Raw genomic sequence first — 72,089 nt, forward strand, 5'->3', positions numbered from 1 at the left:
GAGCCCTCTTCCTGATGTGCATATGGTGGTCTTCTCCCTGTGTCCTCATATGGCAGAGAGGGAGGGAAAGAGAGAGGGAGAAAGAGAGCTTTCTGGTGTTTCTTCTTCTAAGGGCACTAACCCCATCATGAGGGCCCCCACCTACATGACATCATATAAACCTAATTACCTCCCATAGGCCCCATCTGCAAATACCATCACATGGCGGGGGGGGAGGGGATGGATAGAGCTTTCACATATGAATTTTGGAGGGGCACAATTATGACTATAGTGCCACCTGAATAAAAGATCTAAAGCCACATTCTCCACCCAGCTCTGATTAGTAAAATGTCCTCCTCAATGCCCTCCTTTTTGATTCTGCTGATCATCTCTAAATCTATTCCTAACTCTGACAGAGAATAAACCTGCCATTTATTGATCCCTCTCAAAAGCCAACCGAGCTGCTCAGGGATTTATAAAATCGTGGAAGGAGGTGGACATGATTCTATGGAACTGCTACATTCCTCTAGATCAAAGTTTCCCCAACGGGTGCCATGGATCACTAGTTTTTTTTTTTTATGATACATTAAGACATTTCCATGAAAAAACAAGATTCTGTGGTCAAAGAATTTAGGGACAGTTTGTTCCCTAACCTCCTCTGAAAGTCAGAGCACAAGTTGGTGTGAGAAGTCCTTCCCAAAAGAAACCTGATTAGGTTGTGTACCCTGAGATTTCCCATTCTTCCTTCATCACAAACCTTTTTTAGCTGAACAATTAACCTCATGGAGAACTGAAGCTCCTACGTTTGGGAGTAGTTGTTCTGGACCACAGTCCCTTGATGTACCATTTTATCTGAGTCCTTCTCACATCCCTCTCACATTTCAGTTTAAAACTCTCTTGATCGGGGAAGCAAGTTTGCTTTTAACAAAACCCTATCTTTCCAGTTGCCTCTAGTAGTAGCAAGCTCATTATCCTAGTATCTCAAAACACAATCCAGAAGCCATGACCCATTTCTTTGACATTTTCTACAAGTCTCACTCCACATATCCTCCTTTCTCCTCATGGATCATCCTTACATTCCCCTTCATGGGGGAAAAAAAATGTCAATATCTTGTGTTTGGGGGGCCTTCAGTCTTCTTTCCCAGTCATCAAACTCTTAATACTGAGACAAGTTTCAAGCTACATAAGGTTGGATCAATTTTACCCACACATCCTGGAAGAAGTGGGTAGTGATTGCTAGGTCTGATACATCTTGGCAGACACTCAGTCACTGCAAGAAGCCAGCTCCCTTCCAGATCAGGCATATCCGATCTGCTTGCAGACACCCCCATACAGCTCGGCAGACTTCCAGACCACCCCTGGTGTCTTTTTCTCCTGGATCCATAGTCATAAGACTCCTTGATCCTGCTCCTTTACTGCTCTCAAGGATGAGCTGCTGCAGCTCGTTCAAAAGGTACACGGTTACCTTCTGCAAGCAGAGCCCCAGACCTGCCAGCACCCTAGTTTCAAAGCCTGTCCCTTTCCTTTCTCTTCTGTACTGCTTTCTTCCTCTGGCCAGCCTCATGACAATAGTTTTAATTCCTCTCTTGAATCTTTTCTTTTCTTTGACCTTATTGGATTATGTCTCCCACCCAGACAGAGACTGTTTCATCCTCATGAATAAGAAGCAGCACAGAGAGAAATCCCCAAAGCCCTGTAACCTTCTCCCCAGCAGGGTTCCCAGTTTACATTTATAGAATCCATAACTGACAAGAGCCTCCAGGGAGAAAGACAAACCTAACTCATTCCTTGCAGGTCACCTGAGTTAGTGCCATCTACACCTCCTGGGCAGCAAAAGATAAATGACAATTTTTGTGGCACCTCCTGAAACTCCCACACTCTTAACTACAAAGCAAACTGATTGTTGATTCTCTCTGCCACTGGGATCCTAGCAGGGACTCACGGACACGTGATTTGGAGACAACCTCACCAGCCCCCACTCACTCCCTACCTACCAGCCCCCACTCATCTGATAATGCAGTATTTCCCAATTATTAAACCATTTGACACTTTGAACACTGTCATAACTTTTATGCATTTTGGGGATGCCAACAGCAGCTCATGCATTATAAAGTGTAGTTGTTTGTCTTCACTTGGAATTGCATGCTGAGGGGTTTTTTGTTTGTTTTTGTTGTTGTTTGATTCAGACAGTTTGAAGAACATGAGACTCCACAGTTGGTTCAAAGCTTCCTTCTTTCTGCCGTAGATACATGGGGAATAAGTTGAAATCATATAAATATCTACCATGCAATACAATTTGAATACTACCATAAACGTGTATTGAGATAATATGCTAAAAACTATGACATTAATGTAGTAGCAGGATACATTTTAAAGGTAGTTTATCACATAATGATTAAGACAATTCCGTAAATGTATTTAGTTTTTTATGTGAAAAAGTGACCATGGATACTCTTAACCCTAGAAAAAGTCAATTTTGTTATCAGCTTACTAGGTTGATGGAGCCAAAATTACGCACTAGTGATAGGGCACTTTCGTAAAGGAAATTAACATTTGCCTTGTCAATCATCCTGGGGAAGTAGTTAATCTGGGGTCAGAAAATAGAGTGGCTTTTGGAACAAAGGAGAGAGGGACTTCCTCCTCTCTGGGGCTGGAAGCAGTGGAGAGAGAAGTGGTCCAGGTGGTTGAGGTAAATGGTCCCCAGATATGTGGAGACAGCTAAGGATGAGGGGAACCACTGGGCATTCTGTTTTTTCAGGAACTCTCAACAGGTGGCAGCATCAGCACCAGAAGCCGAAGAAGTGGCTGGTTTCTGAAACAGACAACTGTTGTAAAACCACCTGTTTCAAGGGGCATATCTGATTTCTTGTTCCAGGGAAGCTGTACAACCAGCCAAGATGACACCGTGGATGTGAGGAAAGCACTGCCTTCTCACTGGGGCCGGGGAGGAGTCATCGAGGTCAGTCCAGTAGAATCAATGGAGACTAGCTGTGTGTCATAGAATCAACAACAGAAGAGGCTGCAAATTGCAACAAGAAAATTGGAATGGGGGGACCAAAAGGACATGCCCTTCTGGATAAGAATTGCAACATCACAGAAAAAACTCAAATGACTAGAAGGGGACATTTTGATGTGAAATCATCTCTAACAAGTAGGATGCTGGGTGCTCATTCTATAACAACATTGTAAAGAAAGCACAAGTTCAGGTTGCTATTATCAGCAAGTGAGGTCAATACCCAAGACGTTATACTTAAACATCCATAACCAGTCAACTGAATGAGCTGAACTTGGTATGATGTTAGCAGAAACTCACTGTGTTTTTCACAGCACTTTTCTTTGAACCTCTCTGTCTTGACTTATTCCTCCTTATCTATGATGAAATCTCAGAAAGATCTCATAGTTTCATACCTATGTTATTTAACAAGTAGCCTTTGCCCTGGTATCAAAAAAATAGAGTCCAGCAAAATATCAAAACTCCAAACTTCAGACAATTTAAAGCCTTTCTCTGTCCCCAGTTCAGGTCAAGCTTAGGCTGAGAAGCTTAGATGGGAAGGGGAGTTAGAGTCCCTTTTTCTCTACTTCCCCACCTTATATGAACTTCTCTTCCAATTCCCAGCTGCCATTTGAGACCCCTGTAGTTTGGAGAGGGTAGGAAGTTCTGATCTGACAAACACTGTTTGAGTTTCCTATTGGAACCTTAAAGATAGGATTCATGTCCAAAAGTGACTCTTCCTTTCTTACAGTATCTTTTTAGGGTCTTTATAAACTCCTTGGGTCTCTGCATCTTCTCAGTCACTGCTTCCTTGATGACTTTCCCTACAGCTCCCTGGTTTCCAGGGGCCCACCTCTCTTTTCTATTTACCTTTCCATCCCCTACCAGGTGGTCTTTTGGGGGAGAGTCCCTCTCATGACCCCCAAGTCACATGCCCTTCCTAGGGGTCCTTATTTGACTTTCCATAAAAACATATGCATTCTTGTGCCCAAAATTCTATAAGTCAGGGCCCTTCCCAGAGCAGCTCTACTTGCTCTCATTCCAGCTGGGGAAGCATCAGCCCAGTTCTGATTTTCAGACTTTTCAAATGTGAGTCAGATACCCTGCACTCCTCAACTCCAGGGAACACATGTCAAATTCTTGATATGTCTTCTTGAAGTTCTCCTTGCTTGCGTGGAGTTGTGAGGGAAACAGCCCCCTGCTCTATGGTGGAGAGGAGATGGGGGACTCACAGCTGCCTGACAGCTCTTTCTCTGAAAAGTCTTCACTTTTTAATCTCTCCAAAGTCTTCTATGCCATCCACCTCCCCTAATACTGAGGCTGGAAAGGGTGTTGGGCCAGTGCAAGCTGAAATGCGTTCACATCCTTGGAAACACATCTCTCTAGCACGTGGGATTACTAAGGACTATTGTGTTGCTCTTGACCTTTGAGTCCTTTGAGAAAATAGGAAGCACCTCATTTAATATCCTTTTATTAAAAGTAGTATTCCATCATTTATGTGTGCATGTGTGTCTGTATGGATATAAACCACATTAATAGCTTGCAGAAGTCAATTTGGGAAACCCGGGCTAAGAAATTTCTGATTAACTTCTACCAGATAGAATCAACCCAAGTTTCTTCTGAGAGCAACACTTACTCAGAGAGTCTTAGGCTGAATGATCCAAAACACCTACAACGTTTTGCTGAAATCAAACTTTAGGCTGCAAAGTTGCCACTGACTTTGGCATGCCTTCCCAGCACAGGGGATTGGATTTGAATCGTTCAGCTCTATTTGGAACCAACAAAGCACATTATGCAACAGTCGTTCTGGGCTTCTAAATGATGTCAGAGGATGGGGAACATGTAAAACACAAATGTCCCATTTAGAGAAATTACCTAGGACCTCAACCTCACCATTTTGAGGATAACCAGCTTACTCAAGAGCTCTATATTATGAGCTTCCACTCTTCTTTATAAAGCTTCCATTGGGATTGGAAAATATGCCTCCTCTGGGCAGATAGATTAAAAAGAGATAGGACCCTGGACAGGTGACCTCCACACTGTAGCCAAGCTTGGTCTAAATTTCAGCCCCAGCTGATCCCTTCAGCCAGGTGCCATGAGAAGTGTACAAATTCTACAATTGCAAATGGTGAACCTATTTTAAATAAGTTAACATTTTCACTATACATGCAATATTTAGTCATCATAAAAATTATTTTAAGTATCTATAATTAACTCATTTTTCCACATCTCAAAGGACTGTTTGCTGTTATATTTCCTGAGTATATTTTAAGGGGTTGTGATCATACTATTTATATGGCTCTGTAAAGTCCTTTTTTATTTTTTATTTTTTTTTTTTTTTATTTATTTTTTTTTTTTTTTGTGGTATGCGGGCCTCTCACTGTTGTGGCCTCTCCCGTTGCGGAGCACAGGCTCCGGACGCGCAGGCTCAGCAGCCATGGCTCACGGGCCCAGCCGCTCCGCGGCATATGGGATCCTCCCAGACCGGGGCACGAACCCGTATCCCCTGCATCGGCAGGCGGACTCTCAACCACTGCGCCACCAGGGAGGCCCTAAAGTCCTTTTTTAATATAACATTGTAATACACACTCTTTCCATATTCTACAAATTCTCTAGCAATGTCAGTTTAAATGGTTCCTCCATAGGTATCAATCAGAAAGACACCACTACATCTTAGGAAACTCAGAGAAAGGCCAAAGATAGCTGAAAATGAACAAAGAACTCAAGGGACTATCTTTCTAGAAAAGATAAAAAGAAAGAAACATATATATATATGGAAACTCTGAGACCAAGATTTTGGCAGGTACTTTCCCAGAGTCCAAGTGAAAGTCTTAAGGATTTGGGATGAGGCTCAAGAAATCTGGTACTCACTGTGGTCCATGGCTCTCCCCATCTGAGGAAAGTTAGATCAAAAAGTGCCTCACTGGGCCAACTCATGCCAGCTTCTCAAAGCCAAGGATAGCATGTTAGCCAAATATGTTGCTTTGAAGTCAACTGAAAGTCAAGCCTTAAAAATAGTCAGAGGCAAATGGAAAGTAACCTCTAAAAATTGTATAAAAATAAAAAAATTTTTAAATAAATAAAATAGAGGCATTTTGCAAACCGAATTAGTCCCTCTGAGATGTTATGGACACTAAGTAGCATCAGCCTGCATTTGGCAAACAGGAAGTGTGGGGAGGGGAGTGAAATAACCCATGGTGAGTTTCCAGTCACTGGAGGACCAGGCTTTGGTGGACCTCAAGAGAACAAGCAGACAGCCACACTACTTACTCCCCTGCTTGAGGAAGACTGGTGTTGAAGTTCAGGGTCAGCCTTTAGCATTTGTTACTTGCAGAAAGTTGTGTTTAGCATTCTCTGTCTTTTCATGTCCCCTTCCTGAAAGCCCCTCACCAGAGAACATTCTCATCCCCAGTGCTCTCTCTCTCTCCTCTCTTTATCAAAATAAGTTCTGTAAAGGACCAATTTTGGACAGTTCCCCTTTTAAGGAAAATTCAGAACACCACGAACTCTGGCCAGTCACATAAATCCTTTCAGACTCTGGCAGTGACAGTTATATTGGAAAGTTCCTTAGTTTTGTCCTTATGAGAAGGATGTTCTTGTTAGATTTCAGGTCACAAATCATACATTTCATTCAATAAGTGTTTATGGAATATCCTTTGTGAAACACAAAACAAATTTTATCATAACTGTACTAAATAATTCATGAGCATAAACTTCAATTGTATATATCTTCTGAATGGAAAAGGAAAGCAACGCCATTCAGAAAAACTTCTAATGCATCACTGTAACTGAATTGATTGTGGTCCTAATATGAAACAGAAGGTTTGCACAAAAGGAATGGAGTTTAAGAAGGGACTGTTTATAAAAGTGATGGGAGGGTTAAGAGAAACCCACAAGGGACAATGAAGAACCCTGAGGCCAGCAATAGTGGAAATCTTTTACCTCCCCTACACCAGAAGGGGCAAGGGAAGAGGCTGTTACCAAAATTGATGACAGCTATAGATCTAGCAGGACCTGGTTTTCCAATTGGAACTGTGACTTTCATTAGAAGAAAGCATCCATTGCCAAACTGTGAAGCAAAAGGGACACAGGGAGATGATAAATACTCAAGCTTTCTCCCCTGCCACCCTCTAATCTTATGCCAAAGACTCTCATGGAATGAATCCTACAGGAATCCAAAAATCTTTAGAGGTCAGTCTCTCAGGGCACAGAGGAGTGATGGAGAAGTGTAGGGAGTGGATCTGGGAGAGAAAATGAAGAACATTCAGCATAATCTACCTTCCTTTGTCCCTTTGCATTCACTCTTAGCTTTGGATGGAAAATTCATGTCCTTAACAGAACACACAAAATTCCATCAGCTATTCTATCATCATCTGATAATGCCAATCCTGTCATATTCCCACCTTAAACCTTAAATATTAACACCAAGAGGGCTCTTTATATAAGGTAGTGGGGGTGAGCGGGGGCAGGGAGAAGGCAAAGGAAAAATTAATTCACCTAAAATTTAGCTGCTATAGTTCACACTTCTGTAAGTAGACACAAGGCATGAATTGATGACCATAGCTTCCTTCTACCATGTTACAATTACTACCTACAGAACATCTCCTGCCTTTTCTTCACCAGGTGGTATGACCACACCCTCATTTCTTTAGGGTCTTAGACATTGATCATCTTTCTTTACTGAACTGGAACTATTTTCCATTGACTAGGACTCTTGGGCAAGGAAGTACTAAGAGGGACCCAGAGGATTCCCTTGGGTCCCAGATTGGTTTTCAATTTAGTCCTCCTGGGAGATAGGGTACAAAGGAAGAAAGCCTATTGCTTCAATTCTTTTATCATAAAATAAGTACTTTGAGGTATGCAGCCTTCAAAAATGACCCCTGTGATCTCTACCTTCTGGTATTCGCACCCTTGTGTAAACTCCTCCCCCGATTGTGCAGGTGTGGGTGAGACTTAGTGATGTGATTCTAGTGTATGGATTATGGCCAAAATAATGGTATATTATTCCCAAGGTAGGTTATTAAGGAGTTGACCTCCTTTTCTCTTTCTCTCTCTCTCCCTATCCCCCACTCCAGCCTTTCTCTTACTCTCCTGGTACACTTGCTCTGAGAAGAAGCATGCCAACATGTTGTCAGGAACCCTGTGGCTTCCAATCAACAGCCAAGGGCCCCAGTTCAATAGCTATTGCAAAACTGAATTCTGCTGACAACCACGTGAGTAAACTTGGAGGTGGATCCTTTCCCAGTTGAGCCTTCAGATGAGATGCAACCCTGATAGATAAGTTGATTGCAGCCTTGTGAGAGATCCTTAAGCATAAGGCTCAGTGAATAAATGCCTATTGTTTTAAGCCACTAAAGTTCAAGTAATTTATTATATGGCAATAGGTTAATAATATAATAAGTGATATAATGTGGGCTACTATAGTGAAAAGGCAACAAACAACATTCTCATTGGTAATCTGGATCCAGTCTTTACAGTGACCACCTCTGCCTGTTGGTTCAGCAGGATGAAGAGCCAAAAATGGCTGGAGGAATTCTCAAATTCAAATCGAACAGAACTGTGTCTGCATTTCCTGGTAGAAGCATTCCTCCCTTGGGAACAAGGACCTCCAAACACTTTCAGGGTAAGATGGTTGGGAAAGGAAGCAAAAACTCCTTCAGTATACCTTCACTTCCAATCCTTTATGGAGGGAAGCAAAACCATATCTGGGCCACTGATTTAAGGCATGCACTGTACCCTGTAAGTTCTGACCTCACAGAGTATTTTCTCCCAGCTGGCACTGTAAGTACTTCAAACAGGGCTTTCCATCAGTTTATCAAGCCAGCTTCTCCCCAGCAATGGGACTCAATGAGTGTAAGTCTAGCTATGTACTTCTTTCACCATAAAATAAGTTCCTATATCAGAGACATAAAGTATGGGATAACATGGCAATAGAATAAACACTTAGAAGTCCTTGACTGGTGGTGCTGGCAGAAGCATTGCAAGCAGGAGACTTCCCTGCCGGTCCAGTGGTTAAGCTCTGCGCTTCCACTGCAGGGGGCATGGGTTTGATCCCTGGTCGGGAAACTAAGATCCCACCTGCCGCAACGCGTGGCCACATACATACATACATACATACATAAAAAGCATTGCAAGCAGGGAAGTTTAGTTTATATTGAGAATACCTATATGTGTCTATCTATCTAACCATCCATCCATCTGTTTTGTGCTGGTCCTAGCCTATCGATGGTAATGCTATCTGCTAGAAATGCCTGGGGGCAGTCACCTGAGCCCTGATGAGCTTCCCAGGGACATCTTCTCTTTCCAAAACAGTGTTATGAGCGGACCGACCCTTGTGGTTCTTATTATGATTGCAAGACACCCTTCAGCAATAACTATTAGGAAACTCTGAAGAAAAAAGAGTTTATTACCTATAGATCCTGGAGCATACAAGGCACACCAGCAGGCAGACAGCTAGATCACAGGTAGAGAGAGAATGCAAGCTCAGGTCCTGGGGTTCTGCTTTTATTGGCATCAAGTGTGGGGATCTAAGGTCTCCTAAGCTCACTCTTTATTGGTAAATTTAAAGCATGGGAAGAAAAAGGAAGAAAAATGGGGGGACCCTAAATGGCCAGTTATCTAAATCAACCAGGATCTCTACACAAAGGAGCCTTATGGTGTGTGGGAGGGGGGTCGGGGGGCTGGGGGTTGGTAAGTACATGTCCTGCTCTGCCCTTTATCTAGTCCTGTGGCTGGCAAGTGTTTATTTGAGATAGTCTTCGCTGAAGTGGATGCATGGGCAATCAAAACTTGTCAGGCATGAATTACAAAAATAAAAGCCAACTGTCAGGGTTTACACTACACTATCTACATGCACACGCGCACACACACACACACACACACACACATTCCCCTGAAGAGGCGGGTACTTGTATCTCACTCTTAAGGGAAAATTTTCCAGACCACTAGATTCCTAGAAACTTTACCAATAGATCAGGCTCCTGAATTTTCAGTTTTTCTCTCATCCTCTAGCATGCGTCTCATAAAGTATATAAATTGTTAGTGCAATTAGCATCATGCCTTTCATGTAGTAGACTAGCATGATATTCTACAGGATATCAAGATAATCGAGTTCCCTCATGACAATATTGAAACAATGAGCAGGAGAGCTGACATAGTCCTGACATGACCCTGTGTTAAGAGAATGGACTCATGTCCTGCCCTCATGAAGGCAAATTACTTCTGATTACTTTTATCAACAGATATTGGGGAAAAAATAATAAAACATTTGCCTTATCAACAGCTGTCTACTAGGTGACAGGGACTTGATCTGTTCTACTTAACATCTCTCATCTTGAACTACCACTGCAATTGGCATCACTACCTGATTGTATTGTGATTATCCAGTCATTCTCAAGCTATTTGGATTTTGCACTGAACAAACAGGCAAATTAAACAGGGAATCACCACCCCTGACTCTTTCAGGTGTTTTATGGTGGTGTTTATGTCCACAGTTGCCGCCAGAGATACAGTGTTGCTTCTTCTTCTGGAAGAAATGTGGACAATTCCTTCCTATCAAATATCAAACTGTTCCTCACTTAATGGGTCAGTGAATCATAAAGATTCTGCCAGTTACTAAGTATGTCTACTCCCAATGGTATTTCTAATTCTCTGTGCTGAGTAACAAATGACCATAAATTTAGCTGCTTTAAAAAATACCTATTTATTATCTTGCAGTTCTGAAGATGAGAATTCTGGGTGGACTAGACTGGGTTCTCTGCTTGAGGTCTCACAAGTTCAGAATCAAGGTGTTGGCTGGACTGGACTCTTATCTGGAAGCTCAGGAGAAGAATCCGCTTCCAAACTCATTCAGATTGTTGGCAGAATTCTGTTCTTTGCAATTGGAGGGTCGAGGTCTTCATTTCCTTGCTGGCTGCCAGCTGGGGACTGCTCACAATTTCTAAAGACCCCCCGCATTCCCTGGCATGTGGCCCCCTTCATCTCTGCAACCAACAATGGCACCTCAAAACCTCTCTGTGCCTCGAATCTCTGACTTCCTCTTCTGCCACTTTTTCCTTTACTTTGCTGGAATAAAACTCTGCTTTCAAAGGGCTCACGTGATTAGATTAGGCCCGTTCAGATGATGTCCCTCTTGACATATAATGTAACATAATCACAGGAGTGACAGGTCATCATAGTCACAGGTTCCACACACACTCAAGGAATAGGATGTTACACAAGGGGTGAGAGTCATTGGGAGTCATTCACAGAAATCTACCTGCCACATCAATATACATTTGTAGTCTGGGAATATAACCACAGTATGAGTTCACAGGTCCTTAGTCCCTTGTGAGTTGGACTCATGCCAATACTTAATTCATCACCTGACTTCCATAAGCCTCCACTCTGAATGATGGGACCACATTATTTTATGTCATGTCTCTGAGGTATAGGCATCAGCTTAGAGCCAATACCTTGTCATTTCTGGGAGGTCCAGATACTTCCCATTCCCTAGTTCACTTTCACCCTAGGAAATGGTAACAGGTCCCTCTGAGGAACCTGGGGAAAGATTCATTAAGTAAGCTTCCCAAGAGTCTTTTTTCAAGGGGACCTGACCTCCCCATCAATGGATGAGCCGTAGATAGATGAGCTATCCTGGATCTGAGAACTGGAAATAAGATCGTGAATCCTCACTATGGCAACTTGAGGCAGATTGGTATGCACAAAACCTAGTTTTTCCACTTGTAAGTCAAGCATCATCTTAGTAGGATGCACATCTATTTCATTACTCGGCACCCATTGATCAATTAGCCATCACCACAGTTTCCTGTGCGTCAAAACACTCCGACTGCCACTCTCTCCCTGGGGCTTAACTTTGTAATTGCACTCACTTATCTCTGACAATTAAGTAACGCCACAGGCCTCTACAACTCCTGGATCCCATTATTCCCACTGAAGTTTGTGAGCTCAATTTTATTGCAGCATCTCCCACCATCATCGTGGGTCCACATAGCACAGTCAGCACCGAACTTTTCAAGAACTCCCTCCTCTTTGCCAGGAAAGTTCTAGCATTCATATCTCTTTGACTATAGGGTGCTATTAAATGGAGGCTTCAATTACCCAATCTAGTAATAGTAACCTAATCTAATGCCATTCCCAGCTGTTTACATCAATACATTAAATCTCAAATCTTAGATGAATGTCCCCCATTGACAAATTCGTTCTGATTTCATCATATATTGTGATTTCTTACTTGATCTATTACTCTTAGAATCAACTCCCATAATCTCTAGACTTCTGTTGATAAATGTCAACAAGATACTCCGAATCTAGCAGTTTAGAGATCTGGTAAAGATGGTTGAAAATACTTTGTTATTTGTATTAGTTTGCTCTAGGACTGCCATACAAAAGTTCCACAGGGTGGCTTAAACAATAGAAACTTATTTCCTTGGAGTTCTTGAGGTTGGAAGCCCAAGATACGGATACTGACAGGGTTGATTTCTTATAAGGCCTCTCTTTGGCTTGTAGATGGCCACCTTCTCCCTAAGTCTTCATATGGTCCTCCCTCTGTGCAAGTCTTACAAGTCTCTTTTTCTTGTAAGAACACCAGTCACATTCAATTAGGACCCAGCTTAGTGACGTCATTTAACCTTAATTACCTCTTAAATGACCCTATCCCCAAATACAGTCATAACCGGGGGACTAGGGTTTAGGACTTCAACATATAAATTTGGGAGGGACACACTTCAGCCCATAATACAATCCTTTCCATAAATAAGGAAAATGGTCATTCCTCCCCTTGAATATTAGCTGACCCTGTGATCTGTTTTAGACATCAGAATATGGTGGAAGTAACATTATATACTTACTTTCTTAAGGTCCAAGGCTAGACCTTAAGAAATATGCAACTTCTGCCTTCACCTCAGACCACTCCCTCTTCAAAGCCACTTATCATATAAGAAGACCCCTACTGCTAGAGAGAGAGCTCATGTGGAGGAAGGCCCCAAACTATCTTGAATGTTCCCCATCAAACTAAGGTCCCAGCCAAAGAATTGCCCATTTGAGCCCTAACCAACCTATAGTGTCATGAGAGATAATATAGTGTATAGTGGTTAGTTAATATAGTTAATATAGTAGTATAGTGGTTAGTTAAAGCCACTAAGTTTCAGGGTGGATTGTTAGTCACCCTAAACTAAAGCAATAGGTTAGCTCCTTTTGGAGGAGGTCTTCTACTTCTCTGTCTGTCTGAACAGGATTCTGACTGTCGTTAGGAGCCTGGAGGCAAAGAGATAGTAGGTAAGTCCTGAGAATTCAACAGTTGTCTGGGTGAAGTTAATGCAAGGAATTTATGTATGGGAAGTCTTCCCCCCACACAGGAACAACAAGGAGTATTCAAGGAGTGTTCTCAGTTGCAGCTATGTCCATCCAAAACCCCCATCCAGTTTGGGGGAGAATGAATACATGTTTATGTATGGCTGAGTTTCTTTGCTGTGCACCTGAAAAATCCCCATCCCATGTTTCAGGGTCTTTCTCTATCCTCCAGCCTTTTGCTTTACCATAAGAAACACACCAGCCGTCGGCTCTGCAACTCCACAGCTCTTACAATCAGGCCCTGAGCTTGACCCTCAGCAGCTATTACTGGGCATTAAAGACTCATTCAAAATGGCCATAGGAGCTTTCTTATTTTACCCCTGCGTCCTCTCAAGTATAGTCCAGTCTTACAATTTGTCATTTGTCCTTTTCTCTGTATGTATTCTACAGCACCACCAGATGCAACCTGCCCACATGACATCTCTGAAATCTCTACTGTTGCCATAGTAACTAAGTATCTCAATTCTTTGATCCCCCAAAGTCTTGGCCTCCACCAGCACTCTCCCATGCTACCATCAGTAATAATTTAAGTAATTGACACCAACACATGCCACAGATTACCAGCATCTAGTTTTTCCCAGCAAGGAGGCTATTCGATATGTGAGCAATCCAATCCCTTAATCCTGTTTAACTTGTTCTGGTACAATCACTGTATAAGCCAGAGTCCTGGCTAAGTGTTTAAGGAAGGAACTATTTACAAATGCATGGACAGAGGTAAGGAGCAACAACAAAGGAGGGTGAAGCACCTGGACCATACACAGCAGGACACTATAACCACTCCTAGGTCTAGAAGGGACAAGGGGTGGGAATAGTTACCAGAACTGGCAAGAACTGAAGCTGTAGGAGATATCTGACCTGTTAGAGCTGTGACTTTCAGGTGAGATGCACAAGAACTCAGGCTTACTGGGTAGGAATCCAGGGAAATTAAGACCCCAATCTCTCTCCCTTCCAAACTGCTCGTCTCCTGCCAGCTTCTCCCATTGGCCAAGACCATCAGGAAGCCAAAGGGCAAGGGAGCCAGGTGGATGCTGTTCACAGAAGTCAGCCTCTGGGCTCACAGCAGGTGGAGAAGGGTGGGGAATGGATCAGGAGAGGCACACCAAAAGTGCCCAGCACCATGACAGCGATCCAAGTCTTCTTGTTTTCTACCTGGATGTTCTTCACACAAAACCTAAACTGACCATCACTTCATTCTGATTAAGCCCCTAATTAGGACCTGTTTCCTGTTCTCTCTGCACGTTCTGAATTTCACCAGAACACACACATAACATCCTCAGTGTGGGTCACTGAGTGTGGGCAAAGCTCTTAGCTTTGCTTTTGTTGCTCTTAATGTGTTTTTTCCTTTATATTGACTCATTTATCCTTTTTTAAAATATCCACTCCCAGCTCACTTTGCCCACCCTCCTGAACAGCCACGCTGATACATTTGTTAGCTCTTCTTGAATTTACCTTGTAAGTATGCAATTTTGTTTTAGGAGCTGTCTTGAACTCACAGCAATGGTTATTGCACCATAGGCTTCATTCTGTTCCTTACCTTTTCAACGCAGCACTATATTTTTAAGATCCATGCTTGTAGCTGTGTATATAACTAGTTGACTGTTTCTAACTACGGCTAACCCGTATTCTACAGCTAATATCTAATCATTTCACTGAGCTCTTCCCTCCAGTGGTGAATGTCCATCTCCCAGATACTGTGAAGAACCCTCTGATGAACACACTCTACCTGTGAACTCATGGGCCAGTGTGAGAATTACTCAGAGCTGTGTATTCCAGATTGGTCTCCTGGGTCAGAAGGAAGCTTACTTTTGGATCTCCTGAACATTATTAGTTCTGGTTCTCTTTTTAAATGTTGCTCGATTGTTTATGATATTTTCATTTGATCAAGATATTTTTTATTATGAACTCTGTTTTAGCATTGGCTACATCAGTCTTTTTACCTGGACTTCTTAACTACAATCATAACATAGAATAACAGAAATGAAAGACACCTAAGTTGGCCAGTCTTCTTATTTTCTAAATGAAGAAAGTGGAGGCTAGAAAAGAGACTTCTAGTTCGATTGAAAACTTTTTTTAGTTCAGTTGCAAGTAACTTTATTGAACACCCTATTTCTTTTTTTTTTCTTTTTTTATTGAAATATACTTATTTACAATGTTCTGTTAGTTTTAGGTGTACGGCAAAGTGATTCAATGGTGCATATATATATATTTTTTTCAGATTATTTTGCCAGTTATTATAAAATATTGAATATAGTTCCCTGTATTATATAGTAGGTCCTTGTTGGTTACTTATTTTATATATAATAGTTGAACACCCTATTTCTGATGTCCCGGGCTTCAGAGAGAAGGTCTGTATTGACCCTGGCTGCAATCTGGTGAAGCTGGTGTTACTACACTCATGTCACAGATATGTTAACTAAAAGCACAGAGAGTTCCTCGGATGGCAGAGTTGATGACCCCAAAAGCTGTGCCTTCTTTTTATGGACTTAGAGTCTGTCATACAGAATGAAGTAAGTCAGAAAGAGAAAAACAAATACCGTATGCTAACACATATATATGGAATCTAAAAAAAAAAAAAAAAAGTGGGTCTGAAGAACCTAGGGGCAGGACAGGAATAAAGACGCAGACATAGAGAATGGCCTTGAGGACACGAGGAGTGGGAAGGGTAAGCCGGGACGAAGTGAGAGAGTGACATGGACATATATACACTATCAAATGTAAAATAGACAGCTAGTGGGAAGCAGCCCCATAGCACAGGGAGATCAGCTCGGTGCTTTGTGACCACCTAGAGGGTTTGGATAGGGAGAGTGGGAGGGAGACACAAGAGGGAGGAGATATGGGGATACATGTATATGTATAGCTGATTCACTTTGTTATACAGCAGAAACTAACACACCATTGTAAAGCCACACCATTGTAAACCATTGTAAACCACACCATTGTAAACTAACACCATTGTAAACCACACCATTGTAAACCACCACATTGTAAACCACACCACTGTAAACTAACACACCATTGTAAATTATACTCCAATAAAGATGTTAAAAAAAAAAAAGAAAAGCTGTGCCTTCTGACTCCAAGTCTTGTGCATTTTCCTACAACACACTGCTCTGAAAGCTCTGTATGCTCTGCTAAAGATAAACCAACAGAAACAAAGATCGACTGTATTAGAAACCCAGGTGCGTCCTACTGTTCTTCAACATGCTTCCCAAAATAAATTGAGTGTCTCAGACCTCTTGCCCTCATCAAATGGCTATAATTACACTACTAGCCACTGGTTACATTTATGATTTCACCTCCACCTTTCTGAAGGATGTCTTTGAAAGTCAAATTTACTTGGTGATAAGGAAGAGGTTCTCAGTATAAAAGTAGACTTAGGAAAGCATTTACCTTCTCTAGATTCAGATTATGGGCACTGAGTAAGATGTCTCACTTGATCCTGGTACCTGTCCCTCTTTGCTCTCTAATGCCACCCACACCTGGGTGTGCAAGCTCTCAATAAAAACAGTTCCCTGGTTCTTACTTGGTTCTTTCTCCCTGTGTACATTCCTCCCCTGAAGAGAGGAGATCATTGTAGCATAGTGGAGGCCCCACCCTGAACCCCTGATACTTGTAACCACTGATATATGTCATTTGCATGTCAGAGATAAGGTAGCAGTTTGGGAGATTTTCACTGACATTCCCAAGTCACCTGAGTGCTGGAGAGGAATGCCCAGCTGTCCTGTGCTCCATTCAATGGAAGTGCATTACTGTTGGTCTGTTGGGAAATGCAATCGATCAGTTTCTATCTAAAAGACAAAATCATAATGCATGGCACGCTGTTGGGAGATATTGGTGCAGAGATTTTTGACTGCTAGACTATAGGTTTGCTAACACTGATGCTTGCTTGTAAATAAAGTGTACCCACGCTGTAGTTCTTTGGCATCCTTTCCTAGCTTTCCTTACTAAACCCAGTGTGCCCTCCGTGCCCCTCCAGGTCTTCTCTGCATCAGCAGTAGAACCTGAGATCTACTTAAAAGCCCCTCCCCTCAGTCTGCAGAGGGCACAGCAGGCAAAGCTCAGGTCTGGGGCCCAGAACCCTCTCCCACACACTTTTGTCCCCCTGGTGCCCCCCTGGTACAGTTTCTTTTCAGAACCTCAAGACTTCTCATTCTTCTCTCTCACCCTTTATAAGTCAACAAGCTCCCAGGTAGGCATCAGAGATTCTTGTCAAATTTTAGACAAGGTGGGACATTTCTTTTTTTAACTTTTTATTTTATATTGGAGTATAGTTGATTAACAATGTTGTGATAATTTCAGGTGTACAGCAAAGTGATTCAGTTATACATATATATGTATCTATTCTTTTTCAAATTCTTCTCCCATTTACGTTGTTATATAATATTGGGCAGAGTTCCCTGTGCTATACAGTAGGTCCTAGTTGGTTAACCACTTTAAGTATAGTAGTGTGTACATGTCAATCCCAAGCTCCCTAACTATCCCTTATCCCCATGCTTCTCCCCGGGTAGCCACAAGTTTGTTCTCTAAGTCTGTGAGCCTGTTTCTGTTTTGTAAGTTGATTTGTATCATTTCTTTTTATTTTATTTAGTTATTTATTTTTATTGGGGTATAGTGCTTTTTTGGGAGGGAGGATTGATGCCACAACATCTTTATTTTATTATTTTTTAATGGCTTTATTGGAGTATAATTGCTTTACAATGTTGTGTTAGGTTCTGCTATATAACAAAGTGAATCAGCTATACATATACATATATCCCCATATCCCCTCCCTCTTGTGTCTCCCTCCCACCCTCCCTATCCCACCCCTCTAGGTGGTCACAAAGCACCGAGCTGATATCCCTGTGCTATGTGGCTGCTTCCCACTAGCTATCTATTTTACATTTGGTAGTGTATATATGTCAGTGTCACTCTCTCACTTCATCCCAGCTTAACCTTCCCACTCTTTGTGTCGTCAAAGACTCTCTCTACGTCTGCGTCTTTATTCCTGTACTGCCACTAGGTTCTTCGGAACCACTTTTTTTTTTTTTTTAGATTCCATATATATGTGTTGGTATACAGTATTTCTTTTTCTCTATCTGACTTACTTCACTCTGTATGACAGACTCTAGGTCCATCCAACTCACTACAAATAACTCAGTTTCTTTTCTTTTAATGGCTGAGTTATATTCAATTCTATATATGTGCCACATCTTCTTTATCCATTCATCTCTCTATGGACGCTTAGCTTGCTTCCATGTCCTGGCTATTGTAAATCGTGTTGCAATGAACATTGTGGTACACGACTGTTTTTGAATTATAGTTTTCTCAGGGTATATGCCCAGTAGTGGGATTGCTGGGTCGTATGGTAGTTCTCGCTTTAGTTTTTTAAGGAACCTCCACACTGTCCTCCATAGTGGCTGTATCAATTTACATTCCCACCAACAGTGTAAGAGGGTTCCCTTTTCTCCACACCCTCTCCAACATTTATTGTTTGTAGATTTTTGGATGATGGCCATTCTGACTGGTGTGAGGTGATACTTCATTGTAGTTTTGATTTGCATTTCTCTAATGATTGGTGATGTTGAGCATCCTTTCATGTGCTTGTTGGCAATCTGTATATCTTCTTTGGAGAAATGTCTATTTAGGTCTTCTGCTCATTTTTGGATCGGGTTGTTTTTTTTGATATTGAGCTGCTTGTATATTTTGGAGATTAATCCTTTGTCAGTTGCTTCATTTGCAAATATTTTCTCCCATTCTGAGGGTTGCCTTTTCATCTTGTTTATGGTTTCCTTTGCTGTGCAAAAGCTTTTAAGTTTCATTAGGTCCCATTTGTTTATTTTTGTTTTTATTTCCATTTCTCTAGGAGGTGGGTCAAAAAGGATCTTGCTGTGATGTACATCACAGAGTGTTCTGCCTATGTTTTCCTCTAAGAGTTTCATAGTGATCGGTCTTACATTTAGGTCTTTAATCTATTTTGAGTTTACTTTTGTGTATGGTGTTAGAGAGTGCTCTAATTTCATTCTTTTACATGTAGCTGTCCAGTTTTCCCAGCACCACTTATTGAAGAGGCTGTCTTTTCTCCATTGTATATTCTTGCCTCCTTTATCAAAAATAAGGTGACCATATGTGCGTGGGTTTACCTCTGGGTTTTCTATCCTCTTCCATGGATCTATATATCTGTTTTTGTGTCAGTACCATACTGTCTTGATTACTGTAGCTTTCTAGTATAGTTTGAAGTCAGGGAGCCTGATTCCTCCAGCTCCATTTTTCTTTCTCATGATTGCTTTGGCTATTTGGGGTCTTTTGTGTTTCCATACAAATTGGGAAATTTTTTGTTCTAGCTCTGTGAAAAATGCTATTGTTCGTTTGGTAGGGATTGCATTGAATCTGTAGATTGCTTTGGGTAGTAGAGTCATTTTCACAATGTTGATTCTTCCAATCCAAGAACATGGTATATCTCTCCATCTGTTTGTATCATCTTTAGTTTCTTTCATCAGTGTCTTATAGTTTTCTGCATACAGGTCTTTTGTCTCCTTAGGTAGGTTTATTCCTAGGTATTTTATTCTTTTTGTTGCAATGGTAAATGGGAGTGTTTCCTTAATTTCTCTTTCAGATTTTTCATCATTAGTGTATAGGAATGCCAGAGATTTCTGTGCATTAATTTTGTATCCTGCTACTTTACCAAATTCATTGCTTAGTTCTAGTAGTTTTCTGGTAGTATCTTTAGTATTCTCTATGTATAGTATCATGTCATCTGCAAACAGTGAGTTTTACTTCTTCTTTTCTGATTTGGATTCCTTTTATTTCTTTTTCTACTCTGACTGCTGTGGCTAAAACTGCCAAAACTATGTTGAATAAGAGTGGTGAGAGTTGGCAACCTTGTCTTGTTCCTGATCTTAGTGGAAATGGTTTCAGTTTTTCACCATTGAGGATGATGTTGGCTGTGGGTTTGTCATATATGGCCTTTATTATGTTGAGGTAAGTTCCCTCTATGCCTACTTTCTGGAGGGTTTTTATCCTAAATGGGTGTTGAATTTTGTTGAAAGATTTTTCCGCATCTATTGAGATGGTCATATGGTTTCTCTCCTTCAATTTGTTAATATGGTTTATCACATTGATTGATTTGCGTATATTGAAGAATCCTTACATTCCTGGGGTAAACCCAACTTGATCATGGTGTATGATCCTTTTAATGTCTTTTGGATTCTGTTTGCTGGTATTTTGTTGAGGATTTTTACATCTATGTTCATCAGTGATATTGGCCTGTAATTTCCTGTTTTTGTGGCATCTTTGTCTGGGTTCGGTATCAGGGTGATGGTGGCCTTATAGAATGAGTTTGGAAGTGTTCCTCCCTCTACTATATTTTGGAAGAGTTTGAGAAGGATAGGTGTTAGCTCTTCTCTAAATGTTTGATAGAATTTGCCTGTGAAGCCATCTGGTGCTGGGCTTTTGTTTGTTGGAAGGTTTTTAATCACAGCCTCAATTTCAATGCCTGTGATTGGTCTGTTTATATTTTCTATTTCTTCCTGGTTCAGTCTCGGTAAGTTGTGCTTTTCTAACAATTTGTCCATTTCTTCCAGGTTGTGCACTTTATTGGCATATAGTTGCTTGTAGTAATCTCTCATGATCCTTTGTATTTCTGCAGTGTCAGTTGTTACTTATCTTTTTTCATTTTTAATTCTATTGATTTGAATCTTCTCCCTTTTTTTCTTGATGAGTCTGGCTAATGGTTTATCAATTTTGTTTATCTTCTCAAAGAACCAGCTTTTAGTTTCATTGATCTTTCTATCGTTTCCTTCATTTCTTTTTCATTTATTTCTGATCTGATCATTATGATTTCTTTCCTTCAGCTAACTTTGCAGTTTTTTTGTTCTTCTTTCTCTAATTGCTTTAGGTGTAAGGTTAAATTGTTTATTTAAGATTTTCTTGATTCTTGACGTAGGTTTTTATTGCAATAAACTTTCCTCTTAGAACTGCTTTTGCTGCATTCTATGAGTTTTGGGTCGTTGTGTTTTCATTGTCATTTGTTTCTAAGAATTTTTTTTATTTCCTCTTTGACTTCTTCAGTGATCTCTTGGTTATTTAGTAGTGAATTGTTTAGCCTCCATGTGTTTGTATTGTTCACAGATTTTTTCCTGTAATTGATATCTAGTCTCATAGTGTCATGATCAGAAAAGATACTTGATACGTTTTCAATTTTCTTAAATTTACCAAGGCTTGATTTGTGACCCAAGATATGATCTATCCTGGAGAATGTTCCATGGGCACTTGAGAAGAAAGTGTAATCTTCTGTTTTTGGATGGAACGTCCTATGAATATTAAGTCCATCTTGTTTAATGTATCATTTAAAGCTTTTGTTTCCTTATTTATTTTTATTTTGGATGATCTATCCATTGGTGAAAGTGGGGTGTTAAAGTCCCCTACTATGAATGTGTTACTGTTGATTTCCCCTTTTATGGCTGTTAGCATTTGCCTTATGTATTGAGGTGCTCCTATGTTAGGTGCATAAATATTTACAATTATTACATCTTCTTCTTGGATTGATCCCTTGATCATTATGTAGTGTCCCTCTTTGCCTCTTGTAACATTCTTTATTTTAACGTCTATTTGTCTGATATGAGAATTGCTACTCCAGGTTTCTTTTGATTTCCATTTGCATGGAATATCTTTTTCCATCCCCTCACTTTCAGTCTGTATGTGTCCCTAGGTCTGAAGTGGGTCTCTTGTAGACAGCATATGTACGAGTCTTGGTTTTGAATCCATTCCGCCAGTCTATATCTTTTGGTTGGAGCATTTAATCCATTTACATTTATGGTAGTTATTGATATATATGTCCCTAGTACCATTTTCTTAATTGTTTTGGGTTTGTTATTGTAAGTCTTTTCCTTTGCTTCCTGCCTAGAGAAGTTCCTTTAGCATTTGTTGTAAAGCTGGTTTGGTGGTGCTGAATTCTCTTAGCTTTTGCTTGGCTGTAAAGGTTTTAATCTCTGTCGAATCTGAATGAGATCCTTTCTGGTAATCTTGGTTGTAGAATTTTCCCTTTCATCACTTTAAATATGTCTTGCCATTCCCTTCTGGCTTGCAGAATTTCTGCTGAAAGATCAACTGTTAACCTTATGGGGATTCCCTTGTATGTTAATTGTTGCATTTCCCTTGCTGCTTTTTTTTTTTTTTTTTTTTTTTTTTTTTGCTGTACGTGGGCCTCTCACTGTTGTGGCGTCTCCTGTTGCAGAGCACAGGCTCCGGACGCGCAGGCTCAGCGGCCATGGCTTACGGGCCCAGCCGCTCCACGGCATGTGGGATCCTCCCAGACCGGGGCACGAACGCACGTCCCCTGCATCGGCAGGCGGACTCTCAACCACTGCGCCACCAGGGAAGCCCTCCCTTGCTGCTTTTAATATTTTTCCTTTGTATTTAATTTTTGATAGTATGATTAATATGTGTCTTGGCGTGTTTCTCCTTGTATTCATCCTGTATGGGACTGTCTGCACTTCCTGGACTTGATTATTTCCCCAGATAGTTACATGCTTCTTTCTTTCCTTCATGTTTTCCATCCCACACTACTTCCTAAAAAATATCTAATCCACTACCCTATTTGCAATTGCAACCCTCTCTCTCATCCTTAGCCCTCTCAATCCCTTTAATGCTGTTCTTTGTTTTTTTCCATTTTCTTTAGCATGTATCACATTCTAACATATTACATAATTTATTCATTTATTGTGTTTGTTATTTATTATTCCCCTGCTAGAATATAAACTCCAGCAGAACAAGGTTTTTTCCATCCTGTTCATTGATAGATTCCACATGCCTGACACAGTATTTTGCACACTGTAAGTGCACCAACTAATATTTGTTAAAGGAATGAGTAGGCTAATAGTGGTTATTAACATTGTTGTGTTTTGAGTGTTTTAAAAACAGGAACCATGTCATCCGTGCCTGCCCAGGGTCAGTGTAGGTTTGCAGAATGAATGAAACCAAGAAGCTTCCCCTTCCTTGAGACAGGGAGATACCCAACACTAAGCTCATATTGGCTTCCCTGAAAGGACAACTTCTCATGTCACACCCAGAGAGCAAAATTACCTCTGACATGTAATTTAAAACTCGAGATGCCTGGATATAAAGTCTTACTCAAGTAAATAGGATCAAACATCAGGGCATTTCCACTCTATCAAATGGATATTCTGGATTTAATATGGTCTCACATTCCCTCCCAGGCTGCTCCCCTCGGGTGAGGAAGAAGACGAATTTGGCAGAAGTGCCATCCAGAGGTTGATGGTCTGACTTCAACCAGGTAATCCCAAGTCCCATTAGAGTCTCACTTTAATATCTGATCAGTGAGAGGCCATTACCTCCCCAATTTCCATTCTGAGCCTCTTGTATCTATCACAGACCTGGAAGAACGTACAATCTTCTACAACACCCTCAATCCTGCAGGATGTGGATTCCACCTGAGGCTATAGGAATTCTTAGACCACTATGTCACAGTTAACTGTGTTTGTGAAGCATTAGGAACAACACTGGCTTCAGTTTCAATGTCCAGTCTGCTGGTTGTTCACTATGTGACCTCAAGCAAGTAGTTTAGCCTCTGTGAGACTTAGTTTCCTCAACTGTAAAATGGGCATAATAAAACCTACCATTCATTAGTTTTGTGGGATCTAGATGAAATCAATGTTATTTCCTTATTAGACCTGAGTTCTCCTGGACAGACCTTTTTCTTTTTTTTCATTCTTTTTTTTTTTTTTTTTTTTGCGTTATGTGGGCCTCTCACTGTTGTGGCCTCTCCCGTTGCGGAGCACAGGCTCCGGACGCACAGGCCCAGCGGCCATGGCTCACGGGCCCAGCCGCTCCGCGGCATGTGGGATCTTCCCAGACCGGGGCACGAACCCGTGTCCCCTGCATCGGCAGGCGGACTCTCAACCACTGCGCCACCAGGGAAGCCCTTTTTTCATTCTTTTATTCATTCAACTATTGAGCACCTACTTTTACTGGGATCCACACAAGGTCTCACAACGACAAATATTAAGGTGTTCTCCTTGCCTTGGAGGAGCTTACAGTCCTGTGTAATAAACCATTGCAACCTAATATGATGTGTTGAAATGAAACCAGGAAGAAACACCATGAGAACACAGAGGAGACAATATTACACACAGAAAGATTGGGGAAGGCATCAAGCAGAATATGATGTGTGAACAGAGTTTTGAAATATCAGTTTGCCAGGCAGACAAGGGGGTTAGAAGGAAGCGTATTCAAGGTAGAGGGAACAGTGTGAGCAAAGACGTGGTGTCATGGATTATTTACCATTGTCAGGGTGATTCTCTAGCCTCCAGCATTAAAATCCCACACATAGAAGTTCTAAGCAAAAATGTGTTAAATGAACAAATCTTCATTAAGAATACCAAAAAGTCATTATAGACTATTTTTGGCATTCAGAGTCCACTTTTTATTCACATCCAACTTTTTGGTAGTGGAGGGGTATTTGCACTTAACTGACCTATCACTGTTTTCTTGCATTTTTTAAATAATTGCTGGGACTCAGGAGGACAGTGAATGGATCCTGAGACTCCATGAGTTCACATGAGGAGTGGCCTCTGTCTTCTCTAATTAGCTGTGCTGGGAGAATATTGTGATACTTATTTATCCACACATTTGTCCTCCAAACTCTTCCAGCTTAATTTTACCCTTACTGATAACCCTAACCGGTATAAAGTGCCTCAGCACTCAGAGACAAATGCTAGAGAGCTTTCTCTTCCAAGGGAAAGAGATAGAAAGTGATATCTCCTGAGCACTCAAATATCACTGAGAGCTCTAACATAACACTCATGTGCCCATTTTACAGAGGGAGAAACTGAGGCTTAGGGGCTTGGAGAATTTATGTTTCTTGCCAATAAATGGCAGAGCTGGGATTCTAAGTTGGGATATGAAAAGAGCAGGCCTATTTTTCTCACAAACTAAATGTTTGTGTCTCCCACAAATATATGTGTTGAAGCCCTAACCCCAACGTGATGATATTAAGGAGATGGAGCCTTTGGGAGGTAATTAAGTTTAGATGAGGTCATGGGGGTGGGGCTCTCATGATGGTATTAGTGTCTTTATAAGAAGAGGAAGAGAGACCAGAGCTTATGGTCTCTCTGCCAGGAGAGGATACAGCAAGAAGATGCTGTTTGCAAGCCAGGAAAAGGGTCCTCATCAGGAGGAACCAAATCAGTCAGGATCTTAATCTTGGACCTCCCAGACTCTAGAAAGATAAGAAATAAATATCTGTAGTTTAAATCACCCAGTCTGTGGTATTTTTTTATGGCAGCTTGAGCTGACTCAGACACGCACCCTTGCAGGATGTATGTGCCTGGCAGCCTCTGCACCTGGTAGCCTCTGACCAAAAGCACTTGTCTTGCCTTGTTCCACCAGTGAGTACCAAGAGCTTCTCAGGTTTCCTGGAAATGAGGGAATTACTAGGGCTTCTCCTCTATCTATCTCTGGCGCCTTCTTTAGCCTTTCTGTCTTTGTCACTGAGCCACTGAATCTTCTAGAGTCCCAACTAGTCCTAGGGAAGGTGATCAGTCTGTAAGATGTCTGAGCACATCAGAAATTCAGAAAACACCCTCCACTGAGTAGGCATGGAATGACTTGGCCAGGTTCCCTGGGGCCAGGTCCGAACAGTAGCGTGCACAGTAATCACCAGGGAATACCTAAACATAAAGAGCAAGGACAGCAAAAAGCAAAGCTAAAAACTTGTGGAAGGTATAGCCATGGAAAACAGAGCTTCCTGGCTGTGTGCATGTGTGTGTGTGTGTATGTGTGTGTGTGTGTGTGTGTGTCTGTGTGTGAGAGAGAGAGAGAGAGAGACAGACAGAGAGAGAGACAGAGAGAGAGAGACAGAGAGAAAAAGGTGGATGGAGCAGGGAAGTGAATGCACATGGTCACATGCATTGAAAGGAAATGGATTATAAGAGTGAACTTGAAAAGAGAAGGTTCGAATAAAGTAAAGGTTTCCATGGGAAACCTCAAAAAATTCTTTCTTCTGCAGACCTTTTTTAGTACCCTCATATGCCATGTCCATTCATTCCATTAAGACCCTCTAACATGCTTTAATTTTGATTAACTGGACTGTTTCCTTCACCAAATACCAGAAAATTATTCAAACCTGTGTTACAAAATTAAAGGCTTTATACTGAATATGGCATAGGCTTTTTTTTAACCAATCACTACATATAATAATAATCTTAGTAAGGACATTCTCAAGGTGAAGTAAGTCGTTTTCTCTGGTATTAAATACGCCATTTTTCATGCATATAAACTAAATACTAGGTTAAGGATAAATAATGTGGTTTGTGGGTGACAAACTAAAGCTTAGTATTCTTTAGAGGTTCTCTGTCAAAGCTAACTCTCCCTTTCCATCATCTTCCTGGGAGGAAGCATTGCATGACAGAATCGGGGGGGAACAATTTGTCTGGACAGTGTGGGGAATTAAATATCATTGTATGGACTTGTATAAGGTTATTTGTTAGCTTCTGCACTTGTGTTCAAAAAGACCAGCTGTCCCTTGTCCTCACAGGACAATGAGGACAATAAAACAGAGCAGCCCACAGAAGGCTCAGAGTAAATCAACCATGCTAAGAATATACTGAAGCCACGCCTACAAACTCCAAGCATCCCTGAACACAGAGAAGGCTGGATAAATGTTTGTTGAATTTAGTATCAAGATGAATGAATAGGAAGGAGTCTTTAGAGCACGAGCTCTCCCTTCCCCAACCTTTCATCAGTGAATAAGGTTTTGGTTCTGCTTTGCCCCCCCCAAAAAAAAACCAAAAAAAAAACGGTGAATGAATACAAGCATAGACATGAAAATAAGAACAGCTATCCTGTTGTTCTCTAAACTGGGCAAAACATATGTCCAAGATTGGGATGTCTTGTGTCACCATGCTTTGAGGACTACAGAAACCCTGGAGTATGGTAGGGGAGTTTGTACCTGGATCTCAAAGCAATGCTATTTGAAGAAAGTTGAAGGGATGGAGAACAGTTAGCCCAGGGAGAGCACTCATGGGACATGATCATTATCTTTAGAAAATGGAAGACTCTGCATGTAAGAATGGAAATCACGATTGCATTATGTGGCCATAAGGAGAATGGAACCCTGCATGTGAAATACTGAGCTACATTTACCTTAGAATTTAAATTTTATCAACTTTCTAATGGTAGAGTTTTTAAAGATAGAATGGGCTGACTCAAAAGGAAGTAAGTCCTCTACAACTCAAGGTCTTCAAGAGATGGTCTATCGAGACTTCCCTGGTGGCGCAGTGGTTAAGAATCCACATGCCAATGCAGGGGACACGGGTTAGAGCCCTGGTCTAGGAAGATCCCACATGCCACAGAGCAACTGAGCTGCAGCTACTGAGCCTGTGCTCTACAGCCCGCAAGCCACAACAACTGAAGCCCGTGCGCCACAGCTACTGAGGCTCACATGCCTAGAACCCATGCTCCACAACGAGAAGCCACTGCAATGAGAAGCCCGCCCACCGCAACAAGGAGTAATCCCCGCTCGCCGCAACTAGAGAAAGCCCTCGCACAGCAACGAAGACCCAACATAGCCAAAAATAAATAAATAAATGTATAAAAAAAATAAAGAGAGAGAGATGGTCTATCAATTGATAGATTCAAAAGTTAGTCTACCCTACCTTTCAAGGAAAAGATTCTTTGATTCTATGAGAGAGAAAGAAAATCACTATATTAGTTGGACTAAAGGCTAGGCTGCCATAACAAAGAGACTCAAACATTCAGTCACTTAAAGAGCAAAGAAATTTATGACTCATACATAACAGTGTAGGGGCAGGTTGGCAGCCCCCATTCCATAAAATTATCATGAGAACCAGGCTGCCTTGGGCATGAGCTGTGGCTCTGCCTTTAACTTGAGGCTCCCGAGGTAATCCCCAGTCATCACTATATCAATCAGTGAGGAGGAAACAGGCAAAGTCCAGGACAGATGCTTCTTATTAACCAAGGGATACACATTACTTTCGCTCCTTTTCCACTGGTGTGCCTGGTCACATAACTGTCTCACTGCAAGGGATGCTGGGAAATGTAGTCTGAGCTGAGCATCCAGGAAGAAGGAAAAGGATTGGGAAACAAACATCAGACTCCACCAGAATCATCATGTATCAATGTAATGATCTGTCATTATCCTTCAACTAACCTGTGTATTAGTCTATTGATATTAATAACTAATACAGTTAAAAATACAGCTTTGGAGCCAGTCTGCCTGGTTTTGACATCTAGCTCCACCACTTAATATCTGGCAGTGGGCAAGTTAAACTCTGTATCCTTCCATTTCCTTGTTACATGGGGATAATAAACTACCTACCCAATAAGGTTTTCATGACGAGTAAATGAAATAATGCAACTAAAGTGCTTAGAACAGTATCTGGCACCTCATAAGAGCTCAATAAGTATTATTGCTTATTACCATGTAAATATGGGAAGGAAGAAATACCTTTTCAGGGTATCGTCTGGATACACATTTCCCATTGATGTATGTGAGCTGAATGTGAAATATTTTCATGGCATGAAACTAAAAGGGATGATTTGGCTTTTTTCACTTTCAGAAGTGGATCCGCTCATATCCTCTGGTCCCCCTAATTTACCAACTCAGAGCAAAATGGCTGCTTTATAACATTTCTTTTCCGTCCACCTGCCCTCATCTCATGCTTTGGAAAAGGAAAGCAGACTAGAAAAACTGCAAGATGCCACCCCTGACTGTTTTATAATGTGATTAGATTCTAAGCAAATAAACGCACCCTACTTGCTGAATGGGCTCCAATCAGTGCTTGGAAGAAGGATAAAAACATCACTGCAAGAACAAACAACAACCCACAAATAAATAAAAATGTCACCCCTTCTCGGTGCCAGCTTGCATTAGCAGACGGGTAATCAGAATTTTCAAATGGAAACATACTTTTGCCATCTTATTTGGATTTTTATGATGAATTTTGCACAATGCCCAAGGCTGCCTTACAGGAGACCTGGGAAGTCCCCGTCTAATGATTAATAGGGCTGATGATCCTCTCTGAGAGGTTAAAGTTGCTCGGAAAATTCAACCGATTAATTAGCAAGAGCCCTGGCTGTCTGGGGTGGCCCAGGCCCTGTGAAGGGTAGTAGAGTTGGTCACATGGGAAGATCCACGCTGGAAGCCGCCGTACCTTTGGGGGGCGGGGGGCGGGGGTTGGCGGTGGAAAAATGAAACTGACCCTGAGGGAGGCAAGATCTAATTGTTTTGAGCGCCTCTTTGCCCTGAGCACTTTAACTGGAATTGCATTTGCTTCTTTTCACAGCAAACACACAACAGAAGTGTTTGAACTACTATTTTATAGATAAGGACATTGAGGTCCACATAGGTTGTGACTCGCCCAAGTCATAGAGCCAGTAAGGGAGTAGGACCAGGAATCAGATTCACCTGCTTTTCTCTTCGTGCTGAGAGTCGCTCTTTCATAACATTGATGTAAAATCGGGTCCATGTCCCATAGAAGTTCAAGGTCTGATGGATGAAATATACCACCTGAAGGCTGGGAGGTGACCCCAGGCAACACATTTACAATGTGTGGTCCAGGTTATAAGGCACAGGGACTCTGAGAAGGGACCCTGCAAGGGCATATAGCTAGTAAGTAGCAAAGGCAAGACTCTAACCGAAATTTATGAGATTACAAAACACATGGTTGACAGTTCATTAGAGGGGCGGACTTTGGCTGAGCTTCAAAGGGTATGCAGTGTTTGGAATGGAGAAGAAGCATGAGAGGTGGCTGGGCGGGTATCCAACACAGTCACAGGCTGGAGTGAGAGTTTGCTTACACAAACCAACATCCACTTTTCCCCTTTCTAGCTACTAACTCTCATCCCTTCCTCTTTCGATCATCCTAATCCCCAACCTGCTCTATTTCTCCTGCAGTTTGTCACCTTCTTGCTTTTGCCTGTACTAATGCTTCCTCCTGGAAGGCCAACCCAGTTCAATCCCGCCCATCCTTCATGGCCAGCCCAAGATGTACCATCTGCGAGAAACCCTCTGTACCATCCACCCATTCATTTAATAGCTTTCAATTTAGCATGCGCTACATTCCCAATGACCTTTGAGGTACTCGGGATTCAGCAGCGGACAACAGTAAATCCCTACCCTGATGGAGCTTACCTTCTAGCTGGAAGAGACAGAAAATAAGCAAACAGACAAATAAACACCCAAATTATGTCAAGTGGTGATAAGTGCTCTAAAGAAGAATAAGAAGTGTATGGTGATAGGGAGTGATGGGGTAGGGGGAAGGCAGGGTGGTGAGGGGAGACTTCTCTCATGAGAAGGTTGACATTTGAGTGGAGACCTGAATGAAAGGAAGGATGGGCGAGTTCAGGGAACAGCTGGAAGGCGGCACACCTGGAGCAAGGTGAGGGGAAGGAAGACAGGTAGGAGAGGATGGCTGAGATGGGGGAGGGCTCTTGCTACCCCCCGGACCAGAACTGACCACTTTCTGCTTTCCACCTTCTCTGAACAACCTTCTCTGAACAATCTTGTTTCCGTCTCCTCTACTTTGCTTCAAGTCACACTCTGGTCAACTGTGAATACATCAGTCCTCCATGAGATTGTGACCCACTGGGGCTGAGAATCTTGTTTTCTTCAGCATTATGGCACTAGTGCCTAGCACAGAATGGCTCCCATGTCTCTGACTTGCACAGATTGGGAGGACTCGGCTGAAAGTTATGCAGGTAAGAAGATGAGTCTAGGTAGCGGTGGCGTATGGCACCCTGTGGTCCAATACACCATATCTGCAGGGGCTCAACAATCTAGTCTAACTGGTCTGATCCCGTGAGGGTGTGATACTTCAGGTGGTGTGTCATGTCTGTGATCCATGTGTTAGTCATCAGAACAGTTCCAGCAACAGGGACAGGACCCCAAGGGACTGTTAAGAGGTAGATAAAGGAGTCAGGGGGCTGAGAGTCAGGACGGAGCTCCAACTGCCACTGGGAAGTGATGTGTTCGATAGGAAACTGAGGCAGGAAGCCTGTCTGTGAGCCTGGGCTGGTCCAGCTAGGTGAGGAGAAAACTGTGACTCAATGTCCCCAGAGATGTCCAGGCTCATCCCCAGGTATACCCAGTCCTATGACTGTAGCTGCTACAAAAGCAGAGATGACACTCCTTCCTGATGGAGTCCGGGAGTGGGAGGAACCTTTATTCAGCAGACAGAGACTGAAGGGGCATTCGTTTCTGGCCTCTTTTAGATACACAGAGACCACACTGCAGCCTCGGATATATAGAATGGTTCAGCTAAGGCTAATTTCCTCCTCTCCCATCAGCATGCATCTCGCAATCCCCTCCCCTGCCTTCTCCATGAGTTCCTAGGAGAGCCTCATGTGACACCTCGGGAGGTGGTTGCGAGAAGCAGTCGTACCTGATAGGTCTCTCCTTAGAGCCAATTCTGAGCCTGAAAAGCAATTTGTAGCTGCAAATGAATAATAACTCCCGGGTCCACCTCTCCTTCTCATCCTCCCTCCAGTGATCAAAGAGCTTTTCATGAGCTCCCTTGGCCTTCCTGTTCTCCTCCAGGCTTGCTGTGGAGTCTCTGGGGAAGCCCCCCAGAATCACACTAAATGTGAAGTGGACTCTCCCAGCTAACAGTCGACTCTGGGCTCTGCCGGCACCAAGCACTCCGGAACTCTATGGAGTGACCTGGTGCCTCAAACACCAGGCATGATACAGGCAGAGCTCAGAGAACAGCAGGTCCTCTAGCACTTCCTGATCTAATAGTGTCATTTTATGGTGAAATAACTGAGATCCAGAGAGAGAGAGAGAGAGAGAGAGAGAGAAGGATCTTTTGTGGCAGTTATCTTCATTTGGGTCTTTGAAGAAATTGCCTGCATCTCTGGTTACCTCTTGGTTTCCAGATTTTATTTTCATCTGTATTATTAGTCTTTTATCTATGATGACTTTATATTAAATAAGGACATTCTAGAACACTGCTGTGGAACAGCCCTCCACAGTTCAAAACGGGCAGGAGCTTGGAAAAAGAGTTTGGGAGTGGATTTCCTATTAGTACTCTTCCCCTTTCTGAAGATGTTCACCCATTCCCAGGCTCACAGACACCCAGGTCCCTATTTGGGCATTTCATGAAACAGATGGACACTACGGTTACAGCTAGACTAGATGGGGTGGTCTGGGGACCCTCACGGAGGAAATGGCATACGAGCTGAGTTAATGGAAAGAATGAGGCAGCCATAAGGAGATCTAGGAGCAAAGGGCTCCAAGTAGATGGAGCATCAAATGCAAAGGCCCTGAGGTAGAAAAAAATCTTACATTAAAATAGAGAAAGGAAGCTACCGTACTGTCTTGTCTCAATTCTTGCAAGAACCTCCAAACTGGTTCTCCCCGATTCTACCCTTGACCCCCCCACACACACACACTGTATTTTAACACAATAGTCAGAAAAAAATGTATCATGTAAATAAGATCATTTTACTCATTTTTCCTAACCTCCTGACCCCTTCATCTAGAAAAAAAAAATTTTTTTAAGAGAGAAAGAGAAAGCCACCCAATCTTAGTGTCATTCACTTAATCCAATACCAATCACTCTCTTATATCATTCTATTTTATTGTCTTTATAAATACTGAAAGTGACTTGTTTATGTGTTTTAATTATTTTCTGTCCTTACCCCCTAAAATGTAAGCTCTATAAGAACAAGGACCTATCTTTTTCACTGTTGTATTGCCTGAAAATTATTAGGTATTATATCTAAATATCTGTTGAATGAATGATCAATGAATAAGGATAAATTTTGGAGGCAGATATTTAAGGGCTTACTTTTGAGTTGAATGTAGGGGACGAGAGAAAGTGAGCAGTCAAAAAAAGTCCCCGGGACTTCCCTGGTGGTTCAGGGGTAAAGAATCAACCTTGCAACGCAGGGGACATGGGTTCGATCCCTGGTCAGGGAACTAAGATCCCACATGCCAGGGGCAACTAAGTCCGCGTGCCACAATTACTGAGCTTTCGCGCCTCAACTAGAGAAGAGAAAAAAACCCCCACACCACAACTAGAAAGAAGCCCACGCACCACAACGAAGAGCCCGCGCTGCAATGAAAGATCCCATGCCTCAACAAAGATCTCACGTGCCGCAGCTAAGACCCGATGCAGCCAAAAATAAATAAAATAAATAAATCTTAAAAAAAAAAAAAGTCCCCAAATCCATATCTCCAGGAAAGTGTTTCTCCAAACTCAGGTCGGTATTCAACATCTTATTGAATACCATCTCTACCTATGTCCTATGATCATTCGAAAAATAAAATCTTTTTTTTTAATTGGCAATTTAATTTGTTATTTGGTTTTAACTCTAATTTTAAGAGGCTATGGACAGGTAAGCCTTGGTTTCTTCCTGGTTTTTGAGCTTCTAGGTTTTCTTTTTTTTTTTTTTTTTTTTAATTAGTCTCTGCTTTTCAACAAAGTGAATCAGTCATACATATACAAGTGTTCCCACATCCCCTCCCTCCTGTGTCTCCCTCCCTCCCACCCTCCCCATCCCACCCCTCCAGGCAGCCACAAAGCACCGAGCTGATCCCCCCGTGCCACGCGGCCACCCCCCACCATCCATCCACCCCACACACGCCAGTGTATACACGTCCATGCCTCTCCCCCGCCCCGTCACAGCCCCCCCCATATCCCCAAGCCCACCCCCAGTAGGTCTGTGTCTCTATTCCTGTTTTACTCCTAAGTTCTTCATGACATTTTTTTTCTTAAATTCCATATATATGTGTTAGCATACGGTATTTGTCTTTCTCTTTCTGACTTACTTCACTCTGTATGACAGACTCTAGGTCTATCCACCTCATTACAAATAGCTCAGTTTTGTTTCTTTTTATGGCTGAGTAATATTCCATTGTATATATGTGCCACATCTTCTTTATCCATTCATCTGATGATGGACACTTGGGTTGTTTCCATCTCTGGGCTATTGTGAATAGAGCTGCAATGAACATTTTGGTACATGTCTCTTTTTGAATTATGGTTTTCTCAGGGTATATGCCTAGTAGTGGGATTGCTGGGTCATATGGTAGGTCTATTTGTAGTTTTTTAAGGAACCTCCATACTGTTCTCCATAGCAGCTGTACCAATTCACATTCCCACCAGCAGTGCAAGAGTGTTCCCTTTTCTCCACACCCTCTCCAGCATTTATTGTTTCTAGATTTCTTGATGATGGCCATTCTGACTGGTGTGAAATGATATCTCATTGTAGTTTTGATTTGCATTTCTCTAATGATTAATGATGTTGAGCATTCTTTCATGTGTTTGTTGGCAGTCTGTATATCTTCTTTGGAGAAATGCCTATTTAAGTCTTCTGCCCATTTTTGGATTGGGTTGTTTGTTTTTTTGCTATTGAGCTGCATGAGCTCCTTATAAATTTTGGAGATTAATCCTTTGTCAGTTGCTTCATTTGCAAATATTTTCTCCCATTCTGAGGGTTGTCTTTTGGTCTTGCTTATGGTTTCCTTTGCTGTGCAAAAGCTTTGAAGTTTCATTAGGTCCCATTTGTTTATCTTTGTTTTTATTTCCATTTGTCTAGGAGGTGGATCCAAAAGGATCTTGCTGTGATTTATGTCATACAGTGTTCTGCCTATTTTTTCCTCTAAGAGTTTGATAGTTTCTGGCCTTACATTTAGGTCTTCAATCCATTTTGAGCTTATTTTTGTGTATGGTGTTAGGGAATGATCTAATCTCATACTTTTACATGTCCCTGTCCAGTTTTCCCAGCACCACTTATTGAAGAGGCTGTCCTTTCTCCACTGTACATTCCTGCCTCCTTTATCAAAGATAAGGTGGCCATATGTGCGTGGGTTTATCTCTGGGCTTTCTATCCTGTTCCATTGATCTATCTTTCTGTTTTTGTGCCAGTACCACACTGTCTTGATTACTGTAGCTTTGTAGTATAGTCTGAAGTCAGGGAGCCTGATTCCTCCAGCTCCGTTTTTCGTTCTCAAGATTGCTTTGGCTATTCGGGGTCTTTTGTTTTTCCGAAAAATAAAATCTTTATCTCTTTTTCCTGAAAGAAATATTCCTCCTCCTTGTCTTTATTTAGAGCTTTAGAGAAGGACCGTGATTGGTCCATTTAGATCACATATCCCTTGCGTTTGGATCAGGGAGTTAGGGAACTAGCATTGGTCAGACTTGGGTCATATGTGTGGAAGAAGGCTATGATTGGCTAGCTCCCCAGAACCATATGGAATTTGGGAAGGCAGTTCTGCCAAAGGATAGACTGGGGGGAGTGATATCAGAAGAAGAAAATGAAAGCTTGGCAGACAAAAACAACAGATGCCAACTACTAATGGTACATCATTGTCCTAAAGATGAGATATACACCCTTTTGCATGACATACAAGGGCCTTTACCATCTGGTCCTGTCTACCTCCCCTGCATCTTCTCTTAGGTCTGTCGATAACTGTGCTCTGGTGGTATGAACTTGGAGGATATTCTGCTTTCTATTTTACCTCTGAACCTCTACTGGAAATGTCCCCTGCCTGTGTCTTTGCCCAAACCCTGTTTTATTCAGCTCTAATGTGATGTTTTAAGAGCAGACCCTTCCTAAAAAAGAACAAAATAATTCCATTTGCAGCAACATGGATGCAACTAGAGATGATCATACTAAGTGAAGTAAGTCAGAAAGAGAAAGACAAATATCATATGATATCACTTATATGTGGAATCTAAAATATGGCACAAATGAACCTATCTACAAAACAGAAATAGACTCGTAGACATAGAGAACAGACTTGTGGTTGCCAAGTGGAGGGAGAGGGAGAGGAACGGACTGGGAATTTGTGGTTGGTAGATGCAAACTATTACATTTAAAATAGATAAACAACAAGGTCCTAATGTATAGCACAGGGAACTATATTGAATATCCTGTGATAAAACATAATGGAAAAGAATATTTAAAAAGAACATATATATGCATATAACTGAGTCACTTTGCTGTACAGCAGAAATTAACACAACATTGTAAATCAACTCTACTTCAATAAAAATATTTTTAAAAAAGAACCAGGCTGAACTGACATATAAAAGAACATTTAACTAAATAGTGATTAAACAGAAGAATTAAGATATGAAAAAGAAAATTTTGATAGAAAAAAATGAATGAATAGAGTTCCTACTAAGAGGAAAGATGTCCCATTTAGAACAATGGCTTTGCTGGATGATCAATTTTTAAGAGTAAGGATGGACTTTACAATAGAATTAGAAGAAAAAGGCAGAGAATAAAATAAATGAAATTAACAGTGAGGATAGTCATTCTCAATAATGTCAGAAGTGACACCTGTGAAATTTGACATTAATTATAATAAATAAAAGCACCAAATTAAAAAAAGAGAGAGAGAAAGCCCTTCCTGATATTCAGGCTACCATGTATTCCATACTTCCATCTTTTACCTCCTGCAGCCTATGTATGCACAGGGGTTTAGCCCTATGTGTGCACCCAGCTGGGAGCTCCTTGAGAAAACAGCTGTGCCTTTCAGCTCTATTTCTGTTTACACTTTAAATTCCTCTGTGAGTGTTTGCTGCTTTAGCGAATAGGAAGGAAGAGAGAATCAGAGAGAGACAAAAGGAGAAAAGGGAGGAAGCAAAGGAGGAGTCTTAGCAATGAATGAGAGAGCATTTCTTATTGTAACAAAAGAATACGGGACTCTCTGGAAGGTCAATAGGTTACTTTCAGTTTCTCATACAAAAGTGAGTTGGACCAAGTTTGTTACTGGGATAAAAGGCAGAACTCCCATGCATACCCTGAGCAGATATTTGCAAGTGTCCAGCTAACACATTTTTCCCAGAAACTCCCAGATGTAGTAATAGTCCCAGTCATGCACTTCTGGTGGGATAGGAGAGCACGTTGGAACAAGCCTTTTGAGGAGAATTTGGCAGCATCTTCCAGAGTTGAAGAGGCACATACCCAGTGACCCAACTTATCCACTCCTAGGTGTAGAGGGTCTCTCACACACTCAGGAACATGTACTAGACTGTTAACTGTAACATTATTTATAAATGTGAAAATTTCAAATTAGCCTAAATGTCCCTTTGAAGGAGAACAGGTAAATAAATTCTATTCCAGTAAATAAATAGGTTAATTTATTGGAATAGAATACAGGAGGCAAGAGGAAGTAATAAGATGTAATAAGATGAATAAGCTCTCAGGGTCTAATGTACAGCATGGTAACCATAGTTAATAACAATACTGTATTGTATACTTGAATTAACAAGAGAGTAGATCTTAAGCTTTCTCATAAAATAAAAGGTTAACTATGTGTGAGGTGATTGATGTTTTAATTAACTTGATGGGAATAATTTCACAATATATACATATATCAAATCATCACATCGTACACTTTAAATATATTACAATCTTGCCAATTATGCCTCAATAAAGCTGAAAAAAGGTTAATTTCCAAGTCTACTATTAACATAATACACACTGATACAAATAAATATAACTTTTCCCCCAAAATAAAATATTTACTTACTATGGCAAGTAAAAAAACAATAATTTTTTTAATTTTAAGAAGATATAGGGAGAGTATTTTAGTCTGAGGATACGGCATGTGGAAAATCTCCAACAAAGAGGACTTGACCTTCACACAGATGACATGTTTGGGGCACATAAAATGGCTCATTATGGCTAAGGTATAATTCTGAAGAGGGATTGGAAAGGCAGGAGGTGACAATCAGGGGATGACATTTGTTGGTCATGCTTAATAATTAGGGTGAGGGGGAGCCACTGAAGATTTTTATGTAAGTAATTGGCTACATTTGATTTGCATTTTAAGAATCTTCCCTCTGGGGCTTCCCTGGTGGTGCAGTGGTTGAGAGTCCACCTGCCAATGCAGGGGACACGGGTTCGTGTCCCGGTCCGGGAAGATCCCACATGCCGTGGAGCGGCTGGGCCCATGAGCCATGGCCGCTGAGCCTGCACGTCCGTAGCCTGTGCTCCGCAATGGGAGAGGCCACAACAATGAGAGGCCCGTGTACCGCAAAAATAATAATAATAATAATAATCTCCTTCTGGCTACTATGTGGATGATTATCTGGAGGGAAATTTCTTAGAGATTATTGTAATAATCCAGCGAAGAAGTGATAAGAGCCTTAACTAGGTAGAAAGAGAGAGAGGACAGAATATAAAGCCATTTCAGAGGGAGAATTCACAGGACATGCTGACTAATTGCATGTGGAGATGAAAGGAGAAGATGAGGTTAAGAGTGATTGCTGTGCTTTGTGCTTGGTTGACAGGTAAATGGGTGTTATCACTGAAATGAGGAACATGGGAAAACAGAGCCAGTTTGGAGAGAAAGACATGAGTTAATTTTTTGGCATGTTGCATTTTATTTTATTTTATTTTATTTTATTTTATTTTATTTTTTAACATCTTTATTGGAGTATAATTGGTTTACCATGGTGTGTTAGTTTCTGATTTATAACAAAGTGAATCAGTTATACATATACATATGTCCCCATATCTCTTCCCTCTTGCGTCTCCCTCCCTCCCTCCCACCCTCCCTATCCCACCCCTCTAGGTGGTCACAAAGCACCGAGCTGATCTCCTTGTGCCATGTGGCTTCTTCCCACTAGCTATCTATTTTACATTTGGTAGTGTATATATGTCCATGCCACTCTCTCACTTCCTCCCAGCTTACCCTTCTCCCTCCCTGTATCCTCAAGTCCTGTATTCTCTAGTAGGAATAAAGATGCAGACCTACTAGACATGTTGCATTTTAGATGCCCATAAAACTCACAGGTGGTGGGTATTAATAAGCAGTTGATTTTAAAGGTTTAAAGCTCATGAGAGAGTTCTGTACAGGTGAAAAGTACAGAGATTTGTGAGTCATCAGTATGGAGATGGTGGCTAGTCATTCGGCAAGAATTATATCACTCAAGAAGTGTGCTAGAGGGAGAACAGTAAAGGACCTAGGAAGGGACCTATCAGGAAAGGGAAGATAGAGGAAATGTTTTCCTGCTCTGCCTACTTCTCTGCATCCCCTCCTTACTCACTTCTCCCTCAGGAGAAGGAAAGAGTAATCTGATTGGCCAGATTTTATGACGTTTATTGGTCATAAATAAGTGGATGAAATCACTGAATGTAAAAGATCAAGACAGATTTTTCTGGGTTTCCTATCTCTGTGTTGTTAGGAGACTCTGTCAGAGCAACCCCTTTTCGGACCCTGCCATCTTTCTCATCGTTCTCAGCGAGACTCCGAAGGGGATGTATTAATGTCTTCTTTCCTGAAGCCATTCATAGGTGGGCCTAGTCAGGATGTTCCCTGTGAGTTACTTCAGAGTAACGTTCAGGCATGGGAAGCAGGGTTCCTAGAGATGGGCCATTATGTATAGTTTAAGCTAAAAGTAACATCCTTTAAGTGATTAACTTGTAGCAAAAGCAATAGAATACACAGGTTAGAGTAAAAGAGACAAATCCAGTATGGAGTCAGATTTGTTCTTCCCTATTACATTTACACCACAGAAATTGGCAAACACTACAAATGTGGGCATTATTTTTTTTGTTTTGGTTTCCAGAGAGCCACAGTTAAACATTTACCAGTATAACCCTGGCTTCTCTGAATGTCTAAAGCAGCTGCCTTGGCCATCTTGAGTTTCTCTGGGTGAAGAAGCATTCAAAGGGACAATCCCTGGTCCATTATACTGTACTTGCTTTGGGAGAAAAGAGTAAGAGAGAGAAAGGAGAGAGAGAAAGAAAAAGAGGAGAAAGGGAACATCCCCATACTGAGATCAAAGTTTTAATCCCTTTATCACAAGACCTTCTTTCTATACTTTCTCACCAAAAGTTGACCTTGAGCTTGAGGCGTCTCTGCCAGCTCTTCTTTCCTTTAAAGAGAGTAGAGGGGGGAAGGGTGAGAAAGATACCAGAGACTTTAGATCTCTCGACAGGCCCACAACCTAGCACCGGAACACATCTTCTAAATGTTCAGTAGCTTTCCACAGCATCCCATTATATTTTGTGGAGAGACAAAGTGGGTGTTAAACCTGTCAATTACAGACAGTTATGATGCAAATCAAAAACCTTGGACATTCAGTGACAGAGCCAGGATGGAAACAGGCAGCTATCGTAATCACTTCTAATAAGAAAGGGACATATCTTTCCCCCCATGAGAACTGCACTCAAGTTTCACCTGAGAAACACTGGCCTTGAATCACCGGGAATTTACCTGCTATGCAGAGTGGAGTGGCACAGAAGTTAATGATCTGGTGGGCAGCACACAGTGACAGGGTAATTGAAGGCTTAGCATCATGGGGTGGTGGGGTAATTGCCAAATTGATGGTTGAAGCTTTTGTTTCAGGTCCAGACAGCAATTAAAGACTTTGGCACAGCGCTTATTTAACCAGACATCCAGGTGGCTACAGCAGTCCCACACACTGTAATTTGCTATAGACCCTCGCCGGCCCTCCGCACCTGCCCTACACTGGCTCTACAAACGGGCCCCCAGAGATAAGTAACGGCACTCCTCTCTCTGCTTTAAGCAGAAAGGTTTTTTCCAACACATTTCATTCTGCAGTGGAGAGCCGCAGGATTATGTTTTTCTAACAAAGATCAAAAAGTCTAATTTAAAAAGACAGCGGTATGATTTGCCACACGTTTTCCTGCCATGTAGAGGAGGTCTGGGGAAGTGAAGGAGTTGCTTTGTTGGCTAGCTCTTTTCCAATTTCATTGTCAGCAGTATTTTTACTTCCCTGTTTTCAAACGTTGCCTCTGTTCTATCTTTCAAAGACTCCAACCAGTGCCTGTTTGTATAGTAAATTCCCAGGAGGACATCAAGTCTTATCTGTCAGCTCAGGACATTTTCCACTTTTTTTTTTTTTTTTTGCGGTACGTGGACCTCTCACTGTTGTGGCCTCTCCCGTTGCGGAGCACAGGCTCCGGACACGCAGGCTCAGTGGCCATGGCTCACGGGCCCAGCCGCTCCGTGGCACATGGGATCTTTCCGGACCGGGGCACGAACCCGTGTCCCCTGCATCGGCAGGCGGACTCTCAATCACTGCGCCACCAGGGAAGCCCTCCACTTATTTTTAAGGGGAAAAAGAAGTCAACAACTCAAGAACCATTAAGAAGGAGTGAACAGCAAAATGGCAGGTAGTTGCTTTAATTTTCTTTCAAAGGCTTCCTGGCCAGGCGGCCTTGTGGGTGCTGGCTTGAGGGCTGACATTCAGAATTCTCTGCAGGTAGCTGTGGAGGGCTTCGCCCTGCTTCCCAGACCTCAGTTATCTGCTTCCTACCAGTCTGAACCAACCATTTACTTATTTTTTTCTTACATCGATGCATTTAAAACACCTTAGATAAACGTGTTTTGAAAGGAAACTCTGTGTCAAGGGCAAGAAGAATTCCTTCCTTTAAGCCTACAAGGGATTTATGGAAATTGAATTTGGGAAGGGACCCAAGGATTGTGGTGGCAAGGACATGCAGCTCAGGACTGCAGCTAGCAGAGGGGTATTTGAGTGCGAATGGCTCCACACCGCCATGCACAACTCTCCCTCTCCCACCTGCCGCAAAGAGAGATTGTCCAGATCACAATTCCAAGAGCTGGACAGTAGAAGCCCATTAACCTCACATATAACACACGTATACATCCAAGGGCATTCATCTCCCCTCTTTTGAGAAACTCTCTCCTTCCTCTCTCCTCTGTCACCCCAAACTCCAGGGCGCTACACTGACTGGGGCTCCCAGGGAGGAGTAGCAAGTATTTGTGAACAACAACCCTAACAAAGGATTGAAGTTGAAAATGGAGCCTTTATGGTGTGGAGACATGACTCATGTGGCTCTTCCCAATAACACATGCAAGATATCCCTGGGTGTAGTGGTTAAGGCATATTACAGTTTGGGATCATTCTGTGCCCAGTATCTTGTAGATTATGAGACCACTGAGAAAGGGGAAATTAAGATGAATCAGATGAATGACAGAAAACTTTAAGCAGAATGCATTTACTCTGAATTTAGAAGGATGGGTTCGCTTTTGAAAGGAGGCGATGGTTGAATGGGGTTCTGGCTGGAAGGAACAGCATGAATGAGGCTAGGAACAGCAAAAGTGTCAGGGAACAGCAAGCAGTTGGGTGTGACTGCATGTGAGAGAACAAATGCAGAGGGCAGTGGAAAGAGTAGAATTAGGAGACAAAATTGAAAAATGAAGTCGGGAATATAACATGCTTTGTTCTTAATGCAGTGGAGAACCACTGGAAATTTTCATGCAAAGAAATAACAACAATCAGATTTATGATTCAGAGTTAATTCTGGAAGCTGTATGCACAACTGGAGAGACAAAACCATTTTGTGGGGCTATGACTGTAGCTCATGTAATATAAAGGGGATGAACTAGGGCAATATCCATTCATTCATCAGTCACCCAACAAATATTTGTTCAATCCCTGTTTTGGGGAGAGAATGGTGGGCAATAAAAATTACAGTCTACCAGAGAATAAACAGACCTTGATCAAACAGTAACAAAAATCAATGCAAAATTTCAATGGCCCTTATACCCATTTGGGAGATACACGAGTATGTTTGACAGGAAGATTTGACCTGGTCTTGGAACTCTTCCCCAAAGAAGTGACAGTTGAGCCAAGATCTAAAAAATCAATACAATTAGCCTGGCATAAAATAGAAGAAAGATTTTTTTTTCCCTGTAGAAAGAATATGCAAAAAGTCTTGTGATGGCAGGAACATGGCATATAGGGAAGAAATGAGAGAAATCCAGGACTGGAAAACAATGGTGGGTGAACAGTTGGAGGAAAAGAAGTCATATCATGTAGGGTCCCTCAGCCTATGTGAAATAGTTGTGCCTTTATTCCAAGACCAAATGGAAGACACTGAAAGGTTTTAAACGAAAAGGTGATATGATGGGATGTATATCAGATCTAGATATAGATATATAGATCTATAGCCTAAATAGAGAATAGATTAGAGAAAAACAACTTTCAATGTGGAGCATCCCAACAGGAGGCTATTGTTACATGTCAAGTGAGAGATTATAATAGCCTGGACCAGGGTAGTGATGGTGGAGACTAGGAGAAGTGGATAGATTCAAAAATATTTAAAAAGTGAAATCAATAAGATTTGCCAAAAGATTGAATATGGGGAGAGAAGGAGAGGGAAGTGTCAAGGATGAGATCTGAGTTATACAGCTGGGTAGAGCTGCTGTTTCCTGAGACAAGGAACAAGGGGAGGTGTGTGGGTGTGCGTACATGTGTGTGTGAATGTACATACACATGCGTGTCCACACACCAGCACACACAGAAATCATGAGCCCAGTTTTGGAGATGTAGAGTTTGGGCTGTGTCTTTTTGGATGTCCAAGAGGATCTATCAAGTCCACAGTATATAGGAAGGTCTAGAGTTCAGGGAAAGGAAGACATCAGAGCAGCCAGGTGTCATATAAACCATTTTCTGACCAATAAAGTTCAGGCCTCCCAAAGAAAGGTAACCATTGTATCCTAATTATATTAGGATGTTTTTATTTGCAAGTAACTGAATGCCTTTATTCAAACTGACTAAAACATTTCTAGAAGTTATTCTCTCATCTATCTGGAAGAAGTGAGGTAGGGTGGACATGTGTGTTGTTGATCCAAAGACTCAATAATGTCAGTGAGGACCCAGATTCTTTCTGTCCCTCTGCTTTGCCATTCCTGGTATTGGGTTCATCCTCAGAAGATGAAGGCCACCATTGGTCCAAGTCTTACATCGAAACTTGGCAATGCCCAGAGAAAAAACAGATCCATTCTTTTTGTGTTTCTCCCCCGAGCATCATTATTTAGGGTTAGCTCTCATGCCAATGCCTGGATCAATCACTGGCAAGAGGAAGGGGGTACCATGATGGCTTTGACTAGCGGTTTGTGGTAAATTGATATAGGATAGTCAACAACTATGTCTTTTAAAACTATGATCAGATTAGATAGATAGATAGACAGACATAATAATAATAGCAATCATTGAAAGTTAGCTATGTCAAGTATTGTAGTAAGTTCTTTACATGTACTGCCTCATTTAATCCCCACCATAGTCCAAAAACACAAGCTGTATTTTTTTATTCCCATTTTAATGATGCAGACACTGAGACTTGGAGAAGTCTAATAATTTGCTCAAGGTTACACCACCAGTAAGTGGCTAAGATTTCATGACATGTTTAATTCCAAAATAACTTAATAGATACGGAATACTGCCTTTCCCTGACCTCCACCAGTATTTTTAACATCAAGATTTTTTTTAAAGAAAATATGTTATTTTATACACACACACACACACACAGAAAACATATTTATACAATGATCTTTTCCCAAAGATTCTCATTTTGAGTTCTATTCTCTAGTTTTGTCATATGCGGTTACCTGTTTTACTTTGTAATCACGGATTAGATTTTTAGCCTCTTTTTCCTCTCAGCACTATGTTGGACACGTTTTTGTTGTTTCTATGGTCTTTATAATCACTTTTTAATAACTATATAATATTCCAGTGAGTGACTGTACAATGATTAAGTAAACTTAATTATTCTCCCACTCTCGGAGGTCATTTACAATCTTACATGCTATAGAAAATGCTGCCTGCAAGGGTTTCAGGCACGTTGGGTATTTTTCCTCTTTCATTGAATTATTTCTTCATTTTCCACACAGATGAGGAAAAATGCGGGGCCAACAGGTACGAAACATCATATAGTTCTGGATGTGTGTTGCCAAATTGCCCTGCAAAAATGTTTTACTAATTTGCACTGCCATCCAAAGTCTATAAGTATAGCACTAATACAACTACCCAACCAGCATTGGTGGTCTGGATGACTACCACTTTTTATCATATAATAGAGATACAATGGAACCCTCATATTTTCTTCTGACAATCAGTGAGGTTGAACATTTTCCATGTATTTAATTCCTATTGGTATTTCCTCACACATGAGTGATCAGTTCATACTTTTCACCCATCTGATTTAGGAGTTTTAAAATGGCATGCACTGTGGGTGGCCTGAGAGATGGGGTCCATGTAAGGGAAGGCTTGTGTGACATGAAAAGTGCTTCCCTAGAAGCTTGGGCTTTTTAAGGCCTAGGAACCCATTTTGAGCAGAAGGCTGCAAAGCTATATCTGTGAGCGCCCTTAATGAGGCTGTTAGGGAGATGCTGTTACTGTGAATTATTTGACTCATTCCAGGCTGTAAATTCATTTCTTTGCCCACTTTCACCATGTGCCATAAATAACCAGAGCTGTGTAAACAAATGTCACCAGGCACATAAACCAACTGAAATTAGACTTTAAAAAATACTAATAGCCTGATAGTTACTTGATTCTTGCGTAGGTCATGCACCAAAATCACCCTTGACCCTCTGAAACCTGCACAAATGCACATGCACACACACACACACACACACACACACACACACACACACACACTATGGTTGCCTAAGGAAAAAAAATGGCCTCAGAGGGTCATTTCAATCAAGTGCAAGGGAATGGAGAAAGATGTTGACAGATAAATGATTGATAGAAAAAAATTAACATTCTTCAGATCGAATAGAGTATTTACCAGGAGGTACATGAAAAAAATAAAAAGTAGGATCACAAAAATAGGGGCCTGTGACCAGCTTTCTTATCACTGTCCTCTTCTTGGGTGAGGAAACATGGCGGGTTAATCAGGTAACTCGTGGGAAGTGAAAACTAACAGACACACACAAAGAAAAATCAAGAGAAAACCCAATCAGGAGAATGAGGTAAAGACTTAAGTTTGCAATCATAGGCTTAAAAGGCAGACTCAGCCCCACTCAATTCTGAGTGATCCTTAAAGATTCAGGGACCTAGAAATCTCCATACAAATCATAAGAGACATATGCTATGTCGCCAGAACTTGCAAGATAAGTGCAAGCAGCAATTTTAAATGATGTGTCTGCACCAGGAGTCCCTCCCATGTGCCCAGCAACGAGGTTTAACCCTCGGAGCGACCCTGGCTGCAGCCAAGAGGGGCTACAGATTTTCATCCAAAGCCCGTGGTCTTTTCCCACTCTGGGCGATGATGCCATGGTCACCACGTTAGTATCAGGATTTGGGAGATTTCCCCCATGCACTGTCTCATTAGATTTTCACTCAACAGACATTTTGAGGATTGCTATGGACTGAATGCTTGTGTCCCCCTCCCCACCCCTCCAAAGTCCATTTGTTGAAATCCTAACTCCAATGTGATAGTGTGAGGAGGTGGGGCCTTTGGGGGGTGATTAGGTAGTAAGAGTGGAACCCCCATAAATGAGATCAGTGACTTAATAAAAGGGACCACAGGGAGCTCCCTCTCCCCTTCCGCCCTGTGAGGACACAGCAAGAAGACAGCTGTCCATGAACCAGGAAGCCGGACTCACTAGACACCAAATCTGCCAGCACCTTGATCTTGGACTTCCAGCCTCCGGAACTGTGAAAATTAAATGTCTGTTGTTTACAAGCCACCCAGTTTATGGTATTCTGTTATAGCAGCCTGAAGGGACTAAGATAGGGCTACTCTGTGCTGGGCTCTGTGCTTGTGAATAAAACACAGTCCTTACCCCCAGTGTGCTTCGGGTCTGGTGGAGGAGAGAAGAGAATTTTTTAAAAAATTAAAATACAGTATGAAACACACCACGGTGTGGGTAGGCAGAGCTGCTGTGGGCAGGCTCAGTGGGGAGAACTTGACTTGCCCTTGAAGGAACTGAGGCTCAGACAGTTTTCCTGACTTGTCCAAGCTCAGACAGCTAATAAGCAGCAGAGCTGGCACAGCTTCTGCCAAATACCTACATCCCACCGAAGGTCAGTTTTCCCATCTGTAAAGTGGGAATATGGTCACAGGCTTGTTGTAAACATCAAGTTAGGGAATGCAGGTGAAGGTATTTTATGAAATCTAAAAAATTCAGTAAGTGCTATGTATAGTTGCTGTCACTGTTATTACCAGGCTATGACATACCAGCCCAAGGATTTGAAAGGAGAGAGGGATAGAGATCAACAGGTAGGCGTAATATGATTTGTTCATCTGATTTAACCTCTCCATTTATTCATATAGTCAATTAAAATACATCAAAGGTCTACAATGTGCATAGCCCTGTGATAGGCTCTAAGGATGCAGCAGTGAATAAAACAGTCAAAACACCAATTACACATTCCTTAGTCAATAAATAATCTTCACGCACACTATAAAGGCAGAATTTGAGAAAGTGAGGGCTTACAGAAAGGAGGCTGACCTGCTTTGGAAGGGCAGGGAAGGCTTCCCCGGAGGAGGTGTGGTCGAGTAGAGAGCCAAAGGTTGGGTAGGAGTTCCAGGAAGAGGGAAGAGTATGTGAGCAGGATCCCTGAGCCAGGAAGGAGCGTGGCTGTAAAGGCCAAAGTAGCTGGACCCAAGAGCAAGGTCGGGAGGAGAGCTAAGATCCCTTATACACAAGTGGGGGATCCAGGCTACAAGGTGCTGGTCAAGGGCTTAATGCAAAAGACTGCCATTGAATGATTTGCCTCTTTCAAAGCTCCTTGTGGCTTGCTGTGTTGGGACTGGATGGAAAAGTGACAAGACTGGATGTGGAGAGACAAGTGAGGAGGTGATTGCTGTGGTCCAGGGAGGAAAGGATGGATCTTGGGCTAGGGGGTTGGCCATGGAGATGGAGCACCTCAAAGATCATGTGACAGAGAAACACAAGATCCTCCTGACTACAAACCTTCCCATGTAAACAACACTGGAATCCACTTAGTTATCTAGTTACACATGAATATGTCTTTCCCATCAAACTCTGCCTTCCCACACCCTGTGCCAGCCCCTTGCACATAGGATGTCCTCAGTAAGTATGTTTCTTTGACTTCTAAACAGAATGTACTAGCAGGGAGCACCCTTAAGTTCTCAGATGGGTGTGCATCGAGAAGCATGCAAAAGAAAAATGCTTGAATCCAATCCAGGTTGTTTTTCTTCTTCTTAAGTGTAGGCCCTTCATGTCATCTAATTATGAGCGCTTCTCAGATGAAGGCAACCTAACCTGTGTCATCCCATCCAAAGCATATCTGCCTGGAGGAAATTCACCTGACACCTGTCAGAAGAGAGGCAGTGCTTCATGGTCTTGTGCTCACAAATCAGGCTTTCATAACCATTCCTACTTCAGTCAAGACACCCTCATGGCTCTGCCAGGGAAACACCTCCCTGGCCTCTTCACCTTACATATTTTAAGGGCGTACGCTGCTCTCTGAGGAGGAAAGAGACGAAGGCCACCTCTTTGTGTGGACTTCTAGGGCCACGCCGAGGACACTTAGAGTATGATTGTTGCCTGCGCCATCTCAACAGCCCTGTTGCAGGCCAACTGTCTCATTTAAGAGATGGAGAGGGACTTCCCTGGTGGTCTAGTGGTTAAGACTCTGTGCTTCCGCTGCAGAGGGTGAGGGTTCAATCCCCGGTCAGGGAACTAAGATCCCACATGCTGTGTGGTGTGACCAAAAAAAAAAAAAAAAAAGTTTGTACAACGAAAGGGAGAGAAAGAAGAAAAAAAAGGAGGTAGAGAAAGGGTAGGGGGACAGGGCAGCTGGGCAAGTATCAGGGAAGTAGTATGGTAGTTACTCTATTTTGATTCCCAAAACTTCCTAACCTTGTCTAGCAATGAGGTTGCTTCTAAACATGTACAAATAAACCTGAAAAAATGGATGGACGAAGAAGGGTCCAGAGAAGGAAGAAAAGCAAGACAGGCCAAAGTCCCAGAACTCATTTGAGGTCAAAGGGGCATGGTCAGTAGTGTCACACCTGCCAAGAAGTCAAGCAGAAAAGGATAGAAGAGTCTTATTTGGATTTGTCAATGAGGAGCTGCTGGGAACTTTCTTTGGCAAGGCCAGTCCTTGATTCTGTGAACTTTCATTCATTCCTGTGGCCACAATCTCCCCGCCAGGAGGGCTGGCAGGGGCTGCAGGGTGAAGGATGCGAATAGGAGAAGGAGGCAACCCTGGAGAGAAGGGACTCAGGGATCGCAGATGTAACACCACGCGGGTAACACAATACTGCTTAAACTACACGCCCACACCAGCACGCCCCCTCCCAAGTCCAGAATTGTAGCTAATGGTAAAATCATCCCATATGTGCTGATTAGTTCCAACCTCATGATCACGCTTCCCCTTGCAATGCAGCCCTTCAGTTAATGAAATCTGGTGCTGGAGCAAATGAGTCCATGTAAGAGTGTGGGCTCTGATGGTGGCAGCTAAGCTTGAGTTTCGTCACTTGTGAGGCCTCCTGCCCCACCCTCATCCCGGAAAGAGAAAGAGCTAAGAGAAAAACAGGAGAAAAGAGACAGAACTTGAAAGAGCCTCCAAATCCCAACAATGAAAACAGCAATTGCTATATTTCAAAGCCAGTTGTAAATTAGACTAAGTGGTCGCAGAAGCCAAATGGAAATCGTAATTCTTCCAGTCCCTTGCTGCTCCGACACGTGTAATGGGTTTGGAAGGGAGTCAAGGAAAACAGGGGCCAAGCCGCGGGATGTTTCAAAGAATCTAAAGGCTGCTTGCCTTGAGGATGCCAGATTTCTGCACAGCTTGGTGGAAGAATGTTGGGACCGGACAGGACTGATCCAATTCTCCATTGGAGGAGGGTCCTGGGCCTCTCAGAGGCTGGAAAGCCTATCAGAAGAGGCAGACCTGTTTAGTGTGAACAGAAGTCTTGCACAGCCAGGGCAGAGTTTGGGTGGGGAAGCCTGCAGACCACCCAGTAACAGAGAGTGCGAAGAGGCCTCCTTCCAGGAAGGCTGGGGAGGCTGCCCGGAAATGTTCCTGGTTAGATTTGTCACAGGGGCCACAGGGAGAGGAGGAGGAGGGGACACGGGAGGGGGCTACCCCTCCTCTGATGTTCAGGCACTCTGCTAGGCATCCTCATCCAACCCTTGGGGATCGCTGTCAGCCTGCCTGCTTCCCAGAGGAGGAAAGTGAAGGCCAGGGGGTTTACCCGGGCTAGGAAACGGTGAGAGTCAGGATTTGAAACCAGTTTTTCCCGAAGCTCATGCTCTCTCCCCTACCCCAGGGCTCAGCTTTATGTTTTTCTGTAAAGTGCCAGATAGAAAATATTTTCAGTTTTCCAGCCCAGATGGTCTCTGTCGCAACTCCTCAACTCAACTATTGCAATGCAAAAACAGCCAGACTGTATGTAAATGAATGGGCGTGGCTATGTTCCAACAACACTTTGTTTACAAAAACAGGTGGTGGGCCAGATAAGGCCTGTGGGCCATAATTTGCCACCCCTGGCCTGCTCTAATACAAAAAGGAAAAAAAAGGATACTTCAGAGACTCCTGGGAAGAAAACAGCATTCTTAAAACTGTAACAAATGCAACCAGAACAATGCAACAGATTTACTCAGGTCACAGCTGGGAGGGTCAAGCACAGATTTTACTAAAGACAGTCCTGTGCCTGAATCCAGCTTTGCTCCCACACTGGTTCCATAATGTGGAGCAAGTTACTTCATGTTTTTAAGTCCTTGTTTTCTCTTGTAGTAAGTAGAAATCATAGCCACACCTATCTCAGTAGCTGGAGAAGAATTACTAGATAATACTTGTCCAGTGCTTAGCATCATCCCTGGCACATAATAAACATTCAGTAAAATTAGCTGCAGTGATTTCAGCACATACTTAATCATCAAGGGCCCTGAAGTGTGGCTGTCATGGATGAAGATTAAGGGTGACAGCTGGGAAGGGCCAGTGTTGAATAAGGATCTGGCTTCTCTGAGTCTACAGTTCACTCTCATTCCACCCCACTCTGGAAGGAAGGCAATACCCAAAGATAAGACTTCTGGAGAACAGAAGCATGAGCAGAAAGGCATATCCTCCAGCACCAAAGTATAAGTCTCTGATCCCTCACGTGTTACCTGCAGAGTCCCAGAGGGTCATTGTCCAGAGCTTCTGCCTGCCATGGCAGCTCTCTGAAGGCCACCCTTTTGATCTGGACTGCCTTAAAAATGTTGTCTGGATGTGAAAGGCCACCTCCTCTGATAGCTCCGCAGAGCTGAGGAAGTCTGTGGGTGCAGAACCAGCCAGGCGGCTGTCTTCCCGCTGGTCCTCACTGCCCGGGCCGTGGCACGAAAGGGACAGTGGCAATTCTATCCTTTCAGGGGAAGCAGGCAGCAAAGCCACCCATGTTCGAATGTTCCACAAGATCAGTCATCAAGCGCTCATGCTCCGAGTAGACTGGGCAGAAAGTTGCAGCAAAAAAAATAGCGGAGGGGTCTTAATTCAGAAAAATTAAATGGAATTTGAAAAATCATGGCTTTGCTTCATTCCTGACATAAGTGCCTCTTTCTATATGCCTTTGGGGGTGTATATTAGTGTCCTATGGCTTCTGGAGCAAATTACCACAAACTGGGTGACTTAAAAAAAAAGCCAGGGATGTATTCCCTCACAGTTCTGGAGGCTAGAAGTCTGAAAGCCAGGTGTCATCAGGACTTCCCTTCAACTAGGCTCTGGGGGAGAATTCGCTCCTTGCCTCTTCCAGTTTTGGGTGGCACTCCCAGGCTGTGGCCCCATCACTATGATCTCTGCCTCTATGTTCACATTGTCTTCTCCTCTGTGTGTCTCTCTCTTAATTAGGACATTCGTCATTGGGTTGAGGTCCCACCCAGGTAATCCAGGATGGTCTCATCTCAAGATCTCTGACTTAAGTACATCTGCAAAGACTTTTTCCAAATAAAGTCCCGTTTGCAGGTGCTGGGGTTTAGCAAGTGGACGTATCTTTTGGGGATGGGCACAAGTCAATCCACGATGGGGTGTCCCGTTGTCTGATTCAGAATCAAAGCAATGTTTCCTGATTCCAGAGAATCCCGAAGTGTCAGAGTGTGATGGGACATTAAAGGGAGTCCAATAGAGCCCTTTCTGCTGCGCCTTCCTTTTTCCTATGAGAAGTTAAGTCATTTACCCCAAGTTGCTCCACTCAGGGCAGCAGAGCTGAGCTTAGACTCTGGCCCTACGTGTCCAGCTCTCTCTCCTTGTGTTTTTCCATTGCTCTCCCTGGGGAAATAGACACACCTCCAAGTCTCTACCTCCCATGTTTCTGCCGGATCTGATTAGGTCAGCTGCAGCAAACTCCATGGGACCGTGCTCTTATAAAACGCACCGTGCTGTCACACCGGGTCAAGATCATCTCCCTACCACTTGCATTGCAATGGACTTCAACTCGGTTTCCTACACAGCGTTCAGAGCACAGAATCTTATTTTTTTTTAACATCTTTATTGGAGTATAATTGCTTTACAATGGTGTGTTAGTTTCTGCTGTATAACAAAGTGAGTCAGCGATATGTATACATATATCCCCATATCCCCTCCCACTTGCGTCTCCCTCCCACCTTCCCTATCCCACCCCTCTAGGTGGTCACAAAGCACCGAGCTGATCTCCCTTGTGCCATGCGGCTGCTTCCCACTAGCTATCTATTTTACATTTGGTAGTGTATATATGTCCATGTCACTCTCTCACTTCGTCCCAGCTTACCCTTCCCACTCCTCGTGTCCTCAAGGCCATTCTCTATGTCTGCGTCTTTATTCCTGTCCTGCCCCTAGGTTCTTCAGACCCACTTTTTTTTTTTTTAGATTCCATATATATGTGGATACATACAGTATCTGTTTTTAGCATACAGTATTTGTTTTTTGCATACAGTATTTGTTTTTCTCTATCTGACTTACTTCACTCTGTATGACAGCCTCTAGGTCCAACCACCTCACTACAAATAACTCAATTTCGTTTCTTTTTATGGCTGATTAATATTCCATTGTGTATATATGCCACATCTTCTTTATCCATTCATCTGTCGATGGGCATTTAGGTTGCTTCCATGTCCTGGCTATTGTAAATAGTACTGCAATGAACATTATGGTACATGACTCTTTTTGAATTATGGTTTTCTCAGGGTATATGCCCAGTAGTAGGATTGCAGGGTCATATGGTAGTTCTATTTTTAGTTTTTTAAGGAACCTCCATACTGTTCTCCATAGTGGCTGTATCAATTTACATTCCCATCAACAGTGCAAGAGGGTTTCCTTTTCTCCACACCCTCTCCAGCATTTGTTGTTTGTAGATTTTTTGATGATGGCCATTCTGACCGGCAAAGCACAGAATCTTGGTTAATGACACAAATTCTTCTTCCTCTGTCCTCTGCGCTCTGGTGCTGGTTTATGAGCACCCAAACAGACACAGGAAAAGGTTGGCTTGCCTCTCGGCATGGGGGCTGATGGCAAAAGAGAAAGGCCTCCCTGCCATTGTTCCCCTGTGGGCACATTTCACCATCAGATACAGGCAGCAGCAGAAAATAACCAAGAGAGGGCTTGGGCTCGAAGGGAGCTCACCGTCAAGCTCCTGGAGTTTTACAGAAAATTGATGGTGTTTGTATTGTGTTACAAACACCATGTGAGCACGTGTTTGGGGAAAAATAAATGATCGATCAATAAATATCTATTAAGTGCCTATCATGCATTCCAGACCATGAGTGGAGCTGATAGGTTATAACAGTTTATTTAGGGTGAGCATTTCCTTAGTTATCTACCTGGCTGTGATGGGAATTGGGCCTGGCAATGGCTAAAATATGTCACTGATACAAGAAATTTCCACAAAAATTGGGGCTGCAGGAGTAACGGGAATTAGTGTGCATTAAGAAGAAGGACCTGGTCTGTGTAGAAGCGGGAATGTGTCCCCTCAAAGTCCATTGCCTGAGGGAACCAAAGGAAGCATGTCCAGCGGGGTGACCAGCTGTAAGAGCAGCATGAAGCCTTGAGGCCTGACTCTGGAAATAGCTACACTTTACCCACTTAGTGGGTAAAAATATCCATAGATTTTTTGCTGTTTGAAGTCACCCAGAAATTCCCACTTCCTGTTAGGAGCAAGATACTTAATGAAGCAACACACTAAATGGGGGCTGTGTGTGTGCCATGGTGTATTCTCTTAATTAAAATTTTAATATGTTTGTGGTAAGAGGGCTTGGGGTCATCCAAGGAAAAGGAACTAAATGCATTCAAAGTGCTTAATACAATGCCAGGTATGTGGGAAACGCCCAATAAATGGCAGCCATTATTACTAAGAGGACCCTGTGTGGTCCCGTTGTCTGAATCTAACTCGCTGGGAGAATTCACTGTCAGTGACACAAAGAGAGGCATGCATTGTGGGGTGTAGCTGACCCCTCATCTCTATCCCACATAGGTCTTGAGAGTAAAGGCTGAGTTTTCCTCCCCCCGGGTCTCCAGCTCCTAGTTCTCTGCCTGGCAAACAGCAGGCCCAGAATAAGTGACAGTCTTATGGTGGCCAGAAACCACCGTGGCCCCCAGCAGTGCAGGATGAGCCCATTTGTCAACAGAGCAGGACATCTAGTTCCAACTAGTTGTGTGACATTGGAAAAGACATAGCTCTTGCCTTGGCTTTAAAGGTTTTCATCTGAGAAATGGTATTTTTAATCACTTGATCTCTGTCATCCATTCGGGCCTACATAAATGTCAATGGTTCCATGACTCTTTGTTCAAAGCCACAAGTTTTAGTGAAATTGACTTGGGATTGGAGTCATCATGCTAGGCTTATGAGGCTATTTAAAGATGAATATGGGAATTCCCTGGTGGTGCAGTGGTTAAGAATCCACCTGCCAATGCAGGGGACAGGGGTTCGAGCCCTGGTCCGGGATGATCCCACATGCTGAGGAGCAACTAAGCCTGTGCGCCACAACTACTGAGCCTGCGCTCTAGAGCCCACGTGCCACAATTACTGAGCCTGCGAGCCACAACTACTGAAGCCCGCGCGCCTAGAGCCCATGCACCACAACTACTGAGCCTGCACTCTAGAGTCCGTGAGCCTCAACTACTGAGCCCATGTGCCACAACTACTGAAGCCCGTGCACCACAACTACTGAGCCCGAGAGCCACAGCTACTGAAGCCCGTGCGCCTAGAGCCCGTGCTCCGCAACAAGAGAGGCCACCGCAATGAGAAGCCTGCACACTGCAACGAAGACCCAATGCAGCCAAAAAAACAAAAACAAAAAAAAATACCCCACAACATTGTAAATCAACTATATTTCGATAAAAATTATTTTTAAAAAAGATGAATATGATCTTTTATCCCTAAATTGTATTCCAGTCTAATGAAAGAAATAGAAACTACACAACACGGACAAACATTAAAGAGTAACTAAAGAGTTAAATCATAATACATTGCTTTGTAGCTGAAGATAACTCTAAACAAGACATTATTTTTCACAAGATAAATGGTCTAGATCAGGCATCCGCAAGTAACTGCCCAGGAACACCAAATTCAGCTCCTCAACCTGACTTCATAAAGACACATTTTTTTTTTGGACATCAGCCACTTCATTTGCTTAAGTATTATCTGTGGCTACTTTCCTACCACAATAGCAGAGCTGAGTAGTTGCAACAGAAACCATTTAGTTCACAAAGCCTAAAATATTTAGTACCTGTCCCTTTACAAATACAGTTTACTGGCACCTGGTTTATAAGACCAAAGATATATCTTCTAAGGAGCCTGCATCATAGTGAGCTGCTGTGGTCTTGGAAGGCTCTCTGGAGGAAAGCGTTTTGGAGAGAGCCCTAAGAAGGGGACAGGTAATGCAGAAGCAAAGAGAAAGGAAGAATTCCATGATCTTAGAATCCCAGAGTGAAAGGAATCTGAGAGGCACGTGTGCAGCTTGTCCTCAGGATGGAATCCTCTTTGGGTCACACCTGACAGGTACCTGTTGAGACAAATTCTGCTGGAACTCTTGCAGTGAGGCAGACGTGCCATGCCATATGACGTAGGCAACCACAAGGCTTCACCCCAGGGCTGGCGAGCCATGATGGTTAGTGAGCGCTTCCTTCTAAAACACTGAACTACTTCCCTGTAATTACTGCTGGGTTGTTTTTGCACGTGTCCACCCTCAGATATTTAGAAAGATAAATTAGCTGCCTTCAGAGTCCTCTCTGAAACAGACTAAACTTCCCATAGAACAGTTCCCATATATGGTTCTCAGACTCGTCATTACTGGCCTCCTCTGAACACACACTTATTTGTGAATACCTGTTGCCAGGATGGCACCACAAGCCCATCTCACTGCTCCAGGGATTTTAGTCCTCCAGGGCTCTTGGGCTACCTTGTTTCTCTCCCCAACAACTGCCCTCAAGTGCAGTGTGTTTGAAAGAGCTCTAGATTTCTTTTTCTTTCTTTATTTTTTAATTGAAGTATAGTTGATTTATAATGCTGTGTTATTTTCAGGTGTGCAGCAAAGTGATTCAGTTTTATATATATATATATATATATATATATATATATATATATATATATAAATCTATTCTTTTTCAGACTCTTTTCCATTATAGGTTATTACAAGATATAGAGTATAGTTCCCTGTGTTATACAGTAGGCCTTTGCTGGTTATCCATTTTATATATAGTAGTGTGGAAAGAGCTCTAGCTTTAACATCTTACAGACCTTCATAGAAATCCTATAGGGATTTTACATCTCTCTAAGCCTCAATCCCCTCGTCTTTTAAATACAGACAGCAGGGTTACTAGGAGGGCTAGAGATGATAGATGTAAAGAGCCCAGGACATACTAAACACTCGGTAAATAATAATTATCTTTATCTTCCTAGGTAGACACTTCTACTAATGAAGTTTGATATCACAGAGCAATCAGTCTGAGAGGCAAGCTTTGCTCTTTGCCAGAAGTCTTTGCATCTGTTCCCATAAAACACTTACAATCTTTTTTTTCTGGGAAAAGCAGGGTCCTAATTTGCCCCAGCAGAGGTCTGAATCCAATTACACGCTGCCCTCCCAGGGTGCGTGGCTCTCTCTGTGCTCATTCTCCTTCGGTTCTTATGAGAAGCGCCCTCTGTGGGTGCAGTTCCACCATTCTGGTGTCTTTGCTTTGACCTCCTCCCACCTTTCTGCCTTGCTGGAGCAGCACAGTGGGTTCTGACTGGACCTCACTCTGCTCCTTCACATGGCTGGACCATGAACTTGACAGTGCTGCATAGCCAGGGCAAAGAGGGGATATGAGATGCTGGGGGCAACCTCATCTTCATTTCTATGCTAGTTCTATCCTAAGTAGCTCCACAGAATAAACTTTTCCTTTCCTCACAAGGCTATTTTTCCAAATATGTAGCACAGAGATAAAAACAGATTCCAAATACTAGCATCCAGACCCCGATAAGATGGTACTCTAGGACACTAGTCCACCATCTTCTCGGACATCTGGCTTTCCAAATAAAGCCACTCTTCCTTGCCCCAACAATTTGTCTCCCGATTTATTGGCCTGTTGTGCAGGGAACAGAGTGAGCTTAGACTCGGTAACAAAAGTGCTTAGTACAGAAGAGTCACAAAACAAAACAATCTTTGGTTTAACTCTGAAGGTCCTTGGAAAACCAGAGGAATTGAGGGAGCAGGAAGGAGTCACTCCATTTCACACTTCACAAAGGACAGAGATTTTGAAAGCCTTTTTGTCTATAACACCTGTTTTAGCATCCCTGACATCCCCATATGGGGTAAGAAGCCATATTATCCCCATGCTGCAGATAGGGGAATTGAGACCCATTGTGGCGATGACTGAGCCAGGTTCATCAGGGCTGGGAGGTAGAAGCAGTGCAAGTTCATGGAAGAGAGGTTTTTGGAGAATAAGCAACGAGAGGAAGTTGAGTTTGTCTCTTATATCCTTGCGCAAGAGTTGTGAAGGTTAAATTTCCATCCCTGTGGTCATTAGGAGGCAAGAAGTAGGGATTTCATAATCCCCAGAGCTGGGGTCTTTGCAGGGAAAGTGGACAGGAGCACACTCCAACCTCAGCCCACCCTGTCTCCGCATTAGATGGCAGGTTTCAAAGGTGCAAATGGTATGGCTAACCCAGAGGTCAATAAAAGGCCTGAGACTTAGCCTGTAGATCACAGGTGGGGAGGATAAAAGAGATAAAAATGTGTGGGAAGAAAAAGGAAAAGCACAGACACATACATATACACACACAACTTAGAACAGGAAAAATTTCTCCAGGTTCTTGGTCATCTTAAGATTACCAATCCACATGACCACCTTCTCAGATGACCAAACATCAGCCATGTGAAGTGAAATAACCCAAACAAACGATGGTCAAGGTCAAGGTCAAAGTTGAAGGAAAAGGAAACCACTAATAGTTTTTGCACACATGTTATGTACTCCACATAATTCTTCTTGTATTACAAGTAAGAATTCTGAGTCTTAAAATCTTTGTGATTTGTTCAAGGTCATAAAATTAATAAATGGTAGAACCAGATTTTGAATGCAGGTCTATCTCATTCCAAGGTCCAAGCCCTTTCCCCAAGAGCCTGTGCTTCAGTCTACCTCAAAACTTTACAGTTTTCTAGAAATTTATTTTGAGATCACAATGGGGCATGCTGTAAGCAGGAATACTGGGTATACTTCACTTATTGATATGCTTGCTGCTCACTCGAACACTATGGATTAAGTATTTTAACTCCCAGTTTATAGGTGAGAAAATGGCATTTTCAGGATATGGTGTAATTTGCCCAAGTTCACAGCTAAGGGCATAAATGATGGTGCTGGAACTAGAAATGAGGACTATCTGCCTTCAACCCCTCTGTTGGTTCCACTCTAGAGAGCTGCCCCCTCATTGCCCTGAAGCCACATCACCTGACACCCACCCAACTAAGCGTCTATTGAGTGACCTCAATAGACCTGCTGGGCAGATGACAGGCAAGAGAAAAATCCAGGAACTTCTGGGGAAAGCAATGTAGAGTGGTCCCCCATTGACACGAGTGCACTTCTGAACTCCCATTTCTCAGAACTCCTAAGAGGTCATGCTGTCCTCCATGCTGATCTAGTAAATGAATTTCCATCAGCATGCGCTGAACAGAGGAGAGGAGGTACTGATGGGTGATTTCCAATCTTAATGACAAAGCTGTAATTGTGGCCCTGGGCCAGACAGCTGCCAGCTTCCGGAGGAAGGAGATGATATCTTTTAAGTTTTAAAGAGGCTGTGTTTAAAAATAAACATAGAGAAAGTCCTAGTTTTACGCACTCTCCTCCACCTTGTCCAAGGAAAGGGGAGAGGAGGAAAAGGCAAAGGAATTATAATTGGTCCAGGCATCTGCTAAATAAAGTAATGCGGACATGCAGCTTCTGCAGCCTTGCAAGGTGAGAGTCAGAATTTGATATGTTCGTGAAAATGAGACAACAGAAATAAACTGCAATATACTGAGTAAAGGTCATAAATAAAGCAACAACCTCACATTAATGGGCATGGCATGGGATGTGAATCTTGATCCAAAATCTAATGGGCAGAAGCAGGCAAGAGGCATCTCTTGACTTGCTTTTGAGCGATGTCTTGGAAATGGTTCATAACAACCATGAATTTCAATTTGGCTTAGTAATTCCATCCAAAGCAAAACCTAATAAGGGAGTAATCAGGACATCAGATTGCAGGCAACTTGAGATGACTGTGAGGGAATTTTATGGAAGCTGATCAATAAATGGATAATCATGAATGTTTGAGTCATGCACAGCCTTCCATCCACGCCCAGATGAGCAGGGACTGTTAGTAAGGGGAGTGTCTGAATGGGGAGAAAACCCAATGAAGATAAAGAAAGGAAAGGGGAACAGGATGAGAAGCGATGCGCTGAAAATTATTTTCACTGTTACAATTAGCAGTGTCACTATTATTTTAAAATCCCACACTCATGAGCAGCTGTATTCCAAAACATCTTGGACCTGAGGTTCCAGGGTCTCTTTCCAGTCTCAGGCTTGGTTCCTGCTGGTCTCTAGGGGGTTCAGCTATTTTCCTTATACTTTTAAAGCTGCTGTCCCCCACTCTTTTCCCAAGGGAGTTGCTGTCTTAAGGTCTGGTTGCAGACTGGGATGTAGCTTCCCCCAGCGTGCTTCTTCCAGACTCTCCCTGAAAGCAATCGCAGAAGCCCTTTTTATTTTAGGAGTTTTAGAGCTGACCCTCAAAGGGAAAACAAACAAACAAAAATAACAAACTTGGGGAAAGGACAAAGGTTTAATAAATCTTATAGGCATTCTTACCACTGTGGTTCTTGGTCAAATGTGACCCAAGGATGTAGCTAGTCGGGGGCAGAGGAGCATAGTGCTAGAAGTTTCAGCTCTGGGGACAGCTGGATGGGGTTTAAATGCCAACTCCAGCACCTGTTAATAGGCAGCCTCTAGCAAGTAACTTAAGGCTTCTGAGCCTCGTTTTCTCTTTTGTAAGATAAAGAAAATAGAACCTACCAGGATGAGTCATTTTTAGGATTTAAGATTATAATCCATTACACACACACACACACACACACACACACACACACACACACGTGTGTATGTGTATATATAGAGAGATAGAAATGGTATAGATACTGGACTTCCCTGGTCTCACAGTGGTTAAGAATCCACCTGCCAGTGCAGGAGATACAGGTTTGATCCCTGGTCCAGGAAGATCCCACATGCTGCAGGGCAACTAAGCCCATGCTCCACAACTACTGAGTCTGTGCCTTAGAGCCCACGTACCGCAACTACTGAGCCCATGTGCTGCAACTACTAAAGCCCGTGCAACTAGAGCCCATGCTCCACAACAAGAGAAGCCACCGCAATGAGAAGCCCGCGCACCGCAACAAAGAGTAGCCCCCAGTCGCCGCAACTAGAGAAAGCCTGCACACGGCAACAAAGACACAACGCAGCCAAAAATGAAATAAAAAAGAAATTTAAAAAAAGAAATGGTATAGATACAGATATAAACACAGGTACAGATTAGCTATATATCACATACATAACACATTAGGTGTTTGTGAGGTGGCTGTGGACATTTTTGTCCCTGGATGAGTCACCAGATGATACCCTATGTAACTACCCTGGGGGTGAAATTCAACAAACTTTCCCTTCCTTCTTACCTCAGCAGAAAGTGAACAGCTAACACATTCCATCTTGACAGTTCTCCTTCAGTTTTAAAATGTAACTCTACACAGTCCCATCATGACAAAAACATCAGACAATCCCACATTGAGGGACATTCTAAAAAGTCCTTCCCAGTACTTCTCCAAGCCATCAAGTTCATCAAGAACAAGAAAAATCTGAGAAATTCTCCCAGATCAGAGGAGCCTAAGGAAACATGACAACTAAATGTAATATGGTATCTTGGATGGGATCCTGGAACAGAAAAAGGGTATTAGGTAACAGCTAATCAAGTCCAAATAAAGTGTAAAGTTTAGTTAATAGAAATGTACCAATGGTGTCCCTCACTGGTGACAAATCTACAATGGTCATGTGAGGTGCTAACAGTGGGAGAAACTGGGTGAGGAGTATTTGAGAACTCTCTATACAACTTTTCTTTAATCTACAAGTACTCTAAAATAAAGTTTATTTAAATTTAAAAAGTTACCCTAACAGAGCAGCAAGTGTCTCTAGATAGTGTGGATAATTTGAATCATTTTAATAATAGTTAACAATTATTGAATATTAGCATGGCCTGGAAACTGGAATAAACTTACTACCTGGCATTATTTCATTTAATCACTCCAATCACCCCATGAGGTAGGCACTAATATCCCAATGATGCAGCTGGCTGGTAGAGATTCACTTTATAGTTACATTATATTTCCTTATAATATCACAGCAGTTTGGGAATCTAAAAATATTCCTTCCTGGAAAAAAATATTATAAAAGGAGAAAAATTTTAGAAAACTGGTAGACTAAGCTACTTTAACTCTTCCTCCAACCCCCCAATTATAGATATGTTAGATGTGATACCAAGCAGGACCCTGTGGGGCTCCTGGGCACAAGAGCTTTTCTGTGTCCCCCCAGGAAATAGGCTTCATTCAGCTTCCATGACCTTCCCTGAGTTCCACCATGTAGGTTCAACAGATGCTAATTAAGGAAGGGAGGGGATGTGGAGACAAAGGAGGAATAGTCAAGAAATAATAGTGCAGCCTTGGGGCAGGGTCCTGGTACCCCCCTCAAGGGATACACATAACAATATTTTTGAGCTGTTTTGCAGATACTGAAACCCCCCACCTGGTGGGAGAAGTTAACTGTATGCTGCCCACAAGCACGTAGACCCCAGACCGGTTGGAACCAGAAGGTTGATGATGCTGACTCCCACTTACCTCACCACCAACCAATCAGAAGAATGTCCACTAGCTGATCACACCCTCTTTGAACCATTACTATAAAACTCCTCACTACCCCCTCCAGGTTGGGGCACACAGTTTTGAGGGCATTAGATTGCTGTGGCCCCCTTTGCCTGGCAAAGTAAAAAAGCTATTCTTTTCTACTTCACACAAAACTCTGTCTCCAAGATTTAATTCAGTGTCGAGGTACAGAGGCCAGATTTGGATTCAGATGAAATATAATAATAAAAATAATTTAATATATATTGATCCTGGGAAGAGAAAAGAAATTCCCAGATTTCAGAAACAAAGAGCTCAAAGTCCAACCTTCAAGAGTTTTCATTTATGTCACAGCAGTTTGGAAGCATCCAGCCCAGAAAGAGGACAAATGGCTAGAGGCTTGAGAAATAAACACCCAAGGATTAGGAGAATAAGGCTCAGAATCCTAAAAGGCTTGACCTTCTGAAAAATATAAGCCCAGGGAAGCAGCAAAGAAGAGTGTCTTCTGCCTAAGGATCTAAGTAGAGAAATGAAGTATCTCTCATGAAAAGTCAAAGTCCAAGTTTACTCCACAAGTGGATATGTGGTCAGAATTTATGCTACTCACACAGTATGAGAATCCCAGAGCAGGAAATTAATGTGAAGACTAGTCCAGAAATAGTAAAACCTCTGAGTCTCAGAAGAAACAGAAGACCATTCTATAAGGATACCTTCATACCCCAGGACACAAGGTTTTCCCATCAAAGTACTAAACAAAACAAAAACACAACCAAATCTAGTGATCTATTTTACCACATTAACAAATTCAAGGAAAAAACAATTTGATCATAACAATAGATGGATTTTTTAAATTGCTACATTCAACACCAATTTTTGAAGGAAAAAAAAGTACTGGAAAACTAGGATTAGAAGAGGACTTCCTTTAACTCATAAAAGGTATACACAAATCCTATAGCAAACCTCTAATCTGATAATGAAATATTAGATTATCTTTAAAGTCTGGAATAAGATATTATCCTAGAGGTCTTAGCCAACACAGTGAGAACAGAAAAGTAAGTAACAGATACAAGAATTGAAAAGGAATAAACAAAGGATAATGACTCAAAAAAATAATTTTCTACAAAAAAAGCCAAGATAATTTGTAGACATATTATTAGAGCTAACTAGAGTTCAGCAACATTGGTAGTTATAAAGTTAACATGCAAAAAATGAGACTTCCATGTTTAGTTTTATAAGAAACTGCCAACATATTTTCCAGAATGACTATAGCATTTTACATCATCAGTGTATGTGTGATTCAGTTTCTCTGTATCCTCACCAGCATTTGATGTCACAGTGTGTAATAATATCTTACAGTGGTTTTAATTTGCATTTCCCTAGTGGCTAATAATGCTGAACATCTTTTCATGGGCTTATCTGCCTTTCATATATCCTCTTTGTTGAAATGTCTGTTCATAGCTTTGGCCCATTTTCTTATTAAATTATTTTACTATTGAGTTTTGAGAGTTCTTCATATATTCTAGATATCCCTTTGTCAGATACGTGGTTTGCAATCATTTTCTCCTACTCTGTAACTTGTCTTTTCATCCTCTTAACAGATCTCACCCAGAGCAAAACTTTTTCATTTTTATGAGGTCCAATATTTCCATTTTTTCCCTTATGGATCATGCTTTTGGTATCAAGTGTAAAAATTCTTCACCATGCCTAGGCTATGAAGATTTTCTCCTGTTTTCTTCTCAGAGTTTTATCATTTTGCATTTTATGTTGAAGTCTACAATCCATTTTGAGTTAACTTTTGTATAAGGTGTGAGGGTTTAAGTCTAGGTTCATATTCTTGCCTCTGGCTATCCAATTGTTCTAGCACCATTTGTTGAAAAAAACCATCATCCTTCCATTGACTTGGAAAGACAAAGGAGCCAAAATAACTAAGAAAGGAAGAATAAAGTGGGAGGATTCACTTTACCCAATACAAGACATATTATATAGCTACAGTAATCAAGGTTGTGTGGTCCTGGCAGAGGGAGACATGCAGATCAATGAACTATAATAAAGAACCTAGAAGTAGCCCCACAGCAGTATGGCCAGCTGATTTTTGACAAAAGTGCAAAAGCAATTCAATGGCAACAAAATAAATTGACCCTCAATCTAAACCTCACATCTTATACAAAGATGAACTCAAAACTGCTCATACGTTTAAACACAAACTACAAAACTATAAAACTCTGAGAAGAAAATATAGGAGAAAATCTTTAGGATACTGGACTTGGTTAAGATTTCTTAAACACAACATCAAAAGCACAGTCCATAAAAGAAAAAATGACAAATTAGACCTCATCAAAATTTAAAACTTTCACTTGGAGACAGAGCTGTTAAAGGGCTGAAAAGATAAGCTACAGAGTGGGAGAAAATATTTGCAAACTACATGTCTGACAAAGGACTAGTGTCTAGATTTTTTTAAAAAACTCAACAGTAAAAAATATAATCCAATTAGAAAGCAAGCAAAAGACATGAATGGACATTTTACCAAAGAGGATATATGAATGGTAAATAATCACATGAAAAAAAGTACCACATCACTGGTCATTAGGGAAACGCAAATTAAAACCAGGACATGATACCACTAACACCTATTAGAACAGCTAAAATAAATAGTGATAGTACCAAATGCTGACAAAGATGTGGACAAACTAGATATTGGGTGGGAATGTAAAATGGTGTGGCCACTTAGGGAAAGAGTTTGACAGTTTCTTTAAAAAAAGACTAAACACACACTTATCATACAATCTAGCAATTACATTCATGGAAAGTCTATCCCAGAATAAATGTAAGTATGTGTCCACACAAAAATATTCGTAACAGTTTTACTTATAATAGCCAAAAATGGAAACAATCAAAATGTCCCTCAATAGGAAAACAGTTAAACAAACTGTGGTACAGCCATACCATGGAAACTACTCAGAAATTCAATAAAACAAACTATTGATACACACAACAACTTGGATGGATCTCAAGTGCAATAAGCTTAAGGAAAAAAGCCAACCTCAAAATGTCACATGTTGGGTGATTCCATTCATATAACATTCTCAAAATGACAAAATTATAGAGATGAAAAACAGATTGGTGGTTTCTAGGAGCTAGGGATCATAGTGGAAAGGGGATAAGAGTGGCTATAAAGGAGTAGCAGAGGGAGATTTTTGTGGTAATGGAACAGTGCTGTATCTTGATTGCAGTGGTGATTATACAAATCTACATATGTGATAAAATGGCATAGATCTATACATACACATCATAAGTGCCAATTTCCTGGCTTTAGTATTGTAATATAACCAGAGAGAGAGAGAGAGAGAGAGATCTATAATACATTGTATATACATTATATATATGTATATACATTATATATATTATATAATATATATGTATATTATATGTATATATGTATGTACAATGTGTGTATATATATAGCTATATACTTTGTGTATATATATAGTTATATAGTTATATACATAGTTATATATAATAGTTATGAAACTGGGTGAAGGATACAGGGACCTCTACTATCTCTGCAACTTCCTGTGAATTTATAATTATTCAAAATGAAAGTTAAAAAAAGGCTATCAACAATCAATATCTTTTTTGTAGTATGTGAGAAGCCTTCAATAAATGCATCGTTATTATAACAGTAGTGTTACTATGATCAAATGCCTAGTCAGCAAAGTAAATGGAAAAGGTACTTTTCTACCGAGTTAGGAAATATTGAAGTTAACTCGATGCAGAATGGTAAATCAGAGTGTTCAGCCACATGTCTCACAGATATTGAAAGCAGCATGGTTTAGTGTTCTCTAAACTGATGTTAGAGCCTGACAGACCAGGGTGTGCACTCAGGCTTCACCACTTACTGGTTATCTCTTTGGACAATTCCTGTAAGTGTCACTGATGGCTCACCTCTGAATCCTTAGCACCCAGCACAGCATCTGGCACTCAATAAATAATTGTGGAATTGAGTATCTTGATCTCTCTGAATCTCCATTCCTTCTACTGAAAAATCATTGTTTTTCTCTCTTTTCTGTTTACCACCTGTTGCCTCCAAGAAACTGACATTTTCAAAAGCCACATTTACATATGAAATCAGCAAGATTAACACATTTATTGGTCTACTGCACAAAGGAAGTATAATAACAATACTGAAAAATAGCAAAGGAAGATTTTAACAATAGCTGCCTTAGAGTGTGCAAGTGGAATTTCTGACCCCCAATCAGGAGGTCAGACACTTGGACTTATTCTAGAGGTGACTGACATCATCCACTCCCTCTTGGGAAAGCTCTCTTGGAGTGACTGCTGATTTGGACAACTAGTCAACCCCTAGTGAGGCAGCGATCAGACCTTGGTTTCTTTTTCTCCTTTTGGTTCATTTTTTTGTCTCCTTATTTTTTTCTTTTCTCCATTCCTCTATTTATTTATTTCCTACTTGAGAAGTATAATTGATAATTTCTATAAACCAGAAGCACAGAACTAGAACAATCTTTGCATCTTCAGTCTCATTAAACTTACAGGGAACTGAGGACAGGACAGCAAGGTGGTTTCCCTAATTCACAGCTCAAGTCGGTGGCAGAGCTGGAAATTCAACTTGGGTCTCCAGCAACCAATCCACACCTCATTTACTCTGAACTGTCTCAGGGAATCTCAGATCCAAAATGCTCTTCTGGAAACTGGTCAGGTTCATTCTTTAGAAAGTTGAAGAGATGTTAAGGGAGTCTCACAGCAGCCTTTCTTTTGAGGTGGCAAGAGGTAAGAGTTATCTGTGCAATGTGGTACATACATTAAATCTGCAGTGCCCTGTGTTCAGGACACACATTCTAAATTCAACAGGATAGGTCTAAAGAGAGTGGGAGGAAGATGACTTTGTCCAACTACAAAATAAATCACTTTAAAATAAACATATATAATAAGAAAAATGATTTTAAAAATTGACAATATCAACTGTGGGTAAGAATGTTGGGAAATGGATACTCTCAACCACCAGTACATGGATAAATTAATACACTCTTTGGGGGCCCTACCTAATAAAACTAAAATGCATATAATTATATATCTAACAAAGTACATATAGGATCTGTATGAAAACTAAAATAGGCTGATGGAAGAAATCAAAGAAAGCCTAAATAAATGGAGAGACATATTGTGTTCATGGACCAGAAGACTCAACATAGTGAAGATGTCAGTCCTCTTGAAAATGATCTACAGATTTAGCAAAAATCCAATCGAAATGCCATCAGGAATTTTTATAGATAGATAAGCTGATTCAAAAATTCATAGGAAAAGACAGTTGAACAAGAATGGTTAAAAACAATTTTTAAAAAGAAGAACAAGGTTGAGGAATTACACCACTCAATTTTATGACTTCTTATAAAGCTGTGGTAATTAAGACAGCATGGTATTGGTGGAGGAATAGACACATAGATCAATGGAATAGAATATGGTTGAGAAATAGAGCTACATAAATATAGCAAATAGATTTTCAACAAACATACCAAAGCAATTCAATATACTCTAACTGAAAATCCATATGTGAAAAGGAACTCAGATCCATACCTTATACCATATGTAAAACTTAACTCAGACTGGATCACAGACTTAAAGATAAAGACAAAACTAAAAATTTTAGAAAAAAAAAAAGTAGAAAAAAATCTTTGTGAGCTGAGTTAGGCAAAGTGTTCTTAAATATGACACCAAAATCATGATCCTTTAGAGAAAAAAAAAGGTAAATTGAACTTCATCAAAATTTAAAACATTTACCCTGCAAAAGACACTGCTAAAAGATTGAAAAGACAGCTATAGGCTGGGGTAAAATATTTTCAAATCACATATCCAACAAATAATTTGCATGCAGAACACATAAAGAACTCTCAAAGCTCTACAATAAGAAAACAAACAACCCAACTTAAAAGTGAGCAAAAGACTAAAGCAGACATTTCATTAAGATGTTATTAGTCACAAGGAAAGTGCAAAAACCACAATGTGATACTACCACATATCTATTATAACAGCTAAAAATAAAATTACCAACAATACCAAGCACTGGTGATGATGCAGAGAAACTAGACATTTCACACATTACTGATGAAAATGCAAAATGGTACAACCATTCCGAAAAATTGTTTGGAAGTTTCTTATAAACTTAAAGATATATTAACATATGGCCCAGTAATCCCACTCCTCAGTATATACCCTGAAGAAATAAAAATGTATGCTCAAACAAAAACTATACACAAATATTTATAGCTTCTCTTCATAATAGCCCCAAACTAGAAAAAATCCAAATGTCATTCAATGGGTAAATGAATAAACACAATGTAGATCATTCATGCGATAGAACCCTACTCAGGAATGAAAAGGAAAGACCTACTAATACATACAATTTAGATGAATCCCAAAAGTATTATGCTAAATAATAGAAGACAGTCTCAAAAGATTACAAACTATGATTTCATATATATGACATATATATGACATTCTTGAAAAGCCAAACTATACTTATGGAGAATGGATCTGTGGTTGACAAATTTTACTACAGAGATGGGCAAAGGTGTGATTATAAAGGGATAGCAGATGGGAGGTTTGGGGATGGTATATCTGTTCTATATTCTGGTTGTGGGGATGATTACACAAGTCTATATATGTATTAAAAGCCATAGAAATGTACCCCCAAAAAAGATCAATTTAACTGTATGATAATTTTAAGAATAAATTTTAAAACTGCATACCATTAATGGCTCTAACCAATGATCATCAAAGGATGACAGGAAAGTTTATGAAGGATGCTCCAGCTGTCAATTCCTGAACCCAGTCAGTGGTAGGAGAAATGGCAAGTCAAAGGAATGAAAAAACAGGCTGACTTAAGACTCTTCCACAGAACATTCAATATGTGAAGAAATAGAACAATATCTGCAAAATCTTGAGAAAAAGAAAATATGGCCCAAGAATAATATTTACATTACCAAATTGCCACTCAAGTATAAAAGCAAAAGACAAATATTCTTTAAAAGCCTCTTTCTCTTTATTATTCTGCAGTGATAGTATGCCTTAGCATAATATAATTTTTTTTATTTCCATGCTCAACATTTGTGCTTTTTGAACTGAGAATTCATGTCTTTTATAAATTCTGGCAAAGTCTCAACCATTAATTCATCAAATGTTGCTTCTCTTTTATTATCTCTATTCTTTCCTGTTAGATACCCACTGAACCTTCTCACTCTAGCTTTATGCTTCTTAATTTCTATTTAACATATTTTATCTTTTTTCTTTGTAATAACTGCATTCTGGATAATTTCCTCAGAAATAGCTCCAGTTCACCAATCGTCTCTTTAATTGGGTCTTAATCTGCTGATTAATTCAACCATTGTTTTTTTCTTTAATCTATCATATTTTTTTCATGTTTAGAAGTTCTGTTATTTTCTTTTTCAAATATACTAAGAGCTGTTTTCTAACTCTTTCTTTTATAGCTTTGATCATTTTAAAAATATTTCTTTTATAATTGCCATCCAAGAGATTAATTATTTAAAGTGTGAGATGTCCTAATTGTGCTGTTTGTTGTGTCTGCTGACTTGCTCTGACTTAGTGTAGTGTTGCTTTGTGATATAAAGCTTTTTATTGCGAACTCATCTTCATTGGGACTTTATCTGTGGTAATCCTATGCTATCTGGCTAGAGGGCATTCCTTACCAAAATAATTTCCTCATGTATGGCCAAATTATCACTCAAACTCAGTTTGGCCATTCCAAGACCACAAAGGTAGTGCAAATGTTAATCCTACCCCTACATGAGAGTAGGTCTATGATTACAACTTCTTTTTTTTTTTCCTTTTGTATCTGGTTTATTTCACTTAAGCATAATGTTCATCCATGTTGTAACAGGTATCAGTACTTCATTCCTTTTTATAGTTGGATAATATTCCAATGTATGTACCACATTTTATTTGTCCATGGATGAACATTTGGGTTGTTTCCACTTTTTGACTATTATGAATAATGCTGCTATACACATCAGCACACAAGTATCTGTTTGAATGCTTGCTTTCAATTTCTTTAAATATATACCTAGGAGTGGAATTGCTGGATCATATGGTAATTCTACGTTTAGTTTTTTTTTTTTTCAATAGATCTTTATTGGAGTATAATTGCTTCACAATACTGTGTTAGTTTCTGTTGCACAACAAAGCGAATCAGCCATATGCATACACATGTCCCCATATCCCCTCCCTCTTGAGCCTCCCTCCCATCCTCCCTCACCCACCCCTCTAGGTCATCGCAAAGCACCTTGCCGATCTCCCTGTGCTATGCGGCTGCTTCCCACCAGCCAACTGTTTTACATTCAGTAGTGTTATGTATATCGATGCTACTCTCACTTCGCCCCAGCTTCCCCCTCCCACCTCACAACTTCTTAAGGGAGACTTTCCACACTGAGAGCAGAAGCCAGACAGTTTCCCCTCTTATCTCCTTAGGCTGGTGGGCAAAGTTTTCTAATACACACTTTCACTGAGGATGTAGCTATTTGAGAGTCCTGGCTTTAGTGGCTGTCTCATTTCCAATCAACCCTCTCAGGGAGCCAAAGGCACATAGTCTATCTCTACATGGCTGTTAAACCCAATCCTCTTAGCAATGGAAACCAAAAACGAAAAAGAAGGCTGCTTCTCACTGTAGTTTTCAGTTTCCTCTTCTTTTTGACCCCAGAAATGTCCTTTACATTCTTTTCAACTCAACAATGCCTTGAAAACTATGTCTGATATATTTAATCCAATACACTAAATGACTTGCATTTCAAATTTATTTCGATTTTTCTAAATTATTAAATTGCTAGAAATGTAAGTTCTAGGGTGAACAATATCAAATATAAAATTACTTAGTAAATATAGCACCTATTAACTTTTCTTAAACAAAAAAAATCTATATAGTCTTATCTGTTTGTGTATGCACATATATATGTCTAAAAATCGACATGCCAGCCTCTCAGTGATTATTCTGAGAGAAGTCAATGGGAAGTCAGGGAGGACCAGATATAGGGGAACAAACTTTTATTCTTCAAACGTATGTGTTATTTAATTTTTTAAGATAAAGGCTTGGTGATAAAGGCTTTTGCATTTATCTAATCCACAGGTTATGTTTTAACCATAATGAAGGGGGAAAGTATTTATTTACCAGCATTCTTTTGAGACCATACACTTTTCTGTATTTAGAAAAATGTGTTAGTATGTATTGGGGATAGAAGATGAATCCCATTGCACCAACCCTCACGCAAGCCTTTAAGTAGGAGGTGACACTGCCCTGAATAAGGGCAATTTGGAATTCCTGAGAGAGCCCTAGGAGAAATCCTTACGTGTAAAATGGGTATCATAAATGCCTTGTAAATTCGCTTGAGGATTTAGAATAATACCATAGTTCTTAAACTTAAGAGTAAATCTGAATCACCTGGCATGCTTGTGAAAACACAAATTGTGAAGCAAAATCAGAGGCACAAAAAACAGATCAGTGGTGGTCACCAAGGCCTGGGAAGAAGAGGTGGGGTAAATTTTAGGGAGAGACAGAACTGGTCTCTCTCTTAATCATAGTGATGGTTATATGATGGTATAAGTTTATTTAATACAGGAATGTATACTAAAAGTGTTGAATTTTGCAGTATGTAATTTATACTATTAAAAAACATATAA

Source organism: Hyperoodon ampullatus (genome assembly GCF_949752795.1).
Source record: "Hyperoodon ampullatus genome assembly, chromosome: 11".
Taxonomy (NCBI): domain Eukaryota; kingdom Metazoa; phylum Chordata; class Mammalia; order Artiodactyla; family Ziphiidae; genus Hyperoodon; species Hyperoodon ampullatus.